We start from the raw sequence: 61,194 nt of genomic DNA, 5'->3' as shown, positions 1-61,194 counted from the left end.
AAAAAGAATTGAAACCATAGGCGGCGGAAGCGGGGACGTTCCCCCCTAATTTTGTTGTTGACCTTTTTTTTTTGCTTGTCAATTTATTTTCCTACGTCCCCCCTAAAATTTTGGGTTGAGAGCCTTTTTTTTTTCTTGTCAAAATTTTTAGGTTGTCCCCTCCTAAAATTTGGGGCTTCCGCCGCCAATGATTGAAACAGGACTACATTATAATATAGTGTAAAGAAATAGAGGGAAGCTCCGAGACAATAAAAAGGTTGAAAAAGAAAAAAATGTGAAAACACAAAGCTCTCACAACATGAGCATAATAACAAATAATAACAAATAAGCGAGGACAAGTAGCTGAGGGACCCCCCCCCAACTCTCTCTCTCTAGTTATCTATCTATCTATCCGACTCGATTATAAAAGAGAAGAATTTACTAATCAAAATATTATGAGCAAAAAGCACGAGCTGATATTTTTTATGAATATTCAAAACTGATAGAGAGACGCAATCGAATTATTCGATTGCGACAAAATTGATGATCTGAGAATTTATTTTTTTTAGGAATTCATTAAAAGCATAAAGTTGATCAGCATTAAAATATGGCAGGCGCAACGCATGAGCTAAAGCTTTATAGGCATACACCGATAAAAAATTTTAAGTATTTTTGGTAATCATGAAAAAAATAGATATTTCATGAAAGAAAGCTCCAATCCCGAGGAGGAATATTCTTATGAATTGACTTTTAAAAAAAAACTGTGGTAAGCCCCATTTAATATTTGATTATAAGTCGGAATAAAACAGTAAAAGCTGACAAACGTTCGCGTTGATAATTTGGCAACCTCCCCCCCCCAAAAAAAAATAAATAATAAATAAAAAATAAAAAAAAGTTTTTAACTATAATAATGATCGAAGGTAATTTTGTCTCGCGTAGAACTGGACAAATGAAAAAAAGATTGTCACTAAAAAAATGAAGGTAATTTTGACCCACGTAAATTTTGGCGAGCCCCCCCCACCCCACAAAAAAAAGGAAAAAAGGTTTTAACAAGCAAAAAAAAAAGGCTAAAAGGAGAGAGAAGAGACAAGAATAATTATGAACGAAATATCCCCATTACAAATAAGCTGTGATCATCATAAGGGAGGGGTCGCATAACTAGTATGAACAACGTATTTAATTCCAAAATATTTACTACAAATCTCAATAGGGGATCAGGCAGAAATCACTCACCCCCACCCCCCCCCCCCCCCCCCCCGATCCGCCACTGATTCCAATCAATAATTTATCTACAATACTGATACTTTGGAATCAAGATACTGAAGATTGATACGCTTTACATAAATTATGAACGTCTGACAAAAAGATAATCTACCGATCACCTGACCGATCAGCTGACCAGTTCGCGTATCACTTCGGAGTTGATCACTCGTCGCAGCTGTGTGGAACGCTAACCGAAAATCAACAAAAAGGGCCTGAAATGTAAGTTTAATGATAATATATTATAATTTCAACTACTTAATTAATACTTTTAAATGTCTCCCCAACAAATGAAAGTCATATCACGTAACTCCAATTTGTATTAGGCGTACATTTACCAAAGTCTTGGTTGGAAATCAGAACAGCATTGTCTAACCCATATTTTTGGGTAATGTCGCCTATGAGGTCCATACATGTTAATGTTTGGACCTCATTGGTACTAGGAGTGGCTGCGATCCCACTTCTGCAAGTGATGTCCACGTCCATAAGGCATTAAACACACCACTTCTAAGTAATGGCTTGGTTTTTCTGTGCGCTGTGGCATGTCGGGGGCGGATCCAGCTTTTATAAAGGGGGGGTTGGGGTGGTATGTGAGGGAGCGTAGCGACCGAGTCCAAGCGAGCGGAGCAAGCGAGGGTGTTTGGGGGGGTGTCCCCCCTCCCACGTAGGGAAAATTTTTGAAAATCTGTGTGTGAAAATGGCGTTTCCTTGCATCTAAAACACCACTATTTTTGATATAGAGGTCGTTGCCAAATTAACCCCCATGAAAATTTGTAAAATTAAGTTGCAATCCCCCATTTTTTTTTTTTTTAATGGGGGATTTTTGTTTGGGGATGAGAATCGGCAACCCTGGCCTAGATTGTCACTTCCGCGGTGGCCCGTGTCCTCAAGAAAGCTGATGGGGGGGCAAAAGGACTATGTGACATTTGTTCGCCCAACCCTCCCCCAAATAAATAATAATAATAAATTAAATGAATACATAGAAATAGAATAAAATAAAATTACAAGTTTTTTAAAAAAGATGAGATTTAAAAAAAATGGTCCCCAGATTTTTTTTTTTTTTGGAGGGGGGTTGCAACCCCCCCTCTAGATCTGTTTCTGCATGTAATGAACCCTTGACTATGAGTTGGGCTTGTCCGTAGACTCTAATGTTAGAGTCGAGGCCTATCTCGGCTCGGGCCCAAAGATGCACACCGCGCACAGAAAAATCATGTGGTATGGACACCAGAAGTGAGAATGAGATCCCATGCGCGACCCACTGACTTAGATATCCACTGCCAAAACGGTTCATGGTACAGGGTATAGGGCAAGTCCAAGAAAAGGTCACCCTAGAAGGTAAAATTTTATCTCCAATTTAAGAAGTTATCTTTGGAGGGGTAAGAAAGCCTATCGCCCGTTGTGGTAGCCTAAGTATGTTTGGCCTAGGTCCTAGCCCCACTCATTACTAGTACAAGTTTAGTTACTTCGAGCGATGTTTGTGCCGGCTCCACTTCACCACCACTACTATACGCTCCATCTGGCTGATCATCGTGTCCGTTAAGTCGATCTGATATTCCGAGTGACAAAGGTGGGATTTTATGGGGAAATATAAAACTCATGGAACATCACGATCTTTAAAAACAAAACTAATATAGGAGGGGGTCCAGTGTCCGGACATGTTATCTTTTGGTTACACTTCGTAATTCAGAAGGTTCGTAATTCCAAAACATGTGAATTCATTATTGCCTGAACCACAATGTTCGTTAAATCGAAAAAGGGTTCGTTAATCCGAACATTTGTGGCGTAATTCCGAAGGTTCGTTAATCCGAAAAGGAATAATGAGTGATAATTCCGAAGGTTCGTTAGTCCGAAAACGAAATGAGGTTGTTAATCCGAAAACGAAATGAGGTTCGTTAATCCGAAAAAACTAAATGAACAACGAACCTCATTTTTTTTCGGACTAATGAACCTTCGGAATTATGACTCTCATTATTCCTTTTCGATTAACGAACCTTTGGAACAACGAACCTTATTTCGCTTTCAGATTAACGAACCTCCGGAATATCCAAACCTTCGGAATAACGAAGCTTCGGAATTATGAATGTAAACAATCTTTTTGAAGCCTTCCTTTTTGTCTTTGGATTACACTAAAAATATGAATTCAATACTTGTAATCATCTTCTATTTTGTTCTTTATATTTCCCAACATTTTGTACTAAAATTTGATGAAACTTCGCTTCTAACTTTTTTCAAATGACTTTCTAACATTGATCGTGTGGACACACAACCTGTACGGACACACAACAACTGAGTGACCTGAAACTCAGGCAGGACGTTTAGCAATACTTGATTAACCTTATGCCCAAATTTCATGAACTAGGTTTCTAAGTTTTCATTTAAAAAACACAACCTTTTGTTAAGATTTGGTGTTGATGCCGCCACCGTCAGAAAAACAGCGCCTATAATATAATTTTACACTCCTATGCAGGTGAAACAAAACGGAAGGAAAGAAGGGAAAACACAAATTTTGTGCATTTTCATGTATTTATTTTCAATAGTCTCGGCAGTGCAGCCGTCCTTGCATGGTAACTATTATATAAAGATTATCCAGCAGCTTGCAAAGGAAAGTCAGTTTCAAAGTAATTTCTTCAGTGCACAGATGAGGCGAGGGGGTCTTCGGGCGCTTGCTCCCTCTCCTCTCCTACAAAAATAAATTATGACCAAGAAAGTAGAAAAGAAAATGGTGAAATATATTTTTTCTGAATATTATGCTTTCATTGGATATTTATAAAGTTAAATATTTTATTTTTTTTGCTCGCTCACAAAAAAAAGATCTGCCCAATTATTCATATCTAGCCCCTTCAAAACTTTGGCTCACTTCGCCACTGATTTGTTTCATCACACTTCTATGCAAATACTTACGCCTATAGAATAGAATACATTATATCCTACATAGAGTAAATCATGTATAGTACTATTGGTTCAAGTAGCATCATGTGACCGAATATATTTCAACTCTGACGTCATACCTCGATATATTTTTGGATACTAGTATATCGAGGTCTGACATCATTATTTCACAAAACTGGATCTAGCTAAACTCTCAGGCACACCGGCCAGCGCGCTCTCTCTCCTGGCAAGTCCAGCGATGTGTCGGCACAGGCACTGATCTGCGTTCTGCTGAGCACGATGGCTCAGAGAAAAGTAGGTAATTCAACTCAAGTAACCGGACTTTGCAAGCTCATCACATAGATTTTGGTTATAAATTATAAAAAGTTGGATAAAAAACAAATATATCAGGCGTTTCATTCGAAAGCATAGTGGGAATTATTAATCCTCGGTTGGACTGGCAAAACTACTATATTTCCCTCGGGCTTCGCCCCTCAGGAAGTAATTGTCAGACCAACCTCGGATAAATAATTCAACTATACTTTCTCAAAGCCTGATATATTTGTTTACTATTTCTCATAATTCCATATGGCTTTGTGTAATTATTTTGTGTCCAGAATTACTTCATTAATATGAAATTTTATTCAGAATCACAAAAACTGCAAGCTCTCTTTTTCTCCTAATAATCAGAGACAAAATGAGCCCAAGATTTTGAGGGAGTCAGATGTGTCATATCAGGCAAAATTCAATAGAAGTTGTGAGCGAGCAAGCTTTTCATTAAAAAAATCACATTTTGTAGCTTGACATAAAAATATTCAGAAAATGTTATATTTCATTTTTCTTTCCCTTTTTTTTTGGGGGGGGGGGGAGAGCATCCCAAGCCTCCCCCCATCTATGCACCTCTGTCTAGTGTCTATATTACTGTTATATTGTTATTTCAAGACTAATTTTCATAGAAACGATTGGTTCAGAAAAAATATTAAACACATGCAGCCTTTCATGGAAAGTTCCCCCGGTTGTCCCGAAAAGGTGTGTTTTGTTTGACTTTCCTCCTCAACCCACCCTTTCGAGAAAAGCTCTCGCGGCATATCTCAACGTCCGTATGACATATTTGTCCTGCCCACCAGAGGTGAAGGCGAGACTAAGGGATCCAAATGTCGTCTGTCCGTCCGTCACAAACCTGTAATGACACATAACTCCACAACCGTAAGTCGCTTTTAACCAAACATGGATGGTAGATGGACCTGCATGTTGAGCTGCAGTCAGAGGTCACATGGTAAGGTCAAAGGTCATTTTCAGGTCAACGTTAAAGTTTACATGCAACACTTTTATGACACCTAACTCCACAACCGTAAGTCGCTTTTCAACCAAACTTGGATGGTAGATGGACTTGGGGACCTGCATGTTATGCTGCAGTCTGAGGTCATATGGTAAGGTCAAAGGTCATTTTCAGGTCAACGTTACAGTTCACATGCAAGACTCTTATGACACCTAACTCCGCAACCGTAAGTCACTTTTCAACCAAACTTGGATGTTGGATAGACTTGGGGGACGTGCATGTTATGCTGCAGTCAGAGGTCACATGGTAAGGTAAAATATCATTTACAGGTTAAAGTTTACATGCAAGACTCTCTTATGACACCTAACTCCGCAACCATAAGTCACTTTTCAATCAAACATGGATGGTCGATGGACTTGGGGGACCTGCATGTTATGCTACAGTCAGAGGTCACATGGTAAGGTCGAAGGTCATTTTCAGGTCAACGTTAAAGTTTACATGCAGGACACCTAACTTCGCAAATGTAAGTCGCTTTTCAACCTAACATGGACAGTAGATGGACTTGGGGGACCTGCACATGTTACGCTGAAGTGGGAGGTCACATGATAAGTTCAAAGGTCATTTTCAGGTCAACGTCAAAGTTTACATGCAAGACTCTCTTATGAAAACTAACTCCGCAACCGTAAGTCACTTTTCAACCAAACTTGGATGTTGGATAGACTTGGGGACGTGCATGTTATGCTGCAGTCGGAGGTCACATGGAAAGGTCAAAGGTCATTTACAGGTTAAAGTTTACATGCAAGACTCTCTTATGACACCTAACTCCGCAACCGTAAGTCACTTTTCAACCAAACTTGGTTGGTAGATGGACTTGGGGGACCTGCATGTTATGCTGCAGTCAGAGGTCACATGGAAAGGTCAAAGGTCATTTACAGGTTAAAGTTTACATGCAAGACTCTCTTATGACACCTAACTCCGCAACCGTAAGTCACTTTTCAACCAAACTTGCAGACTTATGCTGCAGTCGGATGTCACATGGTAAGGTCAAAGGTCATTTTCAGGTCAATATTAAAGTTTACGTGCAAGGCTGGTATGACAAGTGTTATTCCATCCCAGTAATTTCACAATGAAGTTTGATATAATTCTTGCGTGCCCTCGCAAATCACAATATTTCTGGTTATTTTCATAAGTGGGCGAGACAAAAATTGCTTTTGCCTTGTTTTTTAGTCATGTTCAAAATGAATTAGTGATGATTTCATTTTTCTCGGCATTTTAATCCCCAAGTCTGCATGGTTTAATTATGTTTGATGCATGTTTTGCCTTTAGTAGACAGCTGGCAGCCCTCTGTCTCGAGGAGTATTTTTATATCTTTTTCTGTATTTGGTGAGTGAAGCCAACGAAATTCAGCTGAACAACCAACATAAAGGCATGGTCACACCGGCCGAGCGTTGTTGGAGCGGTAGGGAAAGAGGGTAGAATTTTTCTCTCAAAATGGGGGAAAAAATCGAAAACAAAAAAACTAAAATCGAACTTGAAAATGGTAAACGGTAGCGAGCGGTGATGATTTTTTTTTTCTCTCCGCTCCACGACCGCTCCAACAACGCTCGGCCGGATGCCTTTACACTTAAGGGGAATCCAGCCTTGGTCATAAAATATAGTGTTGGAAAGGAGAAAATTAGATAAAACAGAATGGTGAAAGTTTGAAAGAAATCGGACCAGCAATAAGAAAGTTATGGCTGCTTTAAAATTGAAATCCCTATGATTATGTAGATTTCAAAGTGGCAACTGGGTAAGTAAATTATGACAAGAGGCAAGGACAACTTTCCCATAGGCCATGTACTTAATTATCAGGGATTTGTGTTTTTCTCCTAACTGCCCTTCCCCTGGGGCAGTAATCTAAATATAACCCTGGTAGTATATTGTTTTATGTCCTCATGTGAAAGAAAAATAAAAATTTGAAGTAAAACATTTGAAAAAATGACATATTAGCCATTTTATGTATTGGAGTACATGGAAGAGTAGTCCTTGCCTTACATGACTGTGACATCACATATGTGGCCAATTTGCAGTCTCGTGGATCTAGGGATTACCAATATTCACAACTTTAAAAATAACTTTCTTATTATTTGTCAGATAGTGTTCAAACTTTCACCTATCAACTTGACTGATTTTTCTTATTCCCCTAAGAACAAGTTTTTATTTGGTTGGATTCCCCTTTAACAGAGACCGAAGCTTTTGTTCTAGTTTTGGCTCTGCTATTTTTTTGATTGGATGTATTTCCTGATTTATCACAATAATTGCAAGTTTTATCATAATTTAACTTTTTGAAAATTATGCTATTATGTGATTAAGGCTACATCTCTTGTACTTTCTACCGATAGTCTCAATATAACGTTATTAATGGATTATTTCTTGTTAAAAATCCTAAAGATAGGAACTAACTCTGTGGTTGGTAGATAAATATGACTCACTTGTCCAGGTGTTGATAAACGGGCCGCTGCTGAGTAGGCCTAGAGTTTTCTTAATTATATATAATTGATTTCATGACATGTGTTTACATTTGCTGCAGATTCCCATTCAGCCGTTGGACTGAACTGGTACTGTAACACAGTATGGATGGTCAATATGAAGCAAGCTTCATCGAATTCCTCCAAGAGCTCTGTACTCTGTTCTGATCATTTTGAAGATGCTTGCTTTGACAGGACTGGGCAAACGATTCGTCTAAGACAGGATGCTGTCCCAACCACATTTAATTTGCCGCCTCGTCATCAGAAGGTACAGTAGATCTATATCATACGTGTTTTAAAGAAATATAATCTCTGTATTATCTATCTACCTTTGGTTTGACAGAACAATGTTTTGAATATTCCATTCTCAGTAGCCAAAGAGAAATGAAAATTATCCTATTCGGGAGGGTCACCATGGACCTCGGCCTATACTGTGTACCAGGGGACTGTGTATTTTAAGTTAACGCTTACTAAATGATCAAACAAATTAAAAATTTGGTTTAGCCCTACATAATTAGCATGAGCTTCTTTGAAATTGCAAAGCTAAGGGTGTATTGCTGATTTTTCATAATTTATTAAAATTCATTTTTGATAAATTATTTTATGCATAAATAGAGAATTCTCTGCTGTACAGTTAAGTAAATCTCTAAATAAGTTCCCAAGTTCTACAGTGCGTATGAAAAAATGGGATAGATTTGAAAAGTCTATAAAATTTTTGTTTCAAATTATGATCTCAATATTTTGGTGTCAATACATGCTATGGAGTCTTATCCTTCAAATGCTATTAAAATAATTTGGTTTTGTTCGTGCTTACGCAAACACAAATTTTTGTTTTGTCTGGGGTAAAAAAGGAAGCTTGCGCCAAAATGGCATAATATGATGGTCGGACTTCTTGCTATCAGCAGAATTCCTCTTAACCTTTTCATTATCTTTGCCATAATTTTCGAATTATGCAGTCAAAATTCATTTCCAAATCTACTTATTTATTTGGATAGTTGTGGTGTTGTTCCTTTTTAATATGTTCTCTTTTATTTTTGAATATTCCTTCCTTAGGCAAGAACATTTTTTAAAACCAAATTATGGTAGAGCGTGTTTTTTTCGAATCCTTTCATTGTGTTCTGCAAAGGTTATGATGCCTTTGAACAGTGGCATACTGAGGGGTGGGGGCTCGGGGTGCTCCCCCTCCCAATACAAAATTATGACCAAGGAAAAAAGTGGAAAGAAAAATAACAGAAACATAGAAAGTGAAATATGATATTATTCTGAATATTATGTCAAAATCACAAAATTGGATATTTTAGTAAAAACTGGAAATTTTTGCTTGCTCGCTTCACAACTTTTTAATGCATTTTACCTGATCTGCCACATCTTGCTCCTTCAAAATTGACTCAATACACCATTGCCATTGAAAGACATGAATATTTTCTTGTTTGTCCTGTCAAGCACATAATTAAACTTGGTGAAGGATTCAATGACCCCTTGAAAATAGGATTCATGTCTTTTATAGGTACCATTACATAAATTGTTTCACATAATTATTATCAAAGGTACCATAACATAATTTGTTTCACATAATAAAAAGGATTTGAATGATTACAAATTCTCCCAATTAAAAATGCAAATCTTCTCACTTGGGTTGACAAGAAAGTCTCTTCTTACTTATGAAGGAAAATTCAAAGGTAAAAGAAGTTCAAATTAAAACCAATGTAATTCAGGTAAATGAATAAATTTATTAGTGAAATTTGACAGCATTTTTCGAAATTAATGGCAAAGATAATGAATATATTATAAGTCTGCTGATTAGCCAAAAGTCTAAAAGTATAAAACGTCCCCTGTTCGCTCAAGCATGAATTTACTTTTTAAATGCCATTTCAAAGATAAGATCTTAGAGCATCTATTAATATCAAAATATAGATATAATATTTCGAGACAAAGCAAAGATTTTATAATTTTCAACCAAGAAGTGCAAGAATAATGATGCATTTGTCATTTATGATTTAAAATAGAATTTCCATTGGATTAGATTTGTAAGAAAAATAATGTTTTTGAGCAATTCTAGGTCCGACATGAACTCATACATTGTTGCATTTAAAACATAATAGATGGAGACCAGCAGCATGGCAGCAGGAGCTAATGTTGGTCGTGATGAGGCATATACCACCATCAACAATGCTGCAATTGCAGTCACCACCACCAAGTCTGCTTCTGTCACTGCCATCACCATTGCCACCGCCATTACCAAGACCACTCCTGACACAAAGCCCCCAAGTCCTCAACTGACCAGATATTGCAGCTGGAGAAGGATATACCAGGAACTTCAAAGCCAGGGCTTGCCAGTCTCCTACAATAAGAAAAATGCCATGGGCCCATCTAATGAACTAGTAGTAGAATATTTGGCCACAGTTGTAGAAATGCAGAGACTAACATACTGCCACAGGTAAAAATCAATGTCAGATATGATGGATAGTCTTTGAAATATGGGTTGCAGAATGAATATCAGTAAAACCCATCATGATGTGCTATCTGATTTAACCCTAAAAAGGCGGTGGGAGCCCAAAAATTTTCACGATAAATCCACAACGTGAAAGATTGTGCCGCGTCATTATAAAGCCTTTTTAAAAAAGTTTATGAGTTTTCAGACAAAATTTGTGACACCTGGGTACCCGGTTCTGCAATTATGCAACATTGTGCATTGTGTAAGTACACATGTCAGAATTGCACTAAAATGTGATTTCATGGACAAATCCAATGCAAAATCTGTTTCTAGCCAGAATTCATAATTGTATCATACCGGTTAATGTTTATTTTTACTGATTAAAATCAATTAATTTCATTGTGCTTATGATCAGAAAATTTTGTCAACAATATAAAAAAAGTAAAAAAAACAAATACTTAAGAAAGGAAAAAAATACATATGAAAGGTATTTGATATCAATTAATTTTTATGTGTCTGAACAAAAACTTCAAGGCTGTGTTTATAGATTTCCAGCCAAATTCTAATTTCATGCATGATTTAGTAAAATATATAATTCTAAATAATTTTAGAATGATCAAATATACAATTTTTTCATCTGTGGCAGGCATTTTGCATTTCTTCACAATTGCGCAATTAACGGTCAATCTTGAGGGCCCCCACTCCCCTTCCGCCCATCTTTCCTGCCTCCAAAATACCCTGGCAGTCTTATTAGGGTTAGATTAAGTCTACATTAAGCAAACATAAAATTCTTACAATTGAATTCAGTGGCGTAATGAGCCAAATATTTTGAGAGGGCTAAATATGGCGAATGGAACAAGTTCTCCAAAGAGAGCAAAGGGAGTGTGCAAAATTTTAGAACTTTTTAATACAGAAATCAAAATTTGGAAAGATTTTGACGTAATAATATCCAGTAAATACTCTCTATTTCACCCTTTCTCGTTCGCTTTCTTTCTTTTTCTCCTTTTCTTTCTTGGTCGTTAAACATTGGGGGGGGGGGGGGCAGTCAGACCGCAGGTCCCTATGCTAATGAGCAAAAAGTCCAGATACATCCAAATCATCTCGTGGCTGAATCCTTGCAAAATCTTGTGATTCGTGAGATTTTCTTTCTCGAGTCTAAGAATTTACCTGTTTTAAAGAGAAATTCCAGTATTGGTAACGATCTCAAAATGACTTTTTACAGAATCTAATATAATGACCACCCAAGTGTCTGTTTGTATGAATAAAAAATATGTGCCAAAGGATTCTGGAAGAAATTGTGTAATTGCTGAGAAATAAGCAAAATAAGCTCATATTCCAGCAATAATAATACACTGTCCCACGTGTGCCTATCTGTGTTGGTGATCTTCAGTGTGAACATTTTTCAGCGTAGATTTCAAGATTTCACAAAGTTCAGTTTATGTAACTTTACCAAATCTAGATCCTCGATGATATACTGACAATTAAGCCAGACTTTCTCATGAAATCAGTGTTTACTGCAACTACTGGCATTTCTTTTTAACCTCAAGTTAAATTAAATATTATTGCACTATCAGATAGAGTAAAAGTTACTCTTTCATATTGGTCATTTATTTTGTATACAATATTTTGTTAAATAAGTAAATTTCTGGCCTGAAAGTGTGCCTCAAAACTTAATTTTCTTCTTCCATTTTCTTTTGCACATTGTGCAAACTTTTTATTTTGAGCCTCAATGATATCCATATCACCATAAAGCTGAACTTCTTTTCTTTCTCACAATGCCACTCTTGATATGCGGCACCTTTTAATCGGGTCAAGATCACACTTTTCCCACTAAGGTACAATACGAGATTTCTGTAATTTTGTACTTGCATGAAATCCAGAGTTCTGATTGGCTGGATAAGGTTCACAGAACAACAGGCACAGGGTATTTGAGGAGATTACCACATGGGAAGTGTGACCTTCCTACGAACCCTGGCACTGGAACCGTTGGAATTTGCCACTGGGTGGTCTATTTGACCAATCAGAATGCAGTATTCTTGTTTTCAAACTGCTTTATGTACTTGGCAAATGAAAAGTGTGATCTTGACCCGATTAAACCAATTCTTATTTTGAAACCTATATCGTTTCAAAGCATACATATTCAGCTTTATCATGATATAAAAATCATTTGGGCTCAAACACAAATAAAGTGTGAAAATAGCAACTTTTGTCAGGTGAAAATATTTATTTTATAGCATATTTTAGATCAAACTTTGAACCTATATTACAAAATCTTTGAATAAATCCAAACATATGACATGAAAGAATGATTCTTCTTCTTTACAATGGTACCAAATTCATGAAATTCGATGCACAGTTAGAGCAGCAATGACCGAATGAAAAGGTGTTATGGTCCGCGTCAAGCTCATTAAATATACAAAACATCTCAAGTCATGAATATCATTTGGATGAAAGAAGCCACTCTCTTGGGACCTGCAGTCTGACTGGGGGGCATGGCCCCCATCTATACATCAGTGATGGATTTAATACTTTTTGCATGTACGATGATGCTCTCTCTCTCTCACCCATCCTCACTATGTGTATATGTGTGTGCAAGATGAATTATGAGGAATAATTGCATGAAGTGACGTTTTTCAACCAGAGATTGATCCTTATATATTATTTACTATTGCATTTTTGTTCATCATATTGACCCATCTTGACCCCTTTACCCCCCCCCCCCCCCTGACAAAAACCTAATAGTCAAATGAAGTTTCCTTTTCTTTTCTTTTGATATACATGTAATGTATTCATGTGAGAAAAAAAATTATAGTGCCAAACATTTTTTGAAAATTTTAATTTATTCCTTCAGGTGAGGTTTTGTCCACAGTTCCAGGACACAAAATAGTATCAGAAAGTCATGCCAGAATCAACAACTGAAGGGTTTGAAGAGCCAGATAAAGAGCCTAGAAATGTGATTTAAACGTAAGTTAAACTTATTTATAATTCTGATTCATTTTGGCATAGAAAGTAAGTCATAATAACAATTTGAATGATTTTTGTCTTCTTGATTTGCTCTTTGTCAGGAATCCAAATTTTAGAATTAAACTCTTAGTTTGAGGTGTTGATGATTTTTTTTTCAGCTGCAAAAGTAACAAACCAATATCAATCATTGGTCGATAATGTGACTTGCTTTCTCTTGCCAAATTGGTACATGTACATGTATATTCTGCATTTCTATAATGATTGACCCCACCACTAGCACATAAGATGCAACATGTCAAATAACTGCCAAACTCACTTCATCATGTATTTAATTATTAATATTTCATTAAAGGAGTAAAAGGACTCAGAAAGATTACCCGAAAAAGCTCACAGAATTTTTTTACTGGTAGACCCTTTACATTCATTTGATGAATTGAGTTCATGCAAAATCAACTGAATGTTATGAGTACAAAATCCTGTTAATACACCTTACTGTGAGGCTATTCTGGTAGGTCATCCCGGGAGTGCCTGAGGATCTTGTCCATTTGGATAAATCTTGCAAAGTACCAAGAGGTGCCTCCACCCCCCCCCCCCACTCTATTAAGGGTTAACAATGAAATTGAAATTAGGAATAAGTTTAGTATCTTGCTCATATGCATTATAAATTAATTACTATTTCAGGTACTTCAATCACATGCACAGTAGGAGCAAAAACAGCAGCAAACACACAGGAGATGTAACACTACATTGACCAACAGCAACAACTACAGCAGCATCAACAATTTCTGCAGGAGATGCAAAAACCACACTGGCAACCTCAACAACATCAAGGTGTCCAACAAGCACTCCGGGAACGTTAACAGCAACCACAGCTTCAGCTGGAGTTTCAACAAACACATCAGAAAAAAACCAACAGCAGCAAAAAAAACCACTTATGAATAATGAAATGAATCTAATTGAAACTCAAAAGCCAATGACGCAACATCTTTGACAAACTGAGACAATTATTCATTCTTTTACAGGATAAAGAAATACTTTTTTAAAGTGTAAATTTGCAGGAACACAATGGATGTTCCTATGTATCTATTTAATGAAATAAATTTGACTTTAATTCAGTAAATTCAATAAATTTAGTGATTCAATAAATATCTACTTTTATTTGTCAATGAGTGAAAATACCTGTATTTTCTATTTAGAATGACAAAAAGCAATTTATCAATTCAATATCATCAAAAACTTTAGCAATATGGTTGTTAGGCCCTCCAAATTGTTGATATTTTGATGAAAAAGCCGTTTCTGCTGCAAATAGATCAAATATTGTCGCAGAAATTGTCATTTGCCCCTGAAAGTATCTGCGGCAAATATTTGACGCAGCTCAAATAGCTGCATCAAATATTGCCGCAGAAATTGTCATTTGCCGCTGTTTTGAGATTTGCCGCAGAAAAATGGGAGTTGCCGCTGCGGCAAATGTTTTATGAAACGGGCCCCAGGTCAATCAAAATATTTTCGAATTCGTGCTGGTGAGCAACACGTTCACTCCCAGCCCAGCGATAGGGACTTGTTTAAAAATGGCATAGGAAATATGCATTTTCTAAGTATGGTAAACTCATAGTAGAATTTAGGTGTTGCAAGAATTAAATTGTGAATGAACTGTATTGGTAGGTAAGACATGCGTAGAGGATTATTTGTCTTTATCCATTTCTATTTTCCACATTTTTCTTTTGTTTGACTTTATTTTCTAGGGGAAGCCCCACTCCCCCATTCCTATGGATGCCAATTGGTTGGGGGCTTGGAATAGTGCAAGTTAAAAGGGTGAACCTGAACTTTATAGATATCAAGAGAGAAAGAATTGGAAAGTTAAAATGAATAAAAACAAAGATGGAGAGAGTGAGAAAGATGGTGGACTTTCAAGGGGCATTAAAAAATCTCATATTAAAACATCATTTTTGTTTTTGTAATTATTCTATTTACCCAGGGTCAGTCAAAATATTAGCATCCACAGGAGGGTGGGATCCTTCCCGCCTTAAAACTGAAATCTAAAGAAAAGTGTAGAAATGGATAAAAGACAAAGATCCTCTGCGCATGATTTACCAGCAAATGCAGCTCATTCAGAATTTAACTCTTAGAGCACCTAAATTGTACTATAGGCCTACAATATGTGTTTACCATGCTTAGGAAACACATATTTCCTAAGCTATTTTAAAACGAGTCCTACTGCTCGGAAGTGAACAAGTTACTTCCTTACTCATATTCAAGAACGTTTTGACTAACCTCCTTTTTTAATTGGTTGCTTTGCTCCCTCACATACCCAACAATTTGTTGTCCTCTACATTTCTTCTGCTTGGTCACTTCGCTCCCTCTTACATATTCCTCAAATCTCTTGGCCCCTGCATTTTCCTTCTGTCATTTTGCTCTCTCGCATATATCCCCCCCCCACAAAATTCTGCTCTGTCGCATTCGCTCCCTCGCACATATCCCAAAATTGTTTTGCCCCACCCTGCATTTTTTTTCTGCTGACAGCCATGTCCTGCCCAACCTCTCTCTCCAATACCTTGAAATGATGGGGGGGGGGTAACTTTAGATATGAGAGTGACCGAACAATTGTAAATCAGTGAAATATTTGACTTTTCTTTTGATTAGTTAATATTTTCTGTGAGAGTGATTATTGCAAAGGATTATACCCCTTTCTGTACACAAAACATACCAGTATTTTGAGAAATAACAACAGAAAAAAGACCACATTCTTCCTGACTGTTCAAATCCTTAAAAAAATAAAATATGGTAATTTTTACTTTCTCAGGCATTCATCACAGGCTCCCCAATTCCTGTCTCTATTTCTCTATCACCCCCATTCTTAATTCATCTTTTTGTCTCTATCCAACAGCTCATTTATAACTGTGGCCTTGTTCTATCCTACATGTATTCTATTCTTCTGTCAGCTTGCCGTCATTCCTACTTTTCACAAACTTTTTTCTCTTCTGACATTCAAATCAGAATGAATATACTGTAAGACATCTTCAAATTCAATGAATTCATTTTTGTTACATGCCCAGTGATAAACGTTTTCATTGAGCTATTTTAAATAATCAGAATCCACACAGCGTAAATTTTTTGTTGTAAAGTTGTGCAAATCAATGTTTGTCCAAACTTAAAAGCAAGTAATGTATAAGGTAGGACTTCTGTGTGGTTTTCAGCCTCTTCTCCAAGTTTTAATACAGTCCATTATTGTTGTTGACTTCCACTTTACCCCTCTTGGACTTTCTGGTATTCAGTAGGAGTGGTCTTCGAGAAATTAAGGTGCTGAAGACTTTGGCACTGGTGTCTTTGCAGTATCTGGGAGGTTGTTTGCTGAATCGAAAAGTCTTTTGGGAAATACCTTGGCTTGGGTGAATTCTGTAGGAGACGAATTAATAAAAAAATAAGAAAAAAGAATATTGAACAAAAACAGATACAAGAATGAAAAGATAACTATTCAAAGATAATTTTTCAATCAAATATTCGATTATCCATGAAGAACAATATTCGTTTAGAAATCAAACCTTTTGCAGTGACTTGCAACAAGATAATTTTTTTAAAAATATACATGATGATATATAAACCCTATCAAGCCCCGGGGGGGGGGGGGGGCTTAATAAGCTCCCCTCCCCATCCACATTTTTCATGATAAGTCCACAATGAGAAATGAGGTACCATGATTACTTTTTGGTCAATTCTGCAGAGCTTTTGAGACACCCGGATATTCAGTTACGCAACATTTTATGAGTTTATGTCCGACCAAAAATTGCTCAAAAATATTATTTTGTATACACATTTAATCCAATGGAAATTCTATTTTCAGTCATAATTGACAAATTTATCATTATTCTTGCACTTATTGGTTGAAAATAATCAAATCTTTGCTTTTTATAATCAGAATAGTGCCATGAACAGATCCCATTAAAAAAACTATAAAATACATAAGGCCCCAAAACAAAGAAATACATATGGAATTATAGAAACAATAAAATACAAAAGATTAGAAATGTCATTTACCATTTATTTTTGAGCAACTTTGTTAGAAATCATAGAATTTCGGGAATTCTTTAGAGATTAACCTTTAAAACAAAGAATTCTCTATTACGCATAAATTAGCATTACTAATTTATTAACAATAAATAATTTATTAACAATAAATTTTAATGAATTCTGTAACCTTTAGTTCCATGCTTGCAGATTACATTGATGTTGATGTGTGCATTGGTTTTCGTTTTGATCAGAGGCAAGATCTGAAGAGGGGGACCAAAAAAGCCCACCTCCCCCTCCCTGGGCTATGCAATCTCAAAGTAGCCCAGGATTATGAGTTAAACCAAATTTTAAAAAATATATTTATTTAGTAGTTTACTGTAAATACACAGTATAGGCCCCGGTCCATGGTTATCCTCCTGATTAGGATAATTTTCATCTCTATTTTGCTACTGAAAATTGAATAATTAAAGCAATGTTCTATCAAAACAAAGGTAGATAAAACAGAATATATATTTCTTTAGAACGCATGTATGATATAGATCCACTGTACCTTCTGAAGACGAGGCGGGAAATCAAATATGGTTGGGACAGCATCCTGTTTAAGACGTATCGTCTGCCCAGGTCAAAGCAAGCATCTTCAAAATGATCAGAACAGAGTACAGAGCTCTTGGAGGAATTCAATGAAGCTCGCTTCATATTGACCATCCTTACTGTGTTACAGTTCCGGTCTTGGTACCGGTTCAGTCCAATGGCTGAATGGGAATCTGCAGCAAATGTAAACACATGTCATAGAATCAATTACACATAATTAAGAAAGTTTGACGTGTCCAAAGGAAACAGATGCCCCCGCAGAATTGTAGTACAAAATGTTTTTTTATTGTTTTATGATGCAATTTTCTGTAAATCAATTAAACTATACACTAAATAAAATAAGATTTCAGTTCTTGATGTTTTAATAAGAGATTACCACAATTTTGTTTATGAATTTTGAACAGAAAAGTTGATATTTCCCCCAAATTACTAAATCATGGAAATTGAATGCCTACAAAAAAAAACACTTTATAAGTAATATGACATTTCATTCCTAATACATGATTATATACGTGTTGTCCCTAGGTATCCTGAGTCTTGTCAATCGAGGGGGGGGGGCGAGGAGAATTTGCACAATGGAAAAATTGATATACATTGGGTTTCAAAGCTTAATTTCATTTCGGGTAAATCAATATGCTTTATTTCATTTGAATCAATTATACCAATTTTAGGGCATAAAATACAAATTCAATTCAAACCTATAATATAGCCCTTGAACTACTTATTTTTTTAATTCAGGAATTCTGATCAAATGTATATTAAAAACAATCAGTAGGCCTATATAATGTTTTTAACCCTTATGAGACTGGGGGCTGATTTACCCCCTTGTCATATTTTGCAATAAATCCACTGCGCAATTTTTTTTACCGCATCACTCACAGACTTACAGCATCACTCACTCACTTTTTCGAGTCTCGCGCAACTTTTGAGACCAAAATTGCGACCCCCTGGTATGTGTTTTCGAAATTACACAACATTTTGGAAGTGCATGCAGACCAAAAGTTGCTGGAAAAATGTGAATTTGCGTACAAATCTATGGAAATAGTGTTTTTAGCCATAATTCATAAATGTGCCATTATATTTCCTTTTACTGATTAAAATCAATTAATTTCAACTTTTTTACGGTCAAATATGGTCCCCGACTATTTCCATTGAAACAACAATAAACACATAAGAAAATAAGTGTGATGTTGAAATATATTGAGTCTGTGAACCAAAAGTGATCATTTCAGGGGCATTATTTAGTTAATTAGAGCAAACTTTTGATTTTACGCATAAATTAGCAATGAGATTTAGGCAAAATTTGATTATAGTTTTTTAGAATATACCATGGGTAATGCGTTTGCCAATCATCGCTGTGATCCCATGATTGACTGCCCAGATCATAAAGCCCCCCCCCCCCCCCCAGTCTTCTTAGGAAATGAAATAGCCCAGTCTATGTAGGTTACTGGTAATGTTTTTTTTTTTTACTTTTTCATTTTTCTTATGTACAGATTTTCAAATTTATTACCAATAGAAATTTTCAGCAATTTCTGAAAATAATGATACAGATACAAATTTTGGCAATGACTCACATTGAGTTGTACATGAAATCAAGTTTTTAAGCAATTCGGGATCTGATAATATGCACTTGTGTATATCATAACTGCGTAACCATGCATGCATTCCAAAAATAGTCTTGAATGTTGTGTGGCCCTGCCATGTTTACGAATTTATTGTAGATAAAAGTGAGCTAATCACATAGATTTGTTTGTTAAAATGATATTCTTAATATTGATTGCTGTGCAAGATTGAACAGGGAGAAGAGGAACATGACAAAGCAATCAAGAAAGAGTAAAGGGGGGAAGAGAAAGAGGATTTATTTATAACACACAAGTAAAAAAAAATGTGTTTTAAAACACACTGGTTAAAACGTGCCAACCCGGGCCCCAGTTAACGCGATCAGAAATCCATTCAATATGATTGAACTTAATATCATGCAGAAATCAATACGCATATAAATATAATCAAAAAAATAAATTTTGAACCAACTTGCATAATGAGCTGTGAACTTAGCCTGTATTTTGGTGACATCTACTTACACACCAAATTTTTTAAAATCCATTGAATGTTTTTCAAGTTATTGCGCGGAAACCAAGGGGGGGGGGGCTGACAGGGGCAACACTTAATGCCCCCTCCGGGCTTCATCTGCAGGGGCATAAAAACTCTAGGCCTACTCATCAGCAGGGGCCCGTTTCTCAACACCTGGACAAGTTAGTCCTATTTATCTACCAAACACAGAATTAGTTCCAAAATTACCCAAAAGGATTAACTAGAATCCATTAATATCATATTGATACTATTGGTGGAAAGTACATACCAGACGTAGCCTTAGTCACAAAATAGCAAATTTTCCAAAAGTTGCAAAAATAGAGGCAAAATATGCTCAAAAAGTACTTAAACATGCAGACATGGGCATTAAATTTCTGAGGAAATGAAATTAACACTAATTCATATCATGATAAAAAAAATCACATGTAAGTGGACATTGAGATATTTATCCCAAGATATAAAATTTGAATAGTTTACGTAAGTAAACCATAAGGCTTTCTTCCTAACATGATGGTTTCTAGTGTTGCTGTTGGATGTTTGTGGTCTATATCATGGTTGTTCCACTTTATATGTTTGTCATTTTGCCTCCGACGAAGATTCTGCTAGGATCGAAAGCTTAGGCCCCTTTTGACTCTCTAATTTACTCCATTGGCTCTTTTTTTTTTAGATAAGCAGTTTTCAGCAGCTTCTTTTTGCCTTTAACATGATGATAATCAAACAGATTTTCAGGATTCCAAACATCATCAAAAAATATATTATCATGGATTGTTAAACTCTTTAGATTTTATGAATGCTATGCGTATATTAGAGGAAGAATTTATTAAAATTTTGATAAGGGTCTGAAAACGAGTCCAATTATGGATGACCTGAAGTGGTAGAATCTTTGTCAATTCAATTATTTTACTACCTTAAATTAACACTTGTTATAATTTCTGTGCATTACAATTACTATTGAATGATTTATCCCACTTGTTTGCTATATAATTCATTTTTCTTTAAATTATTACGTAATAAAATTTTCAAATTTCGAGGCTCATTTGAATGTCACAGTCTATCCACATGATATCACTACATAAAGGACAAGTCCACTCCAACAAAAACTTTATTTGAATAAAAAGAGAAAAATTCAACAACCATAACACTGAAAATTTCATCAAAATTGCATGTAAAATAAGTTATGGCATTCTAAAGTTTCGCTTCATTTCACAAAACAGTTATGCACATCTCGGTTGATATGCAAATGAGAAACTGATGACATCACTCACTATTTCTTTTGTAATCTATTATATGAAATATGAATTATTTTTATTTTCTCGTCATTGTCATGTGAAATGAAGTGCCATTCCTCCCTGAACACGTGGAATTACATTATTTTAACATTTTGTGCTTCAGGCAAGGAGGTCCTAATTGTCAAATTTGTAAAAAATGAAATATTGTATAATTCAAACAATAAAAAAACAAAAATAGTGAGTGACATCATCGACTCATTTGAATGTAACTGGCTCGTTAATATAACTATTTTGTTCAAAATAAGCGAAACTTTGAAATGTCATTAATTTATTATTTTACATCCGATTTTGATGAAATTTTCAGCATTGTGCTTGTCTGGTCTTTCTCCATTGATTCAAATCAACATTTTTTCTGAGGTGGACTTGACCCTTAAGAAAGAAGTAAGTTATGACAGGTTTGGAGATGTCATAACTATTTGGTCAAGTTGTCCCCGATCTTGGCAAAGAGGGATTCGTGAAACAGTTCGCTAACAGGTAGCTAACTATTTCCAATTTAGTTAAGAAGTTAGAAGACTTAACGGTGTTGAGAAACGGGCCCCAGTCTACGCAAGCAGAACCAAACAGAATCAGTTTGCCACACTCAAATTCCCAATTTGCACTCGCATCAATTATTTAGTTACGTACCTATCATTTTATGATCTAGTGCATAGAACAAATGACCATTTTTTTTAGGTCGGAATGTCAACAATTTTCAACTCGTGCTTCGCATTCCCATTATTGAAATATGTACCATCCTCGTGGTTAAACAGTCCTTAACAGGAACATGCTAGAACACTTATTAAAAATTATGTTCGTGCTTGGCATTCTCAGTAATTATCTAGAACACACACATCTTGTTCAGGATCACAAACGGTGCCTAGAATGTTAAATTTTCAGGACAAAATACATCCTAAATACATATATAAAAGTTCCAAAAAAAGTAAGAAAAAAAATTGCTTGCCTTTGCACTTTTTATATAAGGCCTACGTGATTATTTCATATTGATGTTATTTTATAAGAATAAAGCTAAGAAGTGACTGATCAGGGAAAATATAGACCTGAAGATAATTTTGGGCCCCATCCCCTATTGGCGAAAGTCTGATCCACCCTTGTGACACATATACACACACAGAGAACAAAATGGTGCCCCCCTGAAAAAGCAAGGACCCCAAGTTGACCCCCTCCCCCTGAGAAAAAAAAATCTTATACCCCTTTCATAAACCTATCCTCCAATTAGCCGCCAAAGAGTAATGCGGATAATTCAATAAAAATTGTGTTCATAAACTCTGAAAATAATCCGTACTATTTTTACAAGCGCCCGTCCTGAAAAAGGAGGATAATCTTCATGGCAATTGCACACACACACCCCCTCCGATGCGGTTGTTTCGGAAAAGGGTGACCTTGTGACCGCTCCATGGCAATTATCCGCATTTAGAAATGCGTTCATAAAGTCAAAATCTGGTCCCGATGCTGCTGCGGATAATTGCAGCATCAAAATAAAGCGGATAACTCTGGTCCTCCTCCGATTTTACGACCAAATTATACTGCTATTAGCAAAATAATTGGGTTTATGAAAGGGGTATTAGTTACGGCACTGGTCTGATCCCTTCATCCCCAAACCATTACAAGACAAGCTCATTATTTCTATCCAGGATGTAATTCAATTCTTGAAAGAGCATCAATCTGGAAGTCTTGCCTCTGGCCGGGCCAAGTAGAACAATAGGTGTTAGTGCTTAATAGGCCTACATGTAACATTATTCCAATACCAACATGATTGCTCCGGGTTGAAGATATTCATAATTGATTATGTCTCAGGAAATAGAGTAAAATTCACAGAGAAAAATGCTGGAAATTTGATCAAAATCGGAAAATAGCAAAGTTGTTGAATTTAAAATATATTCCTGTGGAACAGTTCTGGGCATGCATGAATATTCAGTGAGCAAACTGATGTCATACCCCCACTTGTTCTTTTGCATTTTGTATGATATTAGGTTTATTAAAAAAAAATTACAAGTAACAATTGGATCACAGCAACTTACTTAATTAGAATGGAGACATCAATTACACATGACAAAATGAAGCAATTATAATTTTGTGTACAATATTAACTATCAAGGAAAAGGAAAGTGGGATGTGATATCAGCAGCCCATGTAATGAATATTCATGACAATTGTGACATAGTCCTCGGGCTAGGCCACTCAAGGGTACTTTTTATGCCGCCGTGCAGCAGAAAATCAAGGTACATGTATGACACATGCAACTCTCTTTATGAGCTGATCTCGCATAGCCGTTAATTAGCTTCGACCGACTCTTAATTCGATCTCAGCCTGTATTTTGGTGTCATCTACCTAAACACCCATTTAAAAAAAATCTGTTGAATATTTATAAGTTATTATGAGGAAACCAACTCGCATATTATGACCCAGTGTAGTGGTCCACCTGGATACCCCCAACCAGTAATTGGGAGGAGATACCTGCGGGTCACAGTTCTGTGTGCGCACCCTTGTAGGCGACCCAGATTGGCTGGCTCCTCCAATACGCCTTGGAATGTCTTTAACAGATATATGGCACTATATAAATGATGTGCATCATCATCTACCAACACACCCAAATTTTAAAAAATCTGATGACTTTTTGATAAGATATCGTGAGGAATCCAACTCGCATATTTAATGAGCTGTGATCTTTGACCAGCATATTCCGAATTCGAACTTAGCCTGTATTGGTATCATCTACCTACACACCCAAATTTGTTCAAATAAGTAGAATATTTCATAACTCATAAAAAAGACATTATCATGCGGAAACTAAATTGCATATTTAATGTGTTTTGACCTGCCGACTCCAAATTCAAACTTGGCCTGTACTATCAGAGGGTCGTGTGTTCGAATCCCGCCATGGACTAGCGTCCTTTGGCAAGGCGTTAATCCACTTTGCCACTCTCCACCAGGTGTTAAATGGGTACCTGGTAGGATGTGAAAGCCTATGTATAATGTAGTATGCCTAGCAATTGAGTCTTGGAACTCTTGTTGGAGTGCTCCCCAGGGAGTGGAGAAGGTGCATACATTGTACGCAGGCATACAAGGTTCTGATGACCGTGGTAATACTGAGTCTGGAAAGCGCTTAGTCTCTTAGAGACGTCGTTCCGATGCATTAAGCGCTATATAAATATGTGGAATATTATTATTATTATTACTATGGTGTCATCCACTCCTATGGTGTCACCCACTCCAAGCTGTGGGGAAGTTACACATTGATGCAGAGGTTCGAGCCCTGATCACGTCTTTCGGATTGTGACATTAAAGGTCGGTCCCAGACGTAAATAATCAAACCTGATTGATATACGTCTGTCAAAAACTCAAAATACACACACACACTCCTAGTACCAATGATTAATGTTAATGTTTGGACCTCATAGGCGACATTACCCAAAATATGGGTTGCCGGTTGGACAATGCTGTTCTGAATCTGATTTCAAACCCAAGACTTTGGTAAATGTACGCCTTAATACAAATTGGAGTTATGCGATATGACTTTCATTTGGTGGGAAGACATTTAATACTTTATAAAATTAGTTGAAATTAAAATGGATTATATTAATGCTCACTGTTGGTGAGCATTTCTACACGATCCCCCTATTGAGATTTATAGTAAATATTTTGGAATTATATTAGTTATGCGACCCCTCCCTTATGATGATCACAGCATTATTTGTAATGGGGATATATTTCGTTCATATTCTTGTCTCTTCTTTCTCTTTTTAGCCTTTTTTTGCTTGTTAAAACCTTTTCATTTTTTTTTTGGGGGGGCTTGCCAAATTTTATGTGGGTCAAAATTACATTCATTTTTTTAGTGACAATCTTATTTTTCATTTGTCAAATTTTACGCAAGACAAAATTACCTTCGATCATTATTACAGTTAAAACCTTTTTTTTATTTTAATTTTTTTTGGGGGGGGTTGCCAAATATAACATGGACAAAATGACTTTCCCTTTTCTTATTTATTTTTTTGGGGGGAGCTTGCCGAATATCACGCGAACGAAATGACTTTCATTTTTAGTGACCATCACTTTACGTGAGACAAAATGACCGTTTTTTTTTAAGTGAGAACCTTTTTTGGGAGTTGTCTAATTGTACTTGAGAAAATTCACCCCACTCCCCCCCCCCTACTTTGGAAAATCTTGGATTTACCTCTAGTTTTAATCATGATTAACCCTAAATAGACTGGGCTATTTCGATGCCTAAGAAGACTGGGGAGGGGGGCTGATTCAGCGCCCCCTTATGATCTCGGACGTCGATTGCGCGATCGCGACGAAAATTGGCACACATTACCCATGGCATAATCTACCAAATTATCACATCAAATTATGCAAAAAATCTCATGTTTCATTAATTATGCTAATTTTTGCGTAAAATCATTAGTTTGCTCTAATTAATAAAAAAATGCCCCTGAAATGCTAATTTTTGTTTCACCTACTCTAGATAGGCATCTGATCAAATTTATTTTTTAAAAATTTCAACATGTTTATTTTCTTATGTATTCTATTGTTTTCTAAATTTCTTATGTATTTCATTGTTTTTCGACTTTGTTTTTCATTGTTTTTTCAATGGAAATTGTCAGGGACTTTATTTTGACCATGAAAAAGATAAAATAAATTGATTTTAAGCAGTAAAAGGAAAAATAATAATACATTTATGAATTTTGGCTAAAAACACTATTTGTATTGGATTTGTACACAAATTCACATTTTTGAGTAATTTTGGGTCTGCATGCAGGAACGAAATGTTGCGTAATTTCGAAACTGTGTACCCGGGGGTCACAATTTTGGTCTCAAAAGTTGCGCGAGACTTGAAAGTAAAAAGTCAGCGAGCAACGCGTTCAAAAAGATTTGCGCGGCGGATTTATCACGAAAAATGTCGAGGGGGGGCTGATTCAGTCTTTTTAGGGTTAAGATCATGCGTATACCACGGCAGAGGCGTAAACCGCTGCAGGGGCATGCAGGCTGGCCCTTGATCCCTAGTGGATTTCACCGGAAAAAAAATCCAGATAAGAGAAAAGGAAAGAAAGAAAGAAAGAAAGAGAGAGGGGGGGGGGGAGAAAGGGAAGACTGGGAAATAAACGGCCATAAAAAAGCAAATGAAAGAAAAATTCATGCGAGAATCATCCCAAATGTAGTGTCAAAATATATCACAAAATTGATATTTGTATTGGGTGACAAAAGTTTTGCTCGCTCGTCTCTTTATTTGGTGGCGCATGGCTAGGGGTGGTGCCCCCCGAAAAGGTCCCCCCCCCAAAAAAAAAGGAGGGGAAAAGAGAGAAGAAAAAGCGAAATCATTAAAGGGGTGTATATTATAACTTCGTTTATAATTGTTTTTCCTTCTTTTATTGGGGGGGGGGGTCAAAAAAATAAAAACCTTAACGAAATGTTTTTCTATAATTACATTTAGGTCTACACTCGCGATTTAATAAAAAATAGTAGCCATCTATATACAAATGATGGGTTAGAGTGGGTCAGTAGGAACTCTGTGTACAAGGTAACCACATGCACACAGTTCCACTGACCCACGAAAGAAACCCATGCATCATCTGTTTTATAGAATGGAATTTTTTTTTAATAAACCACAAAAATTAATGATTTACTGGATGCATGATAATTTCATGCGTCCGGTAAATTTAATTTACCGGACACATGATTTTTTTTACCGGACGCATGATTTATTTACCGGACGCATGATTTATTTACCGGATCGATGCATGAAAATTCCAAAATCTAATGCAGCATGCAGAGCGCAGACACTTTGATAACCCTGGACAACATAAATATGGGCTTAACTGGATAATGTTGCCACAAAGATATTGTTATACCCAAAATGCCAGATACAGCTTTGCATTGACTATATCTTGAGCAGTTGAGGCAGCCTCCGACCTCCAATACATGTAGCTGTGTGTGTGTATGCGGGCCGCGCCGGGGGCCAGCGCCTGCCTGGGCCTGCAGTGGATATTTGGCTGTGCACAGCCAGCCCAGGGCAGTATAGATCTAACGTTAGATCGTACATGTATGTCTGGACTTCTCAACTAACGAGTATGTGGGCAGTTTTAATCCCAATGACAATTACGGTACCGTATTTGTACTTACAGATCATTTTGCATCCTTTGATTCATTCTGCTTTGATCGAAATTCAAATTTTGACGTAAACAAGTGACGGTAACAGTACATGCGCGATGACATCACAATGACCTTTTCGGGCGATTGCTTGTTTACAGTGGATATCGTTGCGTTTTGATTATCGGGATATCGTTCATGCAGCCCAGTAAAATTTTTGCATTGCTCTCAACCAATCAGATTGCAGGGATTTTCTCATCCATTCTATAAAAAGTTTTAAAATTGCTAAATATCCAGAGATATCAAAACCCACCTGCTGATTTAGCACTGGGGTACACAAGCCAGGGTTATGCCCAGTGCATGCCCCCCGAATGTTCTACGTACAACCAAGATATAAAAAAATGAAGGGAATTAAAGAAACCAAAATTAGGAAAAGTGTAAGGTAAGATATCTGTCTCAAATTTAGATTTGCACGAAAGGTTTTTTCTCGCTTGCTTCATTCGCTTGGAACATATAAAGCAACTTTATTCCCACGTGCCATATGTTTCGGCCTCTTTCTTTCTACTATTTCATTTTTTTTACTCATCATGCTCCTGCCACACAGGGGTTTGCCCTAATGCATGAACAATCATTAAAAAATATCATTTTCAATCCATGTGACTGGGAATTTTTTGCTCTACCCCTCCCCCCTCCTCGATCCCTGTATCGATTTGACTTGACATGGGCCTATACCTGATGTATTCTGCTTCAATATAAAATCATAACGGATAGAACGCCTTGAATACAGGCCAAACAGCCTAACGACACACACACATTGCCATGTCACGTGACAATCAGTATTAAACAAGGATGTGTACAACCCTATGGCGACAAGGCTATTCGCAAAAGTTGAGCAAGTTCTGGACGAATAGGCTTCAATACCCCAAGAAAAGAAGTAGTATCTAGGGACTAATTAAAAATAGTTTCCTTAATGGAGTTCCATGTTAAAATCTAGTAATTTAAGTCCAACTTTTAATTCGCGTGCACTCACTTTTTTAACACAGGAATTAATAGGCACGGTGCCTAGAGTGTCATCTAGATCTACCAACACACCTAAATTAAAAAAAAAAACAATCAAATATATTTCAATTTATTGCACTGAAACCAAGTGGGGGTGGGGGAGGCAGGCAAATCAATGGACAGGTGGAACGCTTTTATATGCCCCCTCCGGACTTTGTCTGCGAGAGCATAATTACAGAGGAGCTGAATTTGAAGAGGGCCTGAATCAAGACTGAAACATCGCAATACGTGTAAGTGGAGTAGCCTAGGCTACGGCACTCACACTAGTACGAGGCCCCGGGGGGGGGGGGCACTCAGTATATAATGCATAGTAGTGGGTATGTGCCGCGGAGGGGACCCCCATTTTTACACCCAAATTTCCGTTCCAAGCCAAGGCATAGCATTTTTGTCTTACTGAGAAAAAAACAAAGAAAGCTGCTCCAAGGCAAAGCATTTTGTTCTTATCTAGAAAAAAGAAGAAATTCGCTCCAAAGCTTCGCATATTTTTCGTTACGCCATTCCGGTTGCATTGATCTGCTGCAATTTTGGTGAAAAGCGGCCACAGAGCGCTGTCCGACCATCGTCTCTGAGCGAGCGCACCCGGCGGAGGCTGCGCTAGCTGCATCACGGATGCCCGTTCCATAGGGATGCATACGCACGTACTCACACGCTGGCGATCGATCCGTTCCAACTTCCAAGGACCCCCATTTCACAAAATTTTAGTTCCAAAGACCAAACCCCGTTCCGAGGACCCTCCTTTTTACAATACGCCCGCTCCAAGCCCAAGGCCCCCGTTTTTGTCTCTCCTGCGGCACACCCCCACCACTTTTTTGTTCAAGTGCCCCGGCCCCGGGGTACGAGGTTAGTGAGGCTGGGTAAACTTGCGCCAAGTTGCGGCCAAGCCCGCCCAACATGCCCAAACTGTTGAATAAATTTGTTCTTTCAAATTAAAAAAAAATATATTTGTCATCTGATTTCAATGAAATTTTCAGCATTTTGCTCTGTATGAATTTTACATTATTTGCTAAGTTCTAGGCCAAAATATCTTCAGCCTGTATAATTCCTCACCATTTTAGGTGTGCAGAAAAGACCAATCCCCCCCCCCTTTGTCTGACTACAGTACACAAACTTGAATACATGGGACTATAATTTTTACAGTACACAGCTTCTTGCAAATGAAAGTAGCAGGTATGGCAACCACTACGATTTCCCATTTTGTTTTCAACGTAATTCAAACATAGCTGAACTTACGAATGCAATGTCCGTCCACATTCTACTAATTAGAGAAGTTGTTTGCAGCTCTTGTTGGCATGAATAACGTGAAATCTAAGCTAAACAAGAAAGGTTCACCAACACGCCGACCTGTGAGTGTGACCGTCCCGCGGCCGGATATCGATCGATCGAAGATCGGCTTGAGCAAGGTGCAGCCAATCAGCGACGATCTCATATACCCTGCCAGAAAGAGGAGACAGAATTATTTTACATGGACAGAATTTTTTGTGATGTGACACAAAATCATTTCATCGACGGAATAGATATTCGCATCGCAACGAAATGAATTTTGAGGACGCAATTTTATTTCGTCTCGACGAAATTGATTATAAGTGTGACACAAAATAAATTTCGTATACGAAATCACACTGCATCATGACGAAATGAATTTCGTTGGAGTGAAACACAAATTTTCCTACAGAATTTTCCTTTGAACACTTGGGGTGCCATTTCGTTAGATCAAAATTCATTTCGTGTGTACGAAATAAATTTTGTGGACGAAATTACATTTTGTCTCGACGAAAATTTATTTTGTGTGACAAGAATAATTTCGTATACGAAATAAAATTGCATCATGACGAAATCATTTTCATATGAACAAAAAAACTTTTGTGTACGGAATGGCGTGAATTGGACGGAGTTTGGCACGCCAAAAAAATTTTGTGGACGCAATTACATTTCGTCTAGACGAAATTTTTTTCGTTGAGACAAAATTAATTTTTTGTGACAAAAAATAAATTTCGTGTACGAAATAAAACAGCGTCATGACGAAATGATTTTCGTCTGAATAAAAACAAATTTTGTGTACGAAATAGCTTGATTTGGACGAAAATACTGGCGGACACTTGGCGCCCCATACCGACGAAGTCTGGTGATTTCACATTACACTGCGGTGAGAGGAGTCGTTTAACTGCGCGAGAATCGTCTTGGAAGGGGCTGTAAAGGAACTCAGCAGGGCGATTGCTTTTCCTTTGGTCGTCTCATGAGGATGGATTGAGGTTAGGTACCGGAGGCCGCATGCGTAGTCCGGCTCGGGGAGTTGGACGCTATCGAGGAGCTCCGAGACATCGTTCTTCCAACCAACGCTTCGACGCGGCCCTTCATCTTCGTCATCGACGTGGTGTGGTAGACCCTGTCTTCGATATCTTCGACGGTGGAAGCTGGCACTGTCGTTTGGAAGCCGATAGCCTTGGCGAGTGAAGCAGCAGGAGTCGCTGGTATGTAGTGAAGCCCTTGTTAAGATTTTTCCAGAACAGTCATTCACATTTAATGTAGACTCTCATATTACAAACTATAAGATATGCTTGATCTGTATCTGAAAAGATATGAACTCGTTATCTTCTCAACATGACGATGTGTTAAGATATGTGTGTAGCTATGCAGTTTGTTATGTCTGTTTTGCATTAGTGTGCATTGGGATCTGAAGGAGATAGCACAAATAAATTCTGCAAATACACCACTAGACAGAATAATAATAGTAAAAATCTAGATTCTGGTAGTGTTCTTTGGCAACACATGAAAATACATCTTCAGAAAATCTATATAGAATTTGCAGTCTTTTGTGCTTACCTTTATATCAGACCCCCAATGTTTATTGTGGTCTGGACTTACACATGTCACAATTTTAACTAAATGTCTTTTTTCCTAGGTTCTGCGTCTGGTTCGATTGGTTACCTTTCTCTCCCAGAGTTAGATAGTAGACTATATAATAAGTGTGTTATAACTGAAGGTTTATCGTAGTTGAGGTTGCATCTCCTTTCAGTAGTATTCACATATAAATAGTAAAATTATGGCTGAAAAGTTAGTTGAAGATTTAGTACAGTAACCGGTTTAACCGGATCATTACAAGGGTGGAGGTTTACCCCTAGTGATAGAAGTACCAGAATTGAGAGATTTTCTGGACAAGGTGGCATTTCCCTTACCGAATGGTTAGAAGAGATAGATCTTTGTGAACAATATCAAATCTCTGAAACTCAAAAAGTGCGGCATAATCGGAGCAAATTTGGAAGGTGCAGCACGTAAAAAAGTTTTTTTTCGGGGAAATAAGATACTAAAAGTATTATTGAACTATTTCAAAAACATTTTGGAAAGAAACAAACTGTGCAATCTTTGCAGCAAGCCTTTTATGAAATCCAATCGAAGTCTGGTGTTTCTGACCAGGAAAATTTGTTAGGGACCACTTTTTTAAATTTGTTTCCTTCCTTTTCGCCTGAACGACTCATTCAAATGCAGAAAATTGACCCAGAACTGAGATTTGTGTGGGAACGGTGGAGTGCGCACTGGAAACCGGGGGATGAATTTCCCGCACGTTTTTCAGAACCGGATAGTTTGAAACAATGGTTATATCAATGGTCTAATTTTACTGTTAAAGATGGAATATTAGGAAGGAAGGTTCTTGATCCTTTATTTGGTAATATATTTCAAATTTTTCTCCCGCAGTGTTTGCGTAAGAGTATTTTAGTTGGATGTCATGATGAATGGGGACATCAAGGTAGAAATAAAACTGAACAATTAGCTAGGTCAAGAGTTTATTGGCCTGGCATGGCTCGTGATATAGAATTTTATGTTAAAAGATGTATTAAATGTGCTAAGGCAAAGGAGATGCAGCCTCGGGTAAGAACCCCAATGAGACATCTAATGGCATTTAGTCCATTGGAAATTATTGCAATTGATTTTGTTAAGTTAGATCCTGGTAAGGGAGGATTTGAGGATGTACTTGTTATTACAGATGTATATACGAAATTAGCTCAGGCAATCCCTTGTAGAAATCAACACGCCTCAACAGTAGCTAAAGCTCTACAAGAGCACTGGTTCACAAAGTATGGAATTCCAAATAGAATTCATAGTGATCAGGGACGTAATTTTGAGGGTCAGGTGACAAAAGAATTATGTAGGCTTTATGGTATACGTAAGACTCGTACAACACCATATCATCCTGAGGGTAATGCTCAGGCTGAAAGATTCAATAGGACTTTATTTGGCCTAATCAAATCGCTGGATCAGCGTGATAGACGTAGATGGCCTGAATTATTGCCTCATCTTGTCTACATGTATAATACCACCCCCCACGAAACTACGAGGGTCAGCCCTTTTGCTCTTATGTTTGGTAGGAAAGAGCGTATTCATTTAGATCATTTGTTGGGTGTGTCTGATGAATGGGAACAAGACTTTGTTAAAGAACAAGCCGAGTTGGTTGAGAGGGCTCAAAAAGTTGCCAAAGAAAGAACTGACAAGGTAGCAGCCCGGAGTAAGGCCCGAGCTGATGCAAATATTTCTGCAAGTCCCCTCCCCTGGGCATAGGATCTCTTGTTTACTTAAAGAAGTGTGCTTTTAGTAAAAGACACAAGTTGGAGAATGTTTATTTTGATGAATTATATGTTGTTGATTGGATAAATCTTACTGAGGATATTTATCGTATCCGACCTTAATGGAGGTAATCCAAAGATAGTGAATCGTAGGCTAGTAAGGAAAGTACCTTCTGAATCAGATGTGGTTGACCAAAATATGGAAGATTTGGGGTTATGAGAGAAGGAAAATCATTGCTAGCTACAAGGATTCTAGAAAAGATTTTGAGGATGAATATGTTTTAGTACCAGAAAGAGTAACTACAGAAACAGTAGGGGAGAGTACTGGTCTAACCAGAGTACGGATGGGGGCGTACAAGTGGGCGTACCAGAGGCGGAACAAGTGTCCAGATGAGATCTTAAAGACAAAATAAAGGCATTCATTCTAATCCATACAACTTACCTAAGTCTGTATTGGAAAAATAAAGTAATAAGTAAACAATTAAAAATTTACCTTGGGTCTCTGGGCTGGACTCCGCCTTCAATTATTTATGACTGACAGTTTTATTATTTGGACATAGCTTTGTGAAACGATTAGTAGGGAGTGGGGTAAGGAGCATGTATTTGGAAATTGGTGGTAAATAACAAATATTGAGAAGTTTTGGAGAAGGTGACTCAACTTTGAAAGAATGCTACATAATACAAATACATAGGGATATGTTCTGGGTTTCGGAGCACCGTTCCCTACCGGATGCACCCCATAACAGAAAGGGGGAAGGAGCTATACCTACGTAGAATAGTAAGTTTTTGTCAGACACATTTTTAGATTTAATTAGTTTTTTTTTATTGTGGGATAAATGATGTACATTAGTGATTATGAGTTATATGTATGATTGCTTGGTTCTATTGATTGACTGGCCCAGTTTGGTTTGCCGACATGGATCATTTAATATATTTTGTGATATTAATTAATCTGTAAATATGTAATTATATTTGTCCTTATAGGAAAACTACATATCAGACGGCAGGATGTGTCAAACGGAACTGGAGGAGGCATGGGATATCCACCTCTGATGGTAGTTTTGATATCATCCCAAAGTCTTGGTAAATGGTAGAAAACAAGTAATGTTTAGGTTATTTTTTTGTCCATGTAAAAGGACTTGTAAAATTTGAACAAATGAAAAAAGGGATTTTTTTAAACAATTGTTATCTTTTTAATGTGGAGGTTTACCCTAGAGGTGCACTATGTCATCTGTTTGGAAGCAAAGGATGAATTGTACATAAAAAAACACTGTAAAGTAATGATTCTGAAAGTATAACACATAAAATAATTGTAACTTTTAGAATAAGCGTCATTATTTGTAACCATAGCAGAGCGAGGTCTAACATGTGCATGCATGCTGTCCAATATCAAAATATTTACTGTTTACTGTTTATGATACATGTTCATGGTTGATAATGCCTGAAGTTGATTGTTCATGGTTTACAATTACAACCCATCCATTGATTAATGTTCAATTGATTAATAAACACTTTTACTAGGGCATTATAGAAGTATGCTGATGCAAAAGATTTTTTTAGTATCATTTTGGACATGAAGCATGCACTTGTTAACTAAGGTTATTTATAGTTTTTTATATATATATAAGATGACCAGATTTACTGCTGTTGGTTTTCATTTTGTAAGGTGGATACAGATACGGATATGGATAATTTTACTTTTCACATGTATCATTGCTATTATTACTACTGTACATGTAAGTTTATGTACCTGTAGTATTTTTGACATAACTAGTTGTGCATAAGAGGTATAATGAAGGTTTAATAGATGTTTAGAGGTTGAATTTGTAACTAAACCTTTCAATTCATTTTTTTAGGGGTCTGGAAAGTTCATCTTTGGGTGCGTTTATTCGACACTTTTTTACCCTAGAATCATGATTAGAATCATGATTCAAATCACGATTCTGCAGAATCACGATTGCGTTTATGGAAATAAACGTCTTTCAAATCACAAACATGAAACACGGAAAAAGGGGCGTTTGGAAAGACGTTTCTGTAGAATCACGAACGAAAAGGGTCGTATAAACGATATCGTGATTTGAATCATGATTCTATGACGTCATTGTGTCGTGCTTCTTCCGGGTTCGACTCAAAGGCGCGCGCTGTGTTACGTGCAGGTTAATTTTCGTGTAGCAGATTCCCAGTGTACTAGTACCGGTATATGCCAATTGTCATGTGCATTTAGGAATTATCATTCTGTGTATTGTACCCCGGGGTTGTACTGTAGCGTCATTTGTATATTTCACTCAGGGTGACCAGATTTCACAAAATGAAATACGGGACAATTGACAAACGAAGATCAACAAAGAAGCCCACACAAAGTGTGGGCTTCTGAGAATCCATAATATAATAAGACTTTTGAAAAAATATAAAGAATTAGAAGGGAAGGTGAACGAAAGAATGAAGGAGAGAAAGAAAAGAGATGATTGGGAAGCCGAAAGAAAAAAAAATACAGAAAATTAGAATAAAAGGATGAAAGAAATAATCAAAGAGATATAAAAAGGTTTCCGTCATTCTTTGAAATGAATATAGAAAGAAAGGAAGGGAAGATTAATAAATGTCTCGCAAAATAAAGGAGACAATTAAAGGGGGAAAGGTGAGAAAAAGTAGGAGGAAAGAAAGAACGAAGGAAATAAACATGTTTCCTTCATTCTTTGAAAGAAAGAAACAATAGAAAGAAAATAAAAATAAGGGAAAAGAATGAGAAGGGAAAAATGAAGAAAGGAATAAAGAATGGAAGGGAAGAATGAAGGGGAAGAGAACAAAAAATAGAAAATAATGGAAGGAGAGAAAGAACGAAAAGAAACAGGAGACGAAGAGAGAAGGAAGCCAAGGAAATTATAAGGAAAGAAAGAATGAAGGAAATAAAAAAGTATATTGGATAAAGAAGGAAAGACAGAAAAATGAACAGAGAGAGAGAAAAGAAAATGTCGAGGAAAGAAAGATAGGAAATAAAAATAGATGGAGCAAAAAAGGGCAATCAGAAAGGATAGGGTATATATAAAATAAAGAAAAGGGAAAAGTTCAAACTTCAAATAAACAAAAAAATCCAATCATCTAATAAAAATCATAACTTTATTCAATGTATTTTTAAAATTTTAAACATAAAATGTTTTAGAAATGAATAAAATTTCAAAGTGAAACATATTGTCAAACTTGAAAATTAGATGAAACATCGCGGCATCGTGCACATTAAGATTCAAAACGAAAGCTGAAACTAGATCTATGAAAAGTCAATAACATTTTCCTCCGATTACATCTCCAAATCATTAAACTGAGAATCCATAGTATAATTATAAGAATTTCCCGCCGATTTCGTGATTATTTTGGTAGAAAAACTGTTTATCATGTGAGGTGTTTGCACCATTGAGAATTTGCTTCGATCCTCCATGCCTAGCTAGTAGCCTGCCACACACAGGCAGGAGGCCAGTTCGTTTGCAATGTATTAGCAAGAAATCATCGCAGAACTTGCAAAAGTTTACAGTTATCGATTTAATTGTTGTCCCTGCTTCGTCAGCTGTTGGTTATTTAATGAAAATTCGTCACTTTCAAATGAACTACATTTTGTTCAATATTCTGAAATACGGGACAATCCCGGGAAATCCCTGGTCACCCTGATTTCACTGTTTTCATCAATCATGTCTTCAAGTTCCAAAGGCACAAATTGGACTGACGACGAACTCAGGGCTCTGCTTGTGCTTTGGGCTCAGCCTGAAGCACAAGCATCCCTTACCGGGATTCACAGAAATATAAGACGATCTACGAGTCCCTTTCAGCGGCGCTTGCAAGGGAGGGATTTCAACGGAGATGTGGCACCGCCTGTCGAGACAAAATTAACAGAATTCGTGCCCAGTACTACGGCAACCGAACATCATTTTTGATGAACCGACAAGATTGAATACAAGTAAACATAAACAATACGAGGTACAATACACGGAATTCTGGAAGTAAAAGATTTATTTTTCGGAAGCCGAGTTGCACTTGCACAAACGACGCGCGTTAGCTCCGGTGGCAGCAAAAATCTAGCAGCCGACGTGAAGTTAGAAACACGCGCGAAAATGTTGACCTATACTTCCTGGGTCAAACTGCGCACTGTGATGCGCACTGGATCGGCCCAAATTCAGGGAGAAACAGCGTTAGAAAGATGGTCGTATAAACGCTGATTCTGTCGGATCGTGATTCATGTTGCTGTTTTGAATCATGATTCAAATCGTGATTCCAGTCATGATTCTGGGTTGAGGTCGCATAAACGCACCCTTTGAAGGGGTGATGTCATCGATGAAGCAGCAGGAAGCTTGGGTCATCCACTTCCCAATGCCTATACGTTGACATTCCCCTGATGGAAGCTCTCCAAATCCTATTTTTAATTGAAGAAGGTACAGGTATCTATTTACCAAAAAGGGGGAAGATTTTGAAATAACAATATTTGGCATGAATATAGAACGATGTTGAAATGTTTATATTGTTTATGACAAATTGTAAGTGTCATGGATGGACGACCGTCAGTATCAACAAATCTTTTTTTCCTTATTTTTTGCGATCTTATGGAACAGATCGATTCAGTAGGGGAGAGTTATAGCGGGATGGAAAATAGAGATTTGTTTGTTTGGGTAAAGAAGTTCGTTTGCCTTCTTCCATTGTTTACATTCCTTAAAGGTGTTGATTTCGTTTGCTAGTTTTTCTGGGCCAGGCTAGCGATTGGAATGTGGAAGTGAAAGAGGGCAAACTGACTGGGTTGCTAGGCGTTCAGGACTAATAGAAGTCCATTGGAACTTCAGTTATTTACTACTTTGCTTCTTATTCATGTTCTTCGGCTCGCTTGCATTCTTCAGTGATTAAAGAGAGAGAGAGAGCGAGAGTGTGAACAGGTGTGGAAGCAACGGGTGAATTCCTTGGTGGAAGTGAGCTGTGAGTAGGAGTGGCTGAAGTGACAAGAGTCGCAAAAGAGGATTAATTGACCGAGAGAGCAGTTGGGGGAGTGGTTAAGAGAGTTACGTAATTTACTTCAATAACTCCATACATCTACTTGATTTGCTAGTTCAGCCTTCTGGACTGCCATACCCGAATAGAACTCCCAAGGATTTAAAAAGCGCGCGCGCGCCCTCTCCCATTCAGGCTTACTACCCATGAACACCGCGCAATTAGCGTCCATCTTCCTCTTTTGCTTTCGGCAAGCCAACGGATCAGACGTGCTCAGATAAGTCTCCCAAATTTCAAATCTTTTTTGATCTTTGGTATACTCTTTTGCTTATCTTTTGTGCATTCTCCCTTTTAAATTCAATCTTCCCATTTGTGTGTTAGATTGTGTTCAGGATTTACACCCGGCGCGACTTTTTAGCGTGTTTTTTGTGACACTTAATTTGTTTTCCTAACGTTTGGGTTCTTCACGCTGAAACACGTTCCTCGGCGGTGGGTCCTTCGTACCCCCCCCCCCCTCGTCGCGCCGCTTCGCTAGCGCGTTCGCGAGGCACCGGGTTTAATCTGCCTACGTGGCAGCAAACCTTCTCCTGCCACGGTTATTGTTCTTCACGTTCAAAGTGTGGTAGTTTTTTTTAGTGCCGTTCTCTTGAATTATTTTCTAGACAACCTCTACACTTGTTGCAGTGGGTGTTCTTGTTATTTCTTTTACAGGTTGGGATCTACAACTCTGTTTTTTTCCCTTTCCGGAATTGATTATTAAGATTTTCGATTGATTATTGATTGATTAATTCTTCAATTCCCTTTCCCTTCTGTTCTGAATAAATTTCTTGATTGATATTTTATTCACAGGTGGATCTTAACTCAATTCCTTTTCCTTTCTGTTCAGAATAAATTTCTTGATTGATATTTTATTCACAGACGGATCTTAAATCTCAATTCTTTTCCTTTCTGTTCTGAATAAATTTCTTGATTGATTTTTTATTCACAGCCGGATCCTTAAGCTCATTTCTTGTTCCTTTCTTCTCGGAATAAATTTTCTTGATTAAGACTTTATTCACAGATGGAACTTAAAACCCCCTCTTTTTCTTCTGCAGGGAGTTTTTAATTCGACTTAAGCGATTTCATCTGGGTTGATTGGCTATTCAACCCCCCAAAAAAAAAAAAAAAAAAAAAAAAAATTTGCAGGTGGGGTCTTCTTCTTGTTAGAAATTTTTTTTTCTGACCTTTCCCGGAATTGTTTCTTCATTCAATTCCCTCTTCCCCTCCTAGTCTTATATTTTTTTTTATTTCGACAGGCGGGCTCTACGATTCGTTTTTGAGGTTTTTTCTGTGTCGTTCCTCCTCTTGGAATCGTTACTAGAGACTTCCCCCTTCCTCCTGTTCCGTATTTCTTTACCTTTCCACAGGAGGTTACGTTTCTGCTCTTGGAAATTATCGTAAAAGTTCTCAATCCCTTTTACCCCATTTCTATATAGGTGTTCTAAGAACCTTACAGGTAGATATCTTTACTATTCTTAGGTTCTTCCTCCTCCCTACCTTTCCCCTTTTGAATTGTTCTGTTTACCCGAACAAACTTCTTTAGGAGGAGAGATAGATCACTCCGGTCTCCCAAGCGAGACCTTGATATAAAAAAAAAAAAAAAAAAATTCTTGTTCTTTTCTCTTTTCAGGGTAGAGAGAGGCACCAATGAGCGGGACTAACATAGCCCCAGAGGACCAGGTGTCCCCCACGGGGATCGTCCCGATTGCAAGTGTTCAGAAATCGACCGCCTCCACCGGCGGCGGTGAGTATGAGGGTGTGTCGATCAGCATTCCGAATTTGCGGTCGGATGCTAAGAGTAGGAAGGCCGAGACTGTGGCGCCACGGTCTCGGATAAAGAAAAAAGTGGTAGCCAAGGCTTCTAAGCCTAAACCAGGTCCTGCCGCCGCAGCACCTATAGGGCTATGCGACCCACCGGCTACCGGGTCACCAGAAGTCCGGGGGGAGAGTGCGGTTCTCTCCTCCCGGCACAGGTCAGGATCTTTGCCGTATAAGTCGTCCTCAGTTGACAGCATCGGGAGAGATCGCCGAGCCCCTGACCGCGAGAGGCGTCACACATCAGACTGTGACCACAATCTGACCCCGTCAGATTCGGGTGATTTTTCATTGTTGGCGGCTGCCCTGCCAGGGGCGGCAAATCGTAAGAGATCACCCGCGCCTCTTGTGCCTTCTTCTGCTCCGGCCACGCCGGCGGAGCCCGCAAAAAAGAAGAAGAAGAAGAGGTCGAAGGAGAGGTCGGCCAGCCCTGCTGCCAGGGGCATTCCTCCTTCAGACCCTTGTGTCGGTGGTCAGATGTCACAGCTATTCATGCTGCTGCATTCTGCCTTCGAGCGGTGCGGATTCGCCCCACCCTCGACCTCTACTCACCCCGCTGGTGCCCCTGAGCATCAAGCGAGACAAGTGAGAGATAACCACCAGACACCCGGGGAATCCTCGAGCGATTCGGTTGAATCTCTCGAATCCACCCCGACGCATACGGGACGCCCTTGCCTCCCTGAGAGCCGATCGAGAGGCCGTACGGCCCCCGCGGCTCTCGGAGCTCCTCCAGGGGAGGAAACTTGTCATGGTGACATCCTCCCGGATCAGAGCGAGCGAGACTCCCCTTACGAGGAGTCTCTCGAAGGCGAGGATAACCCTCCCACGGTCGACTCTTCAGTAAGCGCCCAGGCGCTGCTTGAGAAGTATCTGCCTCACATCTACCCTCCGAGCGAGGGTATTGATGAAGAAGGGGAGTCCTTATTCTTTGCCCCGCCGCTTCAGGCGTCGAAAGGCATTAGATTAACCAAGGACTTCAAGTCGGCCTTTGAGAATGCTGCCGCTCTAGCCAGCTCCCCACTGGTTAAGAACAAAGGACAGAAGTCTTATGGAAGACAGTTTACCTTTGTCCAGGAGGACCAAGAAGCATTCTTTATGCCCAAATCGTTCTCACCAGAACTCGATCGTATTGGGGCGAGATTGGGGACCCGTTTTTCCGCCAGCCAGCACAACTCGTCGGAAAAACAGGAGGTAGCATATGAGCGTCAAACCCGCTCGGCCCTTCGCCTGACGGCGTACCTCGGGGCCCTAATGGCTCTCAGAGCTCAATCGGCTGATTTGGGGGTGTCGGAGAGTGACGCGGTCGCCTTAGACGAAGCGTTACTTTCTCTGGTTGGCGACTTATGGATGCAATTATCCTTTTCTGCGTCCCTTGTAACCAATGCCCGGCGGGAGAGGGCGCTTAGCAAACTCGGCATCCCGCCCAAGGAAATCGCTAACTTCCTCCCAGGCATCCCCCAAAGCAACAAATTCCTCTTCGGGGGCGCAGCGGCCTCCCTCCTCAAGGAGGAGGTCGACGGTCGCAAGCAGGCGTCAGAGCTTATTAAGGAGCTCAGACCCAAGCGCCCGGCGGCTCCCACGACGAGGAAGCCCCCAGCTCCGAGGGCGCAAAACCACCCCCGCTCTGCTGCTACCCGGAGACGCCGGGCTCCAGCACCGCCGCCTCGTAACTTTCAAGTCTCTCGAGACCAGCGAGAAGTCAGAGGCAGAGGCAGGGGAAGAGGGAGGCGACCCAATTCGAAGGCGCCGCCCAAACCGAAGCAGTTGGTTTGACATGCTGCCCCGAGCGCTGGGCAAGGTAGGCGGGCGTCTCCGCCATTTCCTCCCAGCTTGGGAGGAAATCACGGAAGACGCATATATCTTATCCGTCGTGCGAGACGGCTTCTTTATAGAAACAGAAGCCTTCCCGCACGGCGCGATTCGCATCGCCTCACCGCCTTCCTCCACCCTCCACCATCAGTACATTGCGGCCGAAATCGCCGCACTGGTGGAGAAGGACGCGATAGAGAGGGTGACAGACAACCCCAATCTTTGTCTATCCCCGATCTTCGTCATTCCCAAGCGCTCGGGCAAATTGAGAATGATTCTCAACATGAAGAGAATCAATACATTCATTCCGACCGAACATTTCCGGATGGAAACGTTAGCCACGATCCTCCCCTCACTGGAGGCGACGGACCTGGCAGTGTCCCTGGATTTACGCCACATTCCCATCCACCCAGCTTCACGAGACCTGCTGGGTTTTCAATTCGACGGTGTGACTTACCGATTCTGGGCCCTCCCGTTCGGGCTACGGCCGGCGCCCCGAGTGTTTACACGCATAGTCACCACCGTGGCAGCCTATTTGAGAAACCAAGGCCTGCGACTCTTCGTCTATCTAGACGACTGGCTTCTTGTCGCAGACTCAGAGGTAAAGTTACAAGCTCACCTCTCCTTGCTACTACGGGTGACTCAGAACCTCAGGTTCATAATCAACTGGGAGAAATCGGAGCTCACTCCTTCCCGCGTTCCCACGTATTTGGGCGCGAGGATAGATATACCAAACCAGCTCGCACGGCCCAGCCCAGAGAGGGTGCGGTCGATCACGTCTCTCGCCCGCTCCCTAAGGGGGCGCAGTCACGTGAAAGCCCGCGTCTGGCTTCAGTTACTAGGCTATATGGCCAGCTTAGTAGACATAATGCAAGATTGTCGTCTCCATATGAGGCCCTTCCAAAGACATCTTCTCCGCCACTACAGCCCCGGAGTAGACTCACTGCATTCTCGGATTCCCCTGCCACTGGCTATCCGTCGCAGTTTAGCGCCCTGGACTCGCCCAGCATTCGTGGTTCAGGGCAAGCCACTACAGACTCCCCTCCCATCAGCCTCAGTGACCACCGACGCCTCGCTCTCCGGTTGGGGAGGCCACTGCGAGGGGAGATGGTGTCCGGAGATTGGACTTATCCAGGCGCCCTCCCTCACATCAATCTGCTGGAGATGCAAGCGGTATCCAACGCACTTCGCCATTTTCAGCACAAGCTAATCGGGCGGACAGTGCTGGTCCGCACGGACAACAGGTCTGTGGCAGCCTACATAAACAGGCAAGGGGGCACACGGTCGAATTCTCTCGACGCGTTGGCTGCGGGTCTCTGGAAGTGGTGTCGTGCAGCAAAGATTGTCCCGATTGCCTCATACATACCGGGCAGGGACAACCTCATAGCCGACTTCCTCTCTCGGGCGCGCTGCCTCCCCTCCGAGTGGGCTCTAAACCCAGAGATCTTCAGGTCGATTCTACACCGCTGGGGACCGCTGGACATCGACCTGTTCGCAACAGCGCTGAACCGGAAGCTCCCAGTCTTCTGCTCTCGAGTAAACGAGATAGAAGCGTCGCATCTCGATGCTTTCTCAATGAACTGGGGACATCAGAGGTGCTATGCCTTCCCGCCCTTCTCCCTGATCCCGCAGGTCCTCCGGAAGGTGAAGGCGGACAGGGCGTGGGTACTTCTTATAGCACCCAACTGGCCGGGAAGGGCGTGGTTCCCCCAACTACTGGAATTATTAGTCGGGGATCCTCTCACTCTACCTCCGACAAGTCAGTTAGTTTCCCAGCCCCTCTCGGGAATCAGGCATCCGCGGCCGGAGTCACTACACTTGACTGCGTGGCCGCTCTCGGGGAGGATGCCCGGGCCCTAGGCTTGTCGGATCGGGCAGCCAAGTTTGTCTCCGAAAGCAGGCGTGCTTCCACGTTGGGTTTATACAACTCCAGACTTGGCATCTTTTCAGAGTGGTGCAATCAACGCTCACTCGATCCTCGCTCTGCTTCGATTGCGTCGATCGCAGATTTTCTGATTGACCTTTTTGATAAAGGCAAAGCGATCGCAACTATCAGGGGCTATCGGTCCGCGATTGCAGCGACGCACCGCGGTTTCGCGGATGGCTCTTCTGTGTCTAATTCGTCAGTCATCACGGATTTATTAAAATCCTTTTTCTTGAAGCGGCCACCAGTCAAATCTTTAGCCGCGTCGTGGAGTTTGCCTGCAGTTCTTAAGGCCCTTGCAAAACCGCCCTTTGAGCCCCTAGCGGAGACTTCTCTCCATAACTTAGCCATCAAAACAGCGTTTTTAATGGCTATCGCTTCGGGCCAAAGGCGAAGTTCTCTCCATGCCCTGTGTGTTTCCCCGGGACACATTCGCTGGGAGAGACGGGGTGTTAGGTTAATTCCGACCCCCTCGTTCATCGCAAAGAATCAAACCATGTCGTCTGGTTCAGTCGAAATCTTCCTGGCCCCTCTGTCTAGTTTTTCATCTATTTCAGAGGATAGATTGTGGTGTCCCGTGAGGGCGTCGAAGTGGTACTTGGATCGCACCAAATCGTCTAGGAGTTCCGATCAATTATTTGTAATTTCATGTGAACCCTTCTCAGCAGCATCCCGCGACACCATCTCTAGATGGATTGTTGAGGCCATCAACTCAGCGGGCGCGGGTGCGTTCTTGTCGGATACAACCAGGCCTAAGGCCCATGACACGAGGGGCATTAGTTCATCATGGGCCCTTTTCCAGGGCATTCCCCTCGAGGACATCTAACTCCTTCACTTCGTTCTACTTGAAGGACATTCCGTCCAGTGAGGCGTGATTTGCTGCCTCGGCGCTTAAAGCAGCTGCGGCTTTTTCCCCCTCTCCCTAATTTTCGTAGTTCCTTTGGTGTTTAATTTTTTAGGCTTACATTTGAAAACATGCCTCCCTACGGGTTGAGTCCGTGCTGGTCTAGCAAATCAAGTAGATGTATGGAGTTATTGAAGTAAATTATGAAAATACTTACCTGATTTTCTTATTTACGAGATAACTCATACATCTACTTGATACCCTCCCACCGACCCTCCGCCTTGCGTAGCAACATGTTTCAACGTATGGGCTTGCAAAAGTTGAGGAAGATGGACGCTAATTGCGCGGTGTTCATGGGTAGTAAGCCTGAACGGGAGAGGGCGCGCGCGCGCTTTTTAAATCCTTGGGAGTTCTATTCGGGTATGGCAGTCCAGAAGGCTGAACTAGCAAATCAAGTAGATGTATGAGTTATCTCGTAAATAAGAAAATCAGGTAAGTATTTTCATAAGTTGGAAGAATAATGGAAAGCCGAAGAACTTGAATTTGGAATCGGGGTACACAATAATTAAGTTCCGTTTTATATACTTACATTATAGGCGGATTAATTTCGCACATTACACCAAAGGTGATAGGGTCGACTTGGAAAGGCTTTTTCGCCACGCGGTGTTTGACCAAAAAGGGGATAAAAAGGGAGTGATTAGTTGCCAAGGGGCAGTTTTTCGTTCCCGATTTGTTTTGCCGCCGTAGGCCATGTCGGCTTAATTTTTGTCTGTCGTCGGTCGTCCAGCCCAGAGATGCGACATATATTATAATCCAGCTTGTAATCTGACTTTGATTTAGAATAAAACCTGATACAAAACTTAACTTCATCGAACTTGTCATTCTTTGACTCCCGTCTTTTTTTTGTACGTGGGCAGCGCAAGACGGTGGGCGGCCACCGGCCGTCTTGCAAAGCTGTGCCGCTACAGTAATCGTGAGATGAATACTATTGCAACTGATTTTGTTACAAGGGAGACATATGCAACATCCACATGCTTTTGTTTTTAATCCTTTCCACTACATTTTTTTCATCTTTCTGGCCCAATCCTCTCTCTGTATTTTCTAAATCTTACATTAATTAGCCTTTCCCTTTACTCACCTTTTCTCTGTCTGTCTCCCTTTGCCGTCTCTCTCCTTTCTCTTCTCTTCTTTTCTTATACTTTCCATTTAAGTAGAATGTGCCTCTTTGTATTCGTTATAATGAGCATACTTAACATTTTTTTGCGTACTTAACATTTATAATGTCGAATACAAAGATGATTTTTTTTCCAACGATTTATTTCCTTGTATTTTAATAAGAAGTACTAGTAATTGTATTCAATTTATGTCATTTCATGTTTGTACTGTATTATTCTGTTATTGTAAATTGGTTTCATGTTTTTTTATTGAGCCTTTGGCTGTGAGGCATGTTTTAATAAACCATTTTTTAATTGAATTGAATCCACATATTTCAATTTTGTATTGATTGGATATTTTGTTATGTCCAAGGAAAGCTGGGAACTGAAGTCATCAGCGCAATTATTGCATACTGCATTCCTTGCAGTGTGCTTGGCCGTTTTCGCAAAATAAAACTTAAATATGAAATTCAGTCATATTTTTTCTTATTAATAAAATATAAAAGGCAGATTAACAGCATTTTATTACATAAGCAAATATAGCATGAATAAAACAATAATTTTCCTTTTATTTAAAAGTTGGTAGAGGGTTTAGAGCAAATTACTGTGATTTTCATAACATTATGTGAACGACCAAGAGTTATTTCCAATGATTCGATGATCCATGTTTGTTCTTTAATCGAATGTAGAATATAGTTCAATGGTTTAGTCAGACCCTTGTTTCATGACGTATTTTTTATTTCAAAATTATGTCACTATTATTCCAGATTGAGAGTCTTGATATCAATGACATTAAACTCAGTCAACGTCAGTCTGCATCGCGTGATCTCGCTCAGTTCATTTGTAAGATACCTCATCTCAGGGAACTTAATCTTGGTTCTTATCACAACTGTCAGAAATATCATGACGAGTTCTATTCAACATTATCATCCTTGGCATCGTCTGCAAAGGTATATTTTCAGTTTCTTATTTTTTTCTAATAATTGCAGTATGAAGTGCTGCGGATATTCACTTTCTTTAACTCAAATTTGTCTAATGTTATATACCAGAGGAACGATATCATTATAGTTCGAAAATTGTGTATAAGCATAACGCGCTTGGCCCAGTTTGCATTATTCTATTATTCTGTTAAACATTCTTAATTATTATTATAATTCATTATAATCCGTTATTTATCCAAGGGAACCGAGATGAGCAAACATTGCTTCAAAGTGGATTCCCTTTTCTTTAACTTCTTTTATGTTTTACTTAAGATCGTATTGTAGTTTGTGTTTCAATTGAAAGATAAGCAGAATAAATTCAGTCAATCTATCGATCAATCATGATAATCTTAATTTCACCATCTTATAGTGACACAACCCAGCCCGCAACAATAAAGGGCTTTCCTTCCCCAGCCCGAGAAGCATTCAACGTTAGCCTCTTGTCTGCAGTTGTGTGTGTGTGTGTTTGTGGAGGGAGGGATGCTTGTTGTTTCCAACCAGGGGCGGAAATCTCTCCCAAAAGGTAGGCATGGTAGGGGGGACAAGGGTTTGGAAAATTTGACAAGCAAAAAACAGAAAAAGCTATTAACTAAAATTTAAGGTCATTTCGACTTAAATGTATCTTCTCTTGTTATTTCTATCTATATCCTCTTTGTATGACCCTTTCCCTTTACTCACCTTTTCTCTGTCTGTCTCCCATTGCCGTCTTTATCATTTCCCATCTCTTTTTCTTTTCTAATACTTTCCATTTATGTACAATGTGCCTCTTTCTCGTGGTTTCAATTAAATGTGCGTACTCAACATTATAATATTTAATACAATGTATGATTTTTTCAACAATTTATTTGTTGTGTTATGATAAGAAGTACTAGTAATTGTATTCAATTTATAGCATTTCATGTTTGGATTGGATATTTGACAAGCAAGCAACAACAACAAAAAAGGTCATCTCGTCTCAAAACGGACGTTTTATTCCCATTTTGAGTGATATATTTCTTAGCCTCACCAAAGACCCAAAGTAGTAGGGGGACATTTGATATTGTGTCCCCCTACTATTTTGAGTAGGGGGGACACGTCCCCCTTGTCCCCCTGGGATTTCCGCCCATGTTTTCAACCATCCGTCGAATAGGAAAAAATCAAGCATGTTTTTATCCAACCTTTTCTTAACCTTGCGTCAATCATATTTTACGCTTTTGGTCTCATATGGAAGAGGAAAAGATTGCCGATCGATGTATGATTTTTTTCTCAAATGATAGCAGTAAAAGCAAGAAAACTCACTCAAAATTGCAAATTTTCTCGAGAGAATTAGATTCGTAGCACCATTTTCCATTGTTTTAACTCTGTCATGCATGCGTTATATAAATGTTGAGGTATCAAATAAAAGAATTGAAGCATAATTATTAGGTGGTCTGTCTTTGACAGATCACCTATTAATTTCGTCAGAATTTTCTTTTTCTTTTTTTTTTATTAGATGGTCTGTCTATGACAGATCACCTATTGTTTTCGTCAGAATTTTCTTTCTTTCTTTATTAGGTGGTCTATGACAGATCACCTATTGATTTCGTCAGAATTTTCTTTATTTCTTTCTTTATTCTTGGCACCAATTTTTCTCGGAAATGGTTGAATCAATTTTGCTGATTTTGTCGTCATATATAGAATCTATCATAGAGACGGCATACTAAGCTTTTCAAGGTCATATGGTCATGATGACGTCATCTACGCGCCATTTTGTAAAATTCTTCATTTGATCATATCTTCATTATCAATTATCAAAAATTAACAATATTTACATGACATTAACTTCAGGTCAAGGGTCAACTGTCAATGTCATCAGAGGTCATGTAAAGGTCATGACCCGCGCGTACGCGCGCGTCAAAAGCAAAAAAAATCTACAAATGGCCTATAAAATTTTTTGAGTACGTTTCATTTCAATTTAAGCATTTCAAAAATTTACGCGCGCGTTTTCGTGCGTAACGCCTTAACGCAACATAGAAACACCGTTTTTTATCATTGAATTGATAATGAAATTATGAGCGATTTGATACCATGATCAACCTTCTACGACCATTAATAACGAAATTAACACCAGTTAAAGTTTGCAGCACGTGTGCGCTCGAGCTCTCACTATAGGCCATTTATGGGCAAAAACATGCCTATTGCAAATTCACTGTAGCTCTTTAAATAGTCCAATGACCCCCAATTTTGTTTTCATATATCGATAGAGTATGAGTTGTAAATTTGATTTCATGTCATCAATGTCCCTAAATTATATCATGACGTCATCAAAACGGCGCCTAAAGTAAAAAATTCATTTTTTCAAAAATGACGTCTTCAAATTTATGCAAATTTGGTTCTAACTTCTCGAATATCGATTTTTTTCGCCCAGATCTTACTTGATGTAGTTTAAAATGTACTCTTTCTCCTCAGTTAACATGAATGTTCGTTTTGAGAAACGCATCATTGCGTAAAACAGCAATGAAAAGAGGCATGTCATTTTTCCTCATTTTGCGTGTAATCTCTATGGGACATGACTTTTTCTCAAAACTGGATTCGACATTCCTCTATTTCGTGAGCCATATTTCCATTTTTTAGTGTCACTTTTCCCTGAGCTTTTAGTATGATTTAACTAAGATCCTCAGCTTTCGCAATATTTCCTCCATTTTTTTATCACATGCCGGGATCATGCCCGTTTTTCACTTGCAAAATTGGACTTGTAATTCTCAGAATTGCTTACGTGTATTCTCTATGGGAATATCGTGGCTCAATGGATAACGCATTTGACTTGCTTTCTCGAGGGCGGAGGTTCGAGTCCTGGGGTAAACAAGATGATTTTTTTCCCGTTTTTTTTTCTTTTTACCACCTCGTACATGATCCTTTATGATAATTTAAAGGTACAAAATTTAAAATTTAGCAAGATAAACCAGATTATAATTACTTTTTTCATATCACATGTATTGTCATACATCAATGAGACCCTTTTACAGTGCTTTATCATCTCCCGTCTTTTACAAATATTCTATCCATAATGAACATTCAGTTGTCATCATGATGATCAAATTGATCTGCATGAACATGGTAATAGTGATCACGATGGCGAGAATAAAGACAGACCACCTAATTCGTCTGCATGACGAATTAAAATCTAGTTTTTCCATTAATTTTATGAGAAGTTATGATTCTAATGGCAAAAAATACATTTATTCCGGTGTCCCTATTTTCGGTGACGCAATGTACTTTACGTTTTCCTTTTTAAATGATATTAGACCATTAAAATTTTAATTTTAGGATTGTCAAAGGTCAGGAGGTAGGGATTTATTTGATTTTTTTATTGAAATGAACCTTGTTAGTCTTTTCCCCTGTTGACAAGTACGTATATAATAGAAACAAACGATTAAAAAACAAATAACGACAGACGCATCAGTCTGGTAATGTACGTGATGTCTTAAATATTACGTTCAAATAATCTTTAGCATCATCTGAAAGGTATTTTTTACCTCTTTAAACTTATTTTTACCTTCTAATTATTGAAGCGTCTAGGGATAAGCGTATAATCATGATCGCCTTGGTTTCGTTTTAATCATGATAATCTTGATTTAAAGTTTTCTTTTTTGTGTGTGTTTTGAAAAAAAAAATCTAGTTACATTTTGCAAGGTTTATGACAAAGGCAATTTGTCATTTCAAAGTTAATATACAGCCATCAAGATGCATACAATATTCGAAATGACAAACATTAGTCCAGTCTTTTATTATGTAAAAAACAGCAACAGTTCGATTAGTGCTATCGATGTAAAAAAATAATAATAATTAAAAACGATCGGAAAAAATAGCGCATTCTCTACATTACCAATATGAACCAAAATTTGTTTAGGGTAAAAAGCTCATTTCATTTGAATTGTTCATGAGCACGGCCGGAAGACAAACACAAAATTCATTTTTTTCTCTCTCTCTGGTTCTTTTCTTTCCATTTGTTTCATTGAAAATTTACATGTATATGCATTCGTATCTCATGAAATTATGATGTTGTCTAATTATTATAAGGATTTGTAATGAATGTACCTCACACAACGGCCAAAAAAGTAAAATTTGCGTCTACTGTTCAGTCAAAACTTTTATTTTTAAAAATTTATCTCAATTTACCACTATGCTTCATTTCTGTGTAATGAACATAATGTGATAAACACATCCAGAACTGAAGTCGCTTAAGTTGATAGACTCGTCCACCATTATAATAGTCTGTAGTATAACAATCATTAATTTCAGTATAATTTTGATGTGGTATATTTCATGGCGTAAGAAATGAAGATTCTTAGCTTTATGATTTGATTGAAAAAACTGGCATCGTGAGCACATATCCCGTCTACATAATAATTATAATAATAGGCATTTACATAGCGCTATCTATCTAGAAATAATCCAATCCGAGGCGCGATGTTAATTATTTTTGTTATCATCACATCGGCTTTAGCTAGAGCTGCCTTTCAGCGCTCAGTGCATTTGAGAAATTAATTCTGCCGTGTATCCATCCATGTTCCTCGCCTGGGATCGGTGCAGCAGAACGTGGATAAATTGTGGCCCGTTGGATAAGTCTTCTGACTTTGAAACAGAAGGTCGTGGGTTCGAATCCCAGCCATGACGTAATTTCCTTCAGCAAGAAATTTATGCACGTTGTGCTGCACTCGACCCAGGTGAAGTGAATGGGTACCCGGCAGGATTAATTCCTTGAATGCATGAGCGCTGAAAGGCAGCTCGAGCTAAAGCCGGGGTAATAATAATGATAACAACGCGCCTCGGAATAGAATATTTCTAGATAGATGGCGCTATATAAATGCCTATTATTATTATTATTATTAAATTGCTTGCTGAAGGAAATAACGCCATTGCTAGGATTCGAACCTACGATCCTATGTTTTAAGACTAATATCATGGGCCACAACGCTCTACATGTACATTATTTAGTACTTAAATTCCAACGATATTTTTCATTGTTTCATGTTCGAATTCATTATGAAAATTTATTCAATAGTCAAGACATCAAATTGTATAATGATTGCATTGTTGCCTTTGTGTAAAAGTAAACCACTTACAGTTCTGTCAATGCTTGATATTATTAAAAAAAATCATCAAAACCTGAAAACCTTGCCAGAACACTGAATGTTAGTAACCCAAAACGCACACGAAATCATTGTGCTATTACCAAGCATTTGTATCATCTGACTAAAAGGACTATACATGTATATTTTACTTTAACTTTTTGGTGTGTATGTTCATTCAATATTCGGGCTGATACTTTAAAAAACACGGAGTGTGGTATGTTAGCAGATATGCAAAACGCGAATTCCATTGTGATTTTATATATTTTTATATGATATCACTTTGTATTGTCATGATTACAGCCATACTAGATTGGTGTGCTGTTTCCTGAATGATATTCATGCTAAATTTGATGTTAATACTCCCATTTCTTTGTACGTATTAATGTACAGTAACCCTGATTTCATCTTTATGTTACTATTATATCAGATTGAGATTCTTCATCACAATGATGATCTCAGTGAACGTCCGTCTGCATCACGTGATCTCGCTCAGTTCATCTGTAAGATGAATCATCTGAAAAACCTCAAACTCTACGGTCAGTATCATGATGACTTGTACTCAACATCATCATCAATGATGGCAACAACTGCGAAGGTAATTATATAGTAAGATGTATTTTAGACGTAAAGAAATACGTACAAACTAACCATTTCAAGTTCTGATTTTTTAATACTCTTCATTCTATTGACATCAAGTTGTCTCATGAGGCTCTGATGCATCATATAAAGCAAAATTGTTCATATCTATACTGAATTTTTATTATGTCAATTGTAAATTTATAGCTAATAGTAACTATAAACAAAGACATTTCATAAATCTTTCTGACATCGTTTTTTTTTCACTTTAATAATTAAGAAATCTACCTACAAATAAGAATGGGATTAATACCACATTGTTTGTTTTTTTTTATTGAATTTGTAGCAGATTTTTAAAAAATAAAAATGTAGTTTTATACTGATTTTTTTTTAGTAGGATGAATATTTCCGAAATATGGTGGGTGACATTTTCGGAAACATGCATTTAGCCTGAGTGATTTTCGACATGATATCGATTGGCATACCATGAATATTATCATATCAGGACAGAATTATTAATTTGTGGATAAAATCAATATTATGTGATTTCAATATTCATTGTTGTTAAAGAAACGACAAGTAATTTTGAATTAATTTTTATGTTATTCTTATATCAGATTGAGACTCTTCATCACGATGATAATCTTGGTGAACGTCCGTCTGCCTCACGTGATCTCGCTCAGTTCATCTGTAAGATGAATCATCTAAAGAACCTCACACTCTACGGTTATTATCATGATGACTTCTACTCAACAGCATTGTCGATAGCATCGACTACAAAGGTATATATGTTACGAGGTTTTTATATGTAAAAAGTAGCACTTACAAGCAAGCCATGCAAGTTCTAATTTTTGTTCATGCTCCTCATTCTGTTGCCATTAATTTGTCTAATGGGGCTATGATGCCTCATATAAAGCGAAATAGTACATTATCTTTACGGAATTGTTATTCTTGTAAATCGTATTCGATTCCTTCAAATATGTTTAGCCCATACAAGTAGCACACCTCTTCGTACATTATGAAAATTTTATTCAACAGTTAAAATTTCAAATCATGTTTTGGTTTCATTGGTGCCATTGTGTTCAATAAACCACATGCAATTCTTGAAATTTAACGAATGATTATATTTATCAAAACCTAAAATCTTTTAAAAACATTTTTTAATGTTTAATAGTAACTCATAAACCACCAAGATATTGTGCTGTAACCAAACATTTGTATTTTGTATTTACAGTTATTAATCGGGGCGATACTTTAAAAAAAAAAGAATGTGAAACGTTAGCACATATGCCAAACGCGAATTCCAAAGTGATTTTCTGTTATGAAATCATTTTTATTACCATGATTACAGCCATACTAGATTGGTGTGTTGTTTCGTGGATGACATTCATGCTAAATTTGATGTTAATACTCCCATTACTTTGTACGTATTAATGTACAGTAACCCTGATTTCATCTTTATGTTACTATTAAATCAGATTGAGACTTTTCATCTGAGTGATGATCTCAGTGAACGTCCGTCTGCATCACGTGATCTCGCACAGTTCATCTGTAAGATGAATCATCTGAAGAACCTCACACTCTACGGATATTATCATGATGACTTCTACTCAACAGCTTCGTCGATGGCATCAACTACAAAGGTATATATCCTGCGAGGTTTTTACATGTAAAAAAAGTAGCACTTACAAGAAAACCATGCACACAAGTTCTGATTTTTGTTCATGCTCATTCTGTTTCTATTAATTTGTCTAATGGGGCTATGATGCCTCATATGAAGCGAAATGGTACATTGTATTAACTGAATTGTTATTCTTGTAAATCGTATTCGATTCCTTCAAATATGTTTAGCCCATTCAAGTAGCACACCTCTTATTAAAATTCATTATAGAGTATTATGAAAATTTTATTCAACAGTTAAAATATCAAATCATATTTTGGTTTCATTGGTGCTATTGTGTTCAATAAACTACTTGCAATTCTTGAAATTTAACGAATAATTATATTTATCAAAACCTAAAATCCTTTAAAAACATTTTAAATATTAGTAACTCATAAACCACCAAGTTATTGTGCTGTAACCAAACATTCTTTTCATCTGACTAAAAGGGCTATATATTTCACCTTAACTTTTTATTTTGTATTCACAGTTAATAATCGGGCGATACTTTCAAAAATACGGAGTGTGGTATGTTAGCAGATATGCAAAACGCGAATTCCTTTGTGATTTTATATTATGATATCATTTTTATTACCATGATTACAGCCATACTAGATTTGCAGGCGCGGATCCAGGAGAAGGCCGAGCCGGCCCCGGCCCCCCCCCCTATTTTTTGACAAACTGCAGAAAAAGTGTACTCTTTACCTTGATAGAAACTACGAAAAACAGAAAGAAAAGTAAGAAAGAGTTATTTTACCCATGATGTGTAATTTACAGCCTCGTAACGACCGGCCCGACCCCGAAAGGAAACCAAAAAAAAAGTGAGGGGAAGAATTGGAAAATAGACGTTATAAAAAGTTTTTCGCTCGCGCTTCGCGCTCGCATTGCCTGTGTAATGAATCCCATTCAAGAGGGTTAAATGACACTAATATATAACCAATATATACACAATATACAATATATCCAGTTCTGATATCAATTTGCACACATTTTTTTAGCTCGCACATCAAGCTTTCATTATTTTGTTTGATTTACACAAATTGTTAATGCGTATCAAAATGTTCAGCTCGTATCGTTTGATTGTGAGAAACCTATGCTCTTTGGAAATTCTTACCAAAATTTGTCAAAATGCTCCTTTATCATGTCAGTATATCAAAAAATCAAGCTCATGCTTTGCACTCGCATTAAATTGTTTGAGACACACAGCTTGTTTATTTAAATAAAAACGCGCTTAGACTGTTAGACATTTTTTTCAGGTCGAAATATCAGAAATTTTGAACTCGCGCTTTGCACTCTTATTATTTCATTGGTGATACTTGTATCCTCTTCATTAATCACTAAAAACAGTCCTAATTGAGTCACTTTTCACTTTACTATATGATAAAATTTCGGCTCGCGCTTCGCGCTCGCATTGTTTAGTTGGATACTTTGTTCATGATTATAAAAACTGCTCTGAATCTTCAGTTCTAAGGACATAAAATATCAAAGATTTTTAGCTCGCGCTTCGCATTTTATAATAAGACCACATGAGATACCGTATATTGTTTATAGGAATAAAAACTAACATTTTCAGTCTTTAGTTAGGACTACCCCCTGAAAAACCAATGTTGATCAAAATAGTTTTCGGCCCCCCTATTGGCGAAAGCTGGATCCGCCCCTGATTTGTATGTTGTTTCGTGGATGATATTCATGCTAAATTTGATGTTAATACTCCCATTTCTTTGTACGTATTAATGTACAGTAACCCTGATTTCATCTTTATGTTACTATCATATCAGATTGAGATTCTTCATCACAATGATGATCTCAGTGAACGTCCGTCTGCATCACGTGATCTCGCTCAGTTCATCCGTAAGATGAATCATCTGAAGAACCTAAAGCTCTACGTTCAGTATCATGATGACTTCTACTCAACATCATCATCGATGGCATCAAGTACAAAGGTAATATATATTTGGATGTTTTATATGTAAAAAAGTAGTACAAGCAAACCATACAAGTTCTGATTTTTACTCTTAATTCTATTGACTCGGATGTCAAATTGTGCGGGAGCGGGGAGCACCGCTCCCAGAAAGCAACAGAAGAAATTGAGGAAATTGTGCCTTAATGAGAAAAATAAAAATGGGAAAAAGGAGAAGAAAAAAGAAGAGGAAAAAGAAGGAGAGGAAGAGGAAAAGAAAGAAAAGAGGAAGGCAACAAAGGGGAAGAGGAGGAGGAAAAAAAAGAAAAGAGAAAACTTAGAAAAAAGTGCCATATTTTCATTCATTTAGTTACATCTAGACTAGCTTGCAAAACGTAGCAGAGTAATTCAGCAATACTGAGCACACTTAATCTGGATTTTTTTTTATACATATTTTACCTTGCACTTGCACCATGTGCACAGTGCCATATTTTCATTCATTTAGTTACGTCTAGACTAGCTTGCAAAACGTAGCAGAGTCATTCAGTAATACTGAGCACACTTATTCTGGATTTTTTTATACATATTTTACCTTGCACTTGCACATAGTCAGTCAGTGAGGTGAGGACAGGTCTGAGTGAGGAAATTGAGTATAGGCGCAAAACAATGTTATTTATCTATTAATTGATACTTAAGATTGTGATATATATATATCCGATATTATATCCCTTACTTAAGATTGTTGTATTGAGTGTACACAAGGGGAATAAGAATAGTTTTACTACGATAAACGTTTGTCTTGATATAGTTCATTTTCCTTGCTGACGTCACGCATAGTCCATTTTTTCCCTAGGGAAAAGTGAACTATACGTTTTTGGACCCCCCACCTAGCTTGCGATACGCGATGTGTGCGGTGCGATGCGAGCAGAGCGCTACTCAGCCAAACGGTACTCTCCACTGCATGCCACGGGAAACCTTCGGCGAGCTGCACTAACCAGGTGCGCTCGCGGAACAGACGATCCATACTTCAAGACTTATTATTTTCCCAACTTCTCGACGATCGTTCTATATCAACTGATTAAAAATCGTTTCGCTGTAAAACGGTATGAGTGGAAGGGATATAAAATAAATATACAATGAACCATTCTCGGAATATAAAACTATTCGCACTCAGGAACATCACATAGTACTATTCCCCCTCGGGCCGATGGCCCTCGGGAGAATAGTACTATGTAATGTTGCTTTGATGCGAATAGTTTTAGCCCGATCCTCGAGTGTCATTGTTAGAGATAAGCATTAGCAAGCAGTACACAATATATACGATTACAACTGTACAAAATTGCAAGGTCTATTTAAGCATAAAGCAGTACAGAATAACTACTGTAAGTTTGTATCAGTAAGAAGTCCTAACGTCCAGGCTGGAAATGTGTATTGTACCTCTAGGTCTAAACGACCCAACTCCATCATTAACCCTAATTCTCCCGGGGGGGGGGCATAATGCCCCCCGCCTCAACAATTTTCGCGATATATCTGCTGCGCGAAATTTTTTCACCTCGCAGCTCACTGACTTTTTACATTCAAGTCTCGCGCAAATTTTGAGACCAAAATTGTGACGCCCGGGTACGCGGTTACGACATTACGCAACATTATGCAAGTGCATGTCAGACCCAAAATTGCTCATAACCGTGATTTCATGTACAAATCCAATGCAAATTGCGTATTTAGCCAAAATTCATGTATCATTATTTCTACTTTTACTGAATAAACTTAATTAATTTTGCCTTGTTTATGATCATAATTATGTCTGGAACAATTTCCATTGAAAAAACAATAAAAAACAAAAAGTAAAAAAACAAAAAAATACATAAGAAATTCATAAAAAAAATAAAATACATAAGAAATTTATTTCCAAACCAAAGTTTCTTTGAAATACGATTGTTAAGAATGCTACAAAGAAAATTTTTACCAAAAATTAGCATTCTAGGAGCTTTATTTAGTGAATTAGAGCAAAAAGTATGATTTATGCATAAATTAGCATAATTAATTCATATAAAATAAAATCTCATTATTTTGGAAAATTTTACCATACAGCCTTGTAGATTACATCGCACACAACCAGCGTGCAAATTTTTGCGCCGTTCGCGCGATCGGCGGCCGAGATCTTAAGGGGGGCCATAATGGCCCCCCGGGAATGACAAGAATCAAAATACCCCGGGAGATTTAGGGTTTAAAAACTAATAGTTTCTGATTGGGAATGCTCTGTCATCCATTTAGATGCTCAATTATATGCACTACCTGTAACAGTACAAAGCCAAAGTGAGTACTGAAAGTCTATACATAAGTTATCACGTATTATTGGGGTGACTTTGTAACAGTACAACCATGTGAATATGTAACTCATGTTGTATCTTTCTTCACAATGCGCAAAAATGTAGACATTTCAGAATAATGTTATGAAAATCAACCACAAGTGGTTGTTTTTTTACCAGCTGATTGAGGAAACTTTGAGCTTCAAAACTTGCTCCTGAGGAAGAAAAAATAATTTGACGCCCTGCCGGGACATCAAGTTGTCTAATGGGGCTATGGTGCCTCATATAAAGCTAAATTGTTCATATCTATACGTAATTGTTATTTCATTAACTGTCAATAAATAGTCAATAGTAACCATAAACCAAGAAATGTTATTAATGTTTCGGCCATTGTTTCCATTTTCATTTTTTTGTTAACGAATCTAGGACAAACGAGTGTGGGGTTAATAACCCCTTATTCTTTCATTATGTAACTCTACCGAATGATACATTATAACATAAACATAATAGCTCAGTCGGAAGAGCAAGGGATTCTTTCGTATTCCGGTGACCCGGGTTCGATTCCCACTTGATGCGCTAGTGCCCTTTGGTAAGAAATTAATCTTCATTACCAGGTCCTTCGGAGAGGACCTAAGCCGTCGACCATCTGGTTGCTTGCTTACACGGATTCATGCTTTCTTAGCAATCAGGTAAAAAAATCCCCACCAACCAACCAATAATGCACACAAAAATACACGCTTTTTCTTTTGATTATCTAATCGTATTGTGTTTTGATCAGATTTTTATGCAATGGAAAGCTTGCAATTTCGGAGGTTTGGATAGCAATTGATCAACCCTTTTCATTAAAAGCTAAATTTCTTTTGAAAGCGCATCGAGTTTTACAATTGATTAACCCATTAACCTCTTTTGCATTACTAGTATAGTCATGATAATTATGTTTCACGGGACGAATAGGCCTGTAAGTTATACCCAAAGTTGTTATCTAAATATATAACACTTACACTTTGTGATGCAGATTACGATTTAACACTTATAGCAGAAAAAAAATATGCTGGATTTTATAGCAGGATAAATTTTTCCAAAATGTGGTGCGTGACATTTTCGTTCATGTATTACTCTATATAAATCAATTTCTCGTTTTCTTACCTCTGTATTGGGATCTGTGAATCAAATTTGTTTATTTTTTATTCTAATTTTGATTTCAGCTGTTGTGATTAGACTACAATCTTGATACACTAGGGGGCATATCAGGCTCAAAAACGAGATGTAGACTACATTTACTTAAATTCATTTATATGAGGAATTCGTCGGCATAGTATGAACATCAGATTACAGATGAAAATCACAACATGATTTTTTTCTTTTATTACAAAGGCAAAAAAATTACTCGCTGCTTTCAATCTATCGCTGTTTTTTGGCCTCTATTTCCACCTGACGCTCGGCCCCCTCAAAATATTTGGTTCACTTAGCCACTGAATGTGATAGCACCGATGAATGTACTAGGGTGTGGAAGAGAAATGCATTATGTTTTCTAGCCATACCAAGCCCGCATACCATTTTGCTGCACTTCGAAGGGTTACATTGAATGAAAATAAAAATCAAACGAGCTTTCTAGTTTGTTTCAAAAACCCGGATGTCAATTGAGATTTTGCTCAAATTCATAAAATAGTTATGTATATATTTTGATTATCATGCAGATGAGGAAACTGATAAACTCACCCACTTACAATTGTATTTTGATAAATATCTCCTCGTGTAAAACAAGATTTGTCTCTAATCAAGGTAAATTGTCATTGTTGTAACCTCATTGTGCTTTGATGAAGAGTATCTGTACTGTAATAAATAGAAATATTCTTTCATTGAAAAGATAAAATACAAAATGGATAGTGAGTGAGGAGTATCGTCTACCTTGTTTGCATATCGGTATAAGCTATACGCATGGTGTGTTTTGTGAAAAATAAAATCTATGTCATAATTTTCTCATTTTAAATCATTTTTTTAATGAAATCATCAGTGCTATGCTATATCTTTTGTTTGTTTGACCTTATTTTATGTGCAATTATTGGTTCGCTGTTCGTATTCATGAAATAATGTGCAAGACATGTTAGTTTATAAGTGAGTTTAGCCTTCAAATTCAAAAAAGCATATTCTGACTATGGAGTGCAGGAAAAGTTACTAGGAAACAATCTTAATGCATTAAAAAAAATAATGATTAAAATGTCAATAATAATATCGTAGTAATGAAAACACTTCATTGATGATTTGTTTTGGATGCTTTTTCTTCTTTAGCGTTTTAAATAATTTCTCTCACTCTTCATTATCTCTATTGTGAAAATTATATTGTTCATGTTACATTACTTTGTGTATAAATAATTAATTTGTTGTCTTAATTATGTATTTGCACTGCATGTACATAATCATACTTTCATATAAGTATGCTTATATATTGTCAGTCGATGTGGATGGTAATAAATATCATGTTTCCACTGGTATGATGTCTTGTCATCTCTTTGGTTCATCTATTGTAGGATGACTGCAACACAAGCTCTAATGTGACTGATCTGACCATCACTGATGAGGCACTAGAAGGATGGCAGGATTGTGGATCGATGTTTCACTATGTGAAGAGGATCACCATACAGGTATTGTACACGATCGGATGTGATGACATCCAGATGATCCATCTACCAGCAGTGACAGAGCTCACCATTCAAACACATGAGCATGCTGATGAACCGGCTTCTCTCCACGATGATCCCACTTCACTACCCAATGCACTTCACAAGGTCTCATCTCAGCTTGTCAAGGTCAGATTCAGAGATCTGGAGATCGGTAACAATAAAATAAGAGGCGTCATTCAAGCTTTCAAATCATCGGAGGACCTCAAACATCTGAGGACCCTAAGGTATGATATATTCAGTTTATTTTGATACTCTGTTGGTCCATGATGAGCGTTATCGGTTGATAGGTACACTCAGTGGCGTAACTACGGGGGGGGGGCATGGGGGGCACGTGCCCCCCCCCCCCCCCCCAATCGGCTGGCCAAAAAAAAAACGGGGAAAAGGAGAAAAAGAGGGAAAAGGGAAGAGAAACGTAGTGGGGAAAGAAAAAATTATTGTTCATTACAATGTTATATTATGTTATGTGATATGTTATGTTACATAAG

At 38.1% G+C, this 61,194-nt stretch overlaps 3 protein-coding genes across 5 annotated transcripts in view; 2 read left to right on the top strand and 1 right to left on the bottom strand.

Annotated features, from left to right (window-relative positions):
- The first annotated feature begins 2,466 nt into the window (after window positions 1-2,466).
- Window positions 2,467-14,185, top strand: LOC121409223. Of its 2 annotated transcripts, none has more exons than XM_041601124.1 (5): window positions 2,467-2,574; window positions 7,956-8,161; window positions 9,996-10,330; window positions 13,179-13,291; window positions 13,973-14,185. In XM_041601124.1, the coding sequence occupies exons 1-4, from the start codon at window positions 2,529-2,531 to the stop codon at window positions 13,180-13,182; spliced, it is 591 nt and encodes a 196-aa protein (XP_041457058.1). In that variant the 5' UTR covers window positions 2,467-2,528; the 3' UTR covers window positions 13,183-13,291; window positions 13,973-14,185. The 2 variants fall into 2 exon arrangements, with proteins under 2 accessions (XP_041457058.1, XP_041457144.1); XM_041601210.1 differs by lacking the exon at window positions 2,467-2,574 and adding an exon at window positions 4,393-4,426.
- A 428-nt stretch (window positions 14,186-14,613) lies between these two features.
- Window positions 14,614-30,192, bottom strand: LOC121409108. 2 transcript variants are annotated; one of them, XM_041600968.1, is made up of 3 exons: window positions 27,385-27,531; window positions 17,847-18,060; window positions 14,614-16,684 (listed from the first exon to the last, which is right to left on the bottom strand). In XM_041600968.1, exons 1-3 carry the CDS (start codon window positions 27,389-27,391, stop codon window positions 16,501-16,503), a joined length of 405 nt encoding a protein of 134 aa, XP_041456902.1. In that variant the 5' UTR covers window positions 27,392-27,531; the 3' UTR covers window positions 14,614-16,500. The 2 variants fall into 2 exon arrangements, 1 of the variants encoding a protein (XP_041456902.1); XR_005969132.1 differs by lacking the exons at window positions 14,614-16,684; window positions 27,385-27,531 and adding an exon at window positions 29,641-30,192 and having other exon boundaries at window positions 17,310-18,060.
- A 16,046-nt stretch (window positions 30,193-46,238) lies between these two features.
- LOC121406625 overlaps window positions 46,239-61,194 on the top strand; it is a 22,834-nt gene continuing 7,878 nt past the window's right edge. The window contains exons 1-6 of the mRNA XM_041597632.1: window positions 46,239-46,460; window positions 52,011-52,178; window positions 52,777-52,941; window positions 53,638-53,802; window positions 55,598-55,762; window positions 60,557-60,933. Of these exons, the coding sequence (XP_041453566.1) occupies window positions 46,260-46,460; window positions 52,011-52,178; window positions 52,777-52,941; window positions 53,638-53,802; window positions 55,598-55,762; window positions 60,557-60,933 (1,241 nt within the window). The 5' untranslated portion in view covers window positions 46,239-46,259. The remainder of the gene's footprint in view (window positions 46,461-52,010; window positions 52,179-52,776; window positions 52,942-53,637; window positions 53,803-55,597; window positions 55,763-60,556; window positions 60,934-61,194) is intronic.

The sequence above is a fragment of the Lytechinus variegatus genome, chromosome 1 (assembly GCF_018143015.1).
Source record: "Lytechinus variegatus isolate NC3 chromosome 1, Lvar_3.0, whole genome shotgun sequence".
Classification (NCBI taxonomy): Eukaryota; Metazoa; Echinodermata; class Echinoidea; order Temnopleuroida; family Toxopneustidae; genus Lytechinus; species Lytechinus variegatus.
The sequence above is the reverse complement of the archived record's forward strand: the minus strand, read 5'-3'. Positions and strand labels throughout refer to the sequence as shown.

Excerpts from the sequence above, each read along its gene's own strand:
- LOC121409223 (XM_041601124.1), top strand. The coding sequence starts at position 2,529 with ATGGTACAGGGTATAGGGCAAGTCCAAGAAAAGGTCACCCTAGAAG. Across the intron at positions 2,575-7,955 it reads AGAAAAGGTCACCCTAGAAG|ATTCCCATTCAGCCGTTGGA; the intron begins GTAAAATTTTAT and ends CATTTGCTGCAG. Across the intron at positions 8,162-9,995 it reads TGCCGCCTCGTCATCAGAAG|ATGGAGACCAGCAGCATGGC; the intron begins GTACAGTAGATC and ends AAAACATAATAG.
- LOC121409108 (XM_041600968.1), bottom strand. Across the intron at positions 16,685-17,846 it reads TCCCGCCTCGTCTTCAGAAG|AATTCACCCAAGCCAAGGTA; the intron begins GTACAGTGGATC and ends CGTCTCCTACAG.